General features: G+C 46.1%; 2 protein-coding genes across 2 annotated transcripts; one reads left to right on the top strand and one right to left on the bottom strand.

Moving 5' to 3' along the window:
• Positions 1-3,752: 3,752 nt before the first annotated feature.
• On the bottom strand, positions 3,753-13,036 carry LOC123277989 (pepsin A-like). The gene is made up of 9 exons (XM_044750137.2): positions 12,919-13,036; positions 12,299-12,458; positions 10,169-10,286; positions 9,210-9,328; positions 8,298-8,497; positions 6,614-6,730; positions 5,329-5,473; positions 5,137-5,235; positions 3,753-4,067 (listed from the first exon to the last, which is right to left on the bottom strand). The coding sequence occupies exons 1-9, from the start codon at positions 12,972-12,974 to the stop codon at positions 3,918-3,920; spliced, it is 1,164 nt and encodes a 387-aa protein (XP_044606072.1). The 5' UTR covers positions 12,975-13,036; the 3' UTR covers positions 3,753-3,917.
• A 31,130-nt stretch (positions 13,037-44,166) lies between these two features.
• Positions 44,167-53,264, top strand: LOC106844374 (pepsin A-like). The gene is made up of 9 exons (XM_044750138.2): positions 44,167-44,254; positions 44,707-44,866; positions 46,880-46,997; positions 47,877-47,991; positions 48,702-48,905; positions 50,467-50,583; positions 51,708-51,852; positions 51,945-52,043; positions 53,115-53,264. Exons 1-9 carry the CDS (start codon positions 44,199-44,201, stop codon positions 53,262-53,264), a joined length of 1,164 nt encoding a protein of 387 aa, XP_044606073.2. The 5' UTR covers positions 44,167-44,198.
• Positions 53,265-71,531: the final 18,267 nt, after the last annotated feature.

Below are 71,531 nucleotides of genomic sequence, written 5' to 3'. Positions count from 1 at the left end.
CCAGTCCTTCTGCAGACCCTCTGGGAGATCGTGTAGCACACGCTTCAGAATTGTCCTTTCAAGGGCCTGAGGATGTCACTCTTGCTCCTCTCTTGCTCCTGGGCTGTTGGTTTTCCAGGATTAAGGCTCCAGCCCGCATCCTGTCTGCTCGCTCCCTGACACAAGAAGGCCCAGGGGAAGAGGTGCAGGAGCTGTCTACAGAGGCCCTCCTGCTGGACCAGAGCTCTCACTGCCTCACACTGTGGCCAACACAGTCCCTTCTCAGGCCCCCTGGGGGCTCGGAGCTGTCCTCCTTGCCCCCGTGTGCATGCTGTGTCGTTGTGACATGTTGGGGGCCCTGGTGGGATCCAGCTTGGTAGGAACATGTTCTCCCCACAATAAGGCACATTGTGCACAGCCTCCAGGAGGCTGGAGGACCACCTTCAAGACCCCAGATGGGCACATAGTGCTGTTAACGAACAAGATAAGCTGGTCTGACTCTAGGCAGCCTGGGCTCCAACAAGCAGGGGGTGTTTGTTCTTGAGTGAGTACACCTCACATTTTCGCTTACCTAGGGCTCCACAATAAGCGTCTGAGAAGCAGTGGAGGATGGGGAGTGTGTGAGGAAGCTTGTTTCCTTGTGCCAGTTGCTCTGGACCTTGGAAGCGCCCCAAGGGCCAGACCATCAGACCCAGCTCCAGAGACCTGATTTTGAAGGTTATTAGATGGAAGCACCTGAAGGCAAACCACGTGGGTTTCTACTTAGGATAAACTTTCAGAGGTTGAAAGCACCTTTCAGTACCTTGTTTTGAACGTGTAGCACATCCACCACGTCATTAGAAATAAAAATAGATTGTATTCGTCGAGAAGTCTGCCCCATGCCACATCTATCTCTTCCCCTTCTCTGTTCTACGATCGCTGGTTCTTGGGCGTCCTCTCTCAGTGCCTTTATGTACATGCAGATACTTCTTATTTTCTTTCTATATAATCCGAAGAGAGCATAGGATAGGCCCTGGAGTCACCTCTTTTTGTTTTTGTTTTTGTTTTTGTTTTTTACACCTAAGTATCTCCTCTGGAGATCTTTCCATCTCAAGCACCTGGTGAGCATACTCATTTTTTCCCTTTTACAGCTGTGTGGTGGCTCCTCACATGCATGCGCCATAAGCTAGTTAACCATCCCCCATGGGTGGACATTTGGGTTGTTTCCAATCTTGCTCTTACAAAAGATGCTACAAAGAATAACCTCATACTTACATCGGCTTGCACGTGTGCAAGTGTAGCTTTAAGAGAAATTCCCAGAAGTGAAGTTATCAGGCCAAAAAGTATACCTGTTTCTAATTTTGATATATATTGCCAAATTGTGCTCCTTAGAGGTTATACCAATTTATGCTCCCACCAGAAATTTGCGAGAATCCCCATTCAGGGAGGGCCCAGCTTCCATAGACAAGTGGGGCAGACAACTGTGAGATGAAAATAACACTCCAGGACAAGTGTGAATGGAAAGGATGGAGGAGCTGAGCTTAGACCCTGAGACCCTGAGGAAATGGAGAAAGAAGGACGGAGGGGAGGCCTGAGACTTTAGCAGAGGAAGGTGAGTCCATCTTACCTTGTAGATCAAATGGGAACTGTCGGAGGCATATGTTAGCACAGGGTTTTCCAGTTGGAATGACCTGTTGAGCGGGGAGCCTTTTTAGATTTTGTCTGAAACCAGTAATCCCAGGCTGAGGGAGTGGAAGAGGGGATGGGAGGGAGAGTCTGAGCTGCAGCTGCAGGACTGAGAAGGGGGAGGATGGAAGGGTGTGGCCAGGACCAGGAGGGCAGGAAGTGTCCAGGAAGACCTCTCTGCATCCCCAAGGCCTCAACACTTCTTGGGGTATGGGAGGCACTTGGGAAATGTCAGAAACACAAGCCCAGCAAAGAAGCCAAGACACCATGAAATTCCTCCCCAGAAACCTGAGAAGTCCACCTGTCTGTCCCAGGATCAGATATGACTGGGACAGAATGTCGGTGGGAGCAGGAGCGACCCATCTGTGGTCTGAAGCATGGCCTCAGTCAAATCAGATCCACTCTCTTGTCTTATACTAGCTGTTTCCTTTTAAAAAATCATCTCGAATTCCTCACTCAGTCAATATTTATTGTGCATCTGCTACGTGCCGGGCCCTGCTCTGTCCTGCAGTCCCAACAGTTAAAGGATCACAGTCCCTGTCCTGGAGGATCTGAAACAAGTGCTCCCATGAATGCATGATTACCGATGTGCCAAGTGCCGTGAAGGAAAGGAGGGCCAGGCTCTGTTGGGGGAGGGGGGGAACTGGGGAGGCCTCACAAGGGGGTGACATTTAAGCTGAGATCTGCAGGACGCTAGAAAAAGGGAAAGCAACCCAAAGGGAAGACTGTGTGCAAAGGTCTGGAGGTGGAGAAGTTTGGGTATTTGAGGAGGTGGAAGAAGGCCAATGTGGTGGGAGCTCAGGGTAAGAGGGATCAAGGTGAGGCAGGGAAGGTAAGTAGGATCCAGTGCTGGGCAGCCACATCAAAGATTGATTATCTTATTCCAAGTGCCCTGGGAAGGCATTAATTAAAGGTTTTAAACAAGGGAGGGATGTGATCAAATTTATGTTTCAAAAAGATTCTACAACTGGGGAAAATGATCCAGAGAGGTCATGAGTGAAAACAGGATACCTGTGGGATGGGGTGGTGGAGCTCACCCCACCCCTTCTAGAACTGAAATTCTTATATTGTATGAGTGATGAATGACAAATTGTGGGATGATCTAACGGGGTTTCCAAAGCCATCTTGTTCTGGGCACCCCAAAGTCTCTGCCTCTTAGCAGAGGGCCCCAGCTGTAGCCGTCAGGCCCGGGTCTCCAGAGGGCAGTCTGGGGTCCAGCTGTCGGCAGAGGCAGGAGCTATGGGAACTGTCCCACTGAGGGTGTCGAGGAGCGCAGGACTGTGATGGGTTTACTAGCAAGTGACGGACTGGGATCCAGCCAAGCTGAATTAGAGCAAAACAGATCACTCTGCAGAAGGAATTCTCAGAGCTTTGCTTGGAAAGGTGCCTTGTGAGCCTTGAGGAAGGGCCTAGAATGCAGCGTGCTCCATGCTTATTTTGAAACTCTGTTTTCCATGGAACAGTTTTCTACCAAACTCACTCTGAGAAACTCTGCTGTAAATAGTTCTTATTTGCTAATGGGCATGCTCAGTTCTTTCCTAACATCTCACAACGCTCAGGAACTGGAAAACCATCCTGTTTAATTACTGATGGGGAGACGGGTCGGTTCAGTGTCTTGTATCCAGACTGTTGAGGGGTCTCAGGTGTTAGTCTGCATCAACCAGGTAACCAGAGAGCAGCCAGGTAGATTTTGGGGTGTAAGCTTCTGTCACCACTCTAGCCCATGTCTTCCAGAAAATTCCGCCTGCCTGGCCTACTTAGGAATGTCACTATCAGTGGTCATGTGCCCTGATCTCTTTCCTTTTCTCATTATCGCTAATCGACTTTGGGAGAAATGAGGAGTTGTCTCCCTCAACCAAGCACTTAGGTCCTCTACTCTATCAGGAGACAATGGTCCTGGCATTTCTGGTCGCCACGTCTTCATATGATGCTCACAGTCGGACATGCTGATGCCCATTTGTCTTGCTGGCTCTATTATGAAGTGTGTGCTGTCACTGGCTCTGTTTGGTGCTTTCCAAGTGGTCATTTCCGCCCCCACATCCTGGTATTCTGACCCCTGTGATGTGAAGGAGAAATATGCACAAACAGAAGCAACTCCACAAAACATGTTTCAGAAGATTGTGCTTTTATTCTACGTTATTGGTATGAGAGGGAACAGGGCCAAGATCCCACCTCCATGATCCCACAGGAAGAACAATCAGGAGAATTATGCACATCTAGAAGGGGATAACTGAGGCCAGATCTTCCAGTAAAGTGGCAGGAAAGACTCAGGCTTAGGCCACGGGAGCCAGGCCGATCTGGTTGTTGGCTCTGTCGAAGACGGTAAAGTACTGGCGGATGAAGACGTCACCCAGGATCCAGAGCTCTCCGCTGCTGGTGTCCAGGTCCATGCCCTCGAAGCCACTGATGCAGCTTCCATCCTCCTGGAGAAAAGGAGGATAAAAACAGAGATGGGACACAGACTTAGCAGTGAGAGATGCTGGGGGATCAGCATCAAGGGCCATCGTCCACTGCAAGGCACGTGCAAGGAGGAGCTTCCTGCCTCGTGTGTGGGGACTTGGGTCTTCTTAGCCTGGGGTCTGCCTGTATGAGCTGTTCACTGCACTTCATTCCAGGGACCACTAGACATTGTCCAGTGTGTCTGGCAGATGCACAAACCTCAGCATCCGCATTGGAGTGAAAGGGTTTGGGGAAACTCAGCTCCTGGGGGGATTTTGGAAGCCCCAGTAACACAGCCTTTTCTGATTATTTTGACCCCTTCCAGTGGTGAGCTGTCAGTTCTTTTCATTCACTGGGTCACTGGCCCACAACCTTGGCTGCACATTAGAATCACCTTCGGAGCTTTGCACCCCACCCCACCAGCCACATTGGTTAGGTCTGACCCTCTACTAAATAATCAGCATCACTCAGGGTGTGGCTGGGCGTCAGTACTTCTTGCTGAATTGACATTGACCCACTGGGCAAAATGAGTTTTCCACCTGAGTTATTATAGAAGGAAGTAGTTGGCCTTTGGCTCATTTGACTAAAGAGTTTTCACGTGGTAGAGACAGTGGGGAGTCATACGCCCTGACCCATGGGAGTTAGGATCACCATTTGCCCAACCTTTTGTAGCACTGATGTGGTCAATATCACGTGACTACTCTACACTCTGAGCGTGGGGAAAGCTGTAGAGCAGACGAGGAAACTGAGGCTGAAGGAGGTTGTAACTGGCTCGGAATCAATGGGCTAGTAATTGAGACCCAGAGCGTGGACTCAGGGTCCAACTAGAAGTCCTCTTTTCATGCCATCAGTGTTTGCCTCCCTTTTCCCCCTTGGTACTGCGTCCCCATTATCATGCATGCATTTGTTTTGAATGTATTCTTTTTCTCCAATGGCTGTCCAGAGCAGGTGTCAGTTTCAGAATGAGAAAGTGCACCTTCCTTAGTGCCAAGTGGGACTGTGTGGCCACATTCTATGGGGGGAAACCTAGGGGCAGGCCCAGAGGCCCCTTACCTCTAGGATGTAGGCACTGGGACTCAGAGGAAACTCAACGCCATTGATGGTGAAGACGATGTCAGGCAGGCTGTCGATGGATGAGCAGCTGATCGCCCCCTGGAAAGAGTGAGGGTTGGAAGGGATTGCCTTCCTTCTGCATGGCAGACCCGCCACTTCAGTCTACAATGGGGCAGTCAAGGCTGGACTTACCTCACCAGAGGAGTCCTCACTGGCTCCAATGTAGCTCTGGATATTGTCAATGGCAGAGGGTGGGCCAGCCAGCAGAGAGGTGCCGGTGTCAACAATGGCCTGGCAGCCCCCGCTGCAAGCAATGGACTCTCCATTCATGGTGATGCTGAAAGTGAGATGCAAGTAAGGGTCTTTCAGCTGAGCCCACTGCAGGGACATCTCTGCAAGGAGGAACCGAGTCACCCCAGAGAGTCCCTCCTCCCTATCCGTTGATCAATAGATAAATTTTAGCTTCTCTTCTTCAAGCCCTCATTCATTCATGCATTCTTTTACTCAACAAAACTTTACTGACTGACAACTGTGTGCTAGGCCTGGGAGACAAAATTCCAAACGAGGCAGCTGCACAGTATTTGGCTGCTGGGAGCTCACAGTCTAGCTGGAATGATAAGTTATGACCGAGGAAGAGCTGTATGAACAGGGCATAGGACATGGGAAAAGAAATAATCCATGGTGGGGGTTATGGTGGGGGGGAGCAACCAGAGAGGGCTTCCCGGTGAAGCAGACAGCCTGAGGTTGCCAAGGAGGTAAAGAGCTGGAGGAAGACATCCCAGGCAGAGGGGAAGGCATGCAAGGAGGGATGGAGATGAGAGGAGCAAGGGCAGGAGTGGGAGGAACTGATGAGGTTTTAGCATCACTGGCGCAGACGTGAGTGGACCTAGTGTCTCGGTTTGCTAAGGACACTCCTAGTTTTAGATCTGAAAGCCTTGAGTCCTGGGAAATGGCTAACACCTGGGCAAATCTGGAGTCACCCTAGCAGACCAGCTGGGGAGGAACAGCTGGGAATGAGGCTGCTTGATGGAGGGGCGGGCCCAGAAGGGGAAGGGGAAAGGAATGGGATGAAACAACTTCTCAGGCATCTTGTCCTGTCCATAGACAGAAAGGGAATTTTTCCTGCAGTGGGGGGCATGTGCCAGTTCATAGGTCCCCTAAATGCCAAGTCATGTGGACAGGTGGGTCCTCCAGCTCTCCCCAGGGATGCTCATGTCCTGTCTCTGTGAGCAGAAGGAAAGTGGCTAGCTCATCCTTGCAGAGCATCTGGAGTCCCAGACAGCTCTGCTTCTCCAGTGAGATGATTTTCTCGGGGTCTCTCTGGATTGGCTAACTCCCACCTTTTCCTCCCAGAGCACATTTTCCTATGCTGGCTGTTCCAGGGAGATTCTGGAAAGCTCGGTTAACTGTGAGTCCATAAAGAAATGAGATCTGAGCTCTATCAGGATAGTGCCCATCCACGGCGATGTGATCTCACCTGTCCACAGTGATCTGCCAGTAAGCCTCTTCAGAAACAGGCACCCAGTTCAGGCTTCCAGAATAGTAAGAGGAATCGATGCCACCGAACATCACCACGCTGCCACTCTCGTCATCGCTGTTGAAAGTGGGGGCAAAAGACAGGAATTTGTTCTTTCAACTGAACATCCGCTGTGTTCATCCTAAGAGCTACCCTTGATTGGCTCTTGCTAGTGCCAGGAGCCGCGCTCGTGTGTGATAGACAGGGTTTCTCTCAATCCTCACACCAAGGCCCATATAGTGGTCACATTAATTATTATTTTCACTTTACAGGGAGGAGTCTCAGGCTCAGAGAAGTGGGATTACTTGCCCAAGGACCCGCAGCCAGGGAGTGGCAGAACCAAGATGTGAACCCAGGTCCTTATGGTTCTGGAGTTGTGGTTTGCACCTCATCCTCACTCTCGTTGCCCTGGGACCTGAGGAGAAGTGAACGCTTGACAATGTTTGGTCTTAAGGATTTGATAGTATAGACCCCTGGTTCTCAGCCAGGGACACTTTTGCCCCCAGGGGACATTTGCCAAGGTCTGGGGACATTTTTGGTTGTCATGATTAGGTGGGTGTAGGAAGTGCCACTGGTGTCTGGTACATAGAGGCCATGCAGCCTGCTCAACATCCTACAATGCGCAGGACAACTCCCAACAGCAAGGCATTGTGTGTCCAAAATGTCCATAGCACTGAGACCGAGAAACCCTGATCTAGTTGAGGAGGTAAGATGGCCCCATGGAATCTCTAAGTCCCATAAAGGCAGAGGATGTCTAGGAGCCGACTTGAATATTAAGGGACCAACAGGACAATAAGGCCCTCCTGTTGTAAATTACTTCCGTTGTTTGTTTCCTCCTTGTTACCAGAGTATTCATTTTCTGAATCTCTGCAGTTTCAGGTTAGACAGGAAAGCAAATGTTTATGACGATAAGAAATTAATCACCAAAGAACTGGCTACAGAATGATAGTCCCCACTCACCTCACCCCACATCAACTTTCCTGTAAACATCTGACGGTAAGTACAACGTGACACAATGAGTTTATAGTAGAAGAATGAACAACTAAAGAAATGGATCAACAATGACAATGCTTCAAAAGAGAGGGATGAGAGCGTCAGACGAAAGCTGAGAGTCTCAGGAAACTGACGACACCCTCAGATATTCCTGCATAAACCTCGACTCAACCAAAACCAACACTTGGTTTATTCTTTATTCATTTTTAGGATTAACTCATAGTCACAACTGGAACCTAGATTTTTTTACCGAATGACATAAACTTGCTTTCTTTGTTTGGATGTTTCATTGTTGAAGATATAAGTCACCATCAAATATTCCTTTCATTGCTATGGAATTTTGGCCCCTATTTTTAGTGAACTCTTTTTAAATTGTGGTCTTTTTGGGCCAACGATGAGGGGACTGGGGCGGGAGGGAAAATGGCTGACATTTGACTTGTGTAAGTCAGGATGACAAAGACTCAGCTGGTAAATGAGATGAATCAAGACAGTTCATCAGAGAGAGATTTGGCCCCATTCTCTCCAAAGCTACACCTCTCAAGCCTTAGACACTGACCTTTCAAATCTCTTGCTGGCTGAACCCTCTCTCTCCACCCAGCTCTGGACAGCCCTCTGCTGGGCCAGGTGACCATGACCTCCCTGCCTGACTTACGAGCTCAGGTAGACAGAGAAGAGGTCTTGGGAAACCAGACCCTGGTCCCATATGTTGTCAAAGACGGGAGTGGCCCCAGAGGCAGAGATGCTGGGGTAGGCGAGACCCAGGATGCCGTCGAAGGGAGCATAGTACAGGAAGGAGCTTGGCTCTGACTCGCTCAGGCCGAAGATCTGGTTGGTGTCCTCGATGCCTCCGACCTGAGTGGGGGTAACAAAGATGTTGACAACCAGCTTGTGTTGACTGAGCACTGCGGGGCACCAGCCCCAGGCCCAGAGCATCCCTGGTTCATCTCATGTTGGACTTGGCTTCTGGGGCCTCAGGCTGGAAGGAGGGGAGAGGGAATCTCTGGGAATGTTTGTTATTCTGTTGGAAGTGACCATTGCTGCTGATCTCCAGACGGCCACTGTCTGCACCTTGGTGTGGGAATTTTCTGCAGAACGGATGGGCCCTGTGTGTTGCTGTGTCTGATGACTGGATGCAAAGCAGACCCAAGGCAAATCAGAGCCCTTGACCCCTGCCACATCCTGAAAGGGGGAGATGCTTTTGAAGCCTTTGTGAGTAGAGGAGGAGGCTGCAGGTAGTGGGAGGAGAGAGAGGAGGAGGTGATAAAAGGTAATGGAGCCTTTTCCTATCTTCTCTCCCCAAATCCATAGCACTCAGCTTGGGTGGGGCTGAGGTTGGCTGATGGCTCCAGGCATCCCACCCTCTTACCCACTACTGCCCCACCTAGAAATGTCTGTGACATCTCTGCCACTTCCTCATCCCCCTCCACTAATCAAGTTACTTTGGAGTCACTGAGACCCATATTGCTGAATGAGCTGATTCCGGGGTTGCACTGTGGCCTCCAGGGTCCCCAGAAGCTGGCCCTAGGACTGGGCAGGATGAGGCAGTGAGGCAGCAGGTTCTCACCCTGACAGTGTCGTATCCGAGGACGCCTGTCATGCTGCCGGTGCCATAGGTGATGGAGACCGACTCACTGGTGGCCTCGTAGGTGGAGGAATCCTCAGGGTTGAAGCGGTTGTGGTCGGCTGGGAGGACAAGAAGTGACATTATCAACCTCAGAATCCAAGTGAGAATCATGGCTAGGGATGACTTTCTGGAGTGGGCTGCCTTGGTTCTGGGTGAGGCTTTGTAGGACGAAGGATCCCATTCTCCACACGATGGAGCCCAAGCATCCCCAGGTTCCATTCCTGCCTTGTTGGACTAAGTTCGACCATCTCCCAAATGGAAGTCCCCAGCCAACCCCACAGTCTTCCCAAGGACCCCCAGGCAAACACTGAGTAGAGCAGGCCCACAGCTGCCCATGGCCGTGAGCCCCTTCACAGCGCACTGTGAACAGCCCATGACACAGCTACACTGTCACGGTCACAGCCCTACAATGTTACAGTTCAGGTTATGAAGGGGAGGACTCCAGGGGCTCCTCTGAATTAAAAGTCAGGTGAAAATTCTGGAAGAGGAAGGAACTTGTAACGCTGTCCATGACTCCCAATGACAAATACTCTTTCGTTAGTGAATAAATGATATTTTTAAAAGTGAGTTCATGACTCAGCTCAGTCATGCCTTTAAGTCACTTATCCTAACTGCCCTCTTGCTTTGGGCCCCCCTTAGTCCCCTTGGCTGTGCTTGTTCAGGAGAGCTGCTCTCTGCCATTGGACTGAACCCCTCGGGAGCAGGGACCATGTGTGAGTCACCCTCTGTCCCAGGGCTCTTATGCCCAGTGCTAGGCACATGGGTGCTCGGGAAATGCCTGTTGAGAGAATCCCAGAGGGACTCCAGCAGGCTTGAAATTGGACCTATTTGAAGCCCCCGAGTGTTCAGGGCTCCCAGGTCCGTGGGCGCTGGGGTCCCGGGCAGGGCCAGGCACTCACAGCAGGCGAGACTGGAGCAGTAGACCGAGGGCACCCACAGGTTGGAGGAGCCGGTGTCAAAGATGACGGTGAACTCCTGAGCGGGAGTTCCGATGCTGATGGTGCCGAAGTACTCCTCCTGTGGGGTGGGGACAGCACAGGTCACTCCCCATCCTGAGACCCCCCCAGGGAGCAGGGCCTCCTGGGGTATCTCCTCAGCTCCCCACCCTCACTGCTCTCCTTGCCTTTCTCTCCATGTTCAATGCAGCCATCCTTCAAGGTCCAGCCTGTCCTCCCCTCCTCCTTGATGACTTCCCTGATTCCATCCCTGTTTCCCTCTGACTGTCTCTTCAAAGCACAATCAAGTAAGAATCTGCTGTCTCCTCTTCAGCTCTCCTCCTGAATGTCTTAGTCATGCCACCCTAGAGAACACTCCATCTCAGAGGACAGTGGGTAACCTGATAGCAGCCAGCAGAATAAATGCTCAAAGGTGCATTCAGTAAATGGTCGATCAGGAGATAAAGAAGTCATCTAAAGATGGAAACCCCTGGAGATATCTTGTTCCTAAATCGAGGTGTGTACAGCATGTTTTGAGGAAGGGCATGGTCAGGATTTTTATTTAGCGGCAGCCCTGTCTCCCTTGCCAGCAGTTCTAGCCACACTGGTCTGGCTCTTCTTTGATTGTGACAAGCTCATTCCCATCCCAGGGACACACACTTGCTATTCCTGTGCTAAGAAAATGTTTCTTCTGGATCTTTTCTTGGTCTGCTCCTTCTCCTCAATCATTCAGAGCTCTAGTCAAACATCCCCTCCACCAAGGGGCCCTCCCTGACCACTTCATCTAAATTTGCCCTTCCCTCATTATTCTTCTTCTCGTTACTCTAATTAATTTATTTTTCTTTTCATCACTTGCCATTACATGGAATTATTTTGCATATTTATTTAATTTGTCTCCTATTTGCTTTCTCTAGTATAACAAAAGCTCCAGGAACTTTGTTTCTTCATCACTGTTTCCTCAGCTCTGTGCACAGAGCCTCTGCCACATAGTAGATGCTTCAGAAATATTTATTAAGTGAATAAATGGACTGACTTTACCAAGCTCTTACCAAGAGCCAGGCCCTGTCCTAAAACTCCAAGAAAACGCTATTGTGTTAATTACTTGCAACAACTCTCTAGTGTTAGATATTTGTGGTTCTGTTTGACAGAGGAGGAAACTGAGGCTTGATCAGAGAATTTAAAAGACTTGCCCAAGGTCACGTGGCTCGGAACCATTTAGCTCAGACTTGCACCAGGTCAGGCAGATTTCACAGGCTAAGGTCATAACGACAGGCAACATTGCTTCCTATTGTTGGCCCTGTGCCCTCACACAGGGGACACACAATATATACAGAAGGGCGGGCCTTTGCCTTTGGCTTCTAAATAGCACAGTGAGAGATCGCCCTGAAACTCCACACTGATCATGTCAACCCCCCTGGTTAAGATGATTCAGTGGCCATGAGGACACATGCCCTCATCACCTGCTCTGGTCTGGCTCTAGCCACCAACCCCACAATCCTCACTCTGCGCCTCCCTCCCTCTCTGTTCTCCCTGAACACTGGCCTCCTTTCCTCAAATGCACTCTGCTCCCTGCTGTCCCAGGGTCCGGCGCAAGCCATCCTGCTATCGGGGACCATCTCTTATACTCCCTGACCTCCACTTCTCCTTCATTTCCCAAGGGAGGTGTCACTGCCCGCCACCTGCCACCTTCTCAGAGTGTCACCTTCACTGTGTAGCCCTCAGTCTGTCTGTACTTTTCATTGTTGGTGAGGCTCAGTGATGATGGTGTCTCCCTACTAGACTGTGAGCCCCCCGAGGGCACAGGCTGTGCCTGGTTTTCTATCCTACTGCTTCCCGGAGGCCCAGTACTGTGTCTGGCACATAAGGAGGTGTTCTGCATCTGTAAACATTGAATGAATGAATGAACAAAAGAATGAGAGCAACATCTCTGATGTGACTTTTCCTGTGCCTCTGAGATCCAAGGAGCAGACACCTGGGTCACTGCCTCCAGGCTGAGAGCCCTGCTCCACCTTCCAAGACCCCTGGGAACCCCTCTTTCCTCCAGGCCAAGTCCTCAGTGCCAGGCCCCACCGCCCTGCATGGCCCTGCACTCACATCCATGTAGTTCTCCAGGCCCTCTGTGGCTGCCAAGGTGGCGGCCTCCTTGGGGAAGTACTTGCTGGCTGGGTTGCGGGGATGCTGCTTGAGGAAGTCCGCCAGCAGGCCATTCTCGCGCAGGTTCTGCCTCAAGGACTTCTTTTTGATAAGTGGAACCCTGTGGCAGAGCGTTTGCAAATGGGATGGTTTGGAGGAGGAAGTGTAATTGGGGAAGGAGTCCACTCAGGGGTGCTGTGGAAGGCAGGGAAGGTCAAGGAGGCTGGTCCAAGAGAGGGAGAAGGAAGGAAGTCAAGAGAGGAGATGCTCCCATTTTTTCTACACAACTGAAAAGAAGTTCAGTGGTTGCCCAAAGTTGCCTGGCCCAGTGATGGAGCTGGGAACCAAATCCAGGCTGGACTTGAGGGCTGGGGCTGTTAAGCACGTCTGCAGGGCTTCTTCTCCAGAAGGACAGAGTGAGACAAGAAAAGAGACTCAACACAGTGGAAGAGAGTGAGGAGTTGTATGAAGGAAGAAAGGAAGAAGAAAAATTAAGGAGGAAAGGAAGACTGGGTGACAGGCAGTGAAGGGAAGCAGCCCCTTGGAAGCTGTTCTTTGTGCCACGTGTCCCCCAGACTCACTTGTAGATAAGGCACTCAGAGAGCGCCACCAAGCTGAGCAGCAGCAGCCACTTCATGGTTCTTCCTGGGTCCCAAGTCTCCAGAGAAGGGAAGATGGGTGGAAGGCGTACAGCAGAGGCAGGAGCTGCTCCTTATATACAGCACAAGTCCTGGGGAACCTGCCTTATCAGCCTCCAAACGTCACCCATTCTCCTAGCCCCAAACACAAAGCTTCCTGATACGATTGTCCCTGCCCCGTGCCATGTTCTGAGAAGTTTCCGGTTAGGCAGCTTTCCACTGTAACCACATCCATGATTAGGATGCACCTGCATAGAATGAGCCATGGAGGGGTGGCTTATTTCTCAAATAACACAAAGGACCTGCATGGAAACTTGACAAGCTGAATATTTTGACAAAGTTGATCTAATGTGCACTTAAGATTGAACAGATGTCCGTGGAGCTCAGTGTACCCCAATCTGTCAATGGGACAGATGCTGTGGTTATTGCAGAGCAGCTCCCCACTTAGTGACAGGTCATGTTCCTGAAGCTGCTAACCCATAGCAAGTTTGTAGGTCAGTGGTTAGGGATCAGGACACATTTCCCCAAAGAAATATCATTTTGTGGGTTGTTTGGTGTCTAACTAGCTTATAGGCATTATTATACTCTTGCATAACATTGTGATTATGGCAATGGAGCTGAGTCCTGGGACGTGGTGCATGCAGTACAGAGGAAGAGGAGGGAGTGAAGCAAGCGGAAGAATGCTGCCTTCCTTTCCTGGAGGAAGCACACTTGAAAACGGCCAGGTTTGTCCTTGGAATCTTTGTCCCTCACTTTATGCACCCCTTCTTCTTTCTACTGCTCCTCTCCCACACTCTCAGGTTGCTGGAAGCCTCCACCTTTGAGACCCCACCTGGGTCTGACTCTCCCAGGATCCCCATGCTTAAAACTTGACTGAATCAGCTGCAATGGAGTGCAGCAATCTGGGCAAATTCATACTAGTGGGTGAATGACTTAGAAAGGTTGTCTTATTAAAAGGAAATGCTTACCAACCCATAGATTCTCTACTTTGGGGCATTTATTCATTGGATGCAGTGGAGTGGAAGCTTATTGAGAATTGTGGAGGAGGGGAATACATGGGAGGGATGTCACCAGGAGGCAACCAGCTGTATCCGCAGATCTTGTTCTGATTGCAGATTCTCTGGGCCATCCCAGGTTTTTCCTGCATCAGGAAACACAGATTGTATAAAAATTCCAAATTTCCCCGAGTGCTCTGGGTGAGCATGGCAGGGCGAGTTGTGCCACGTAGTTTGTGTGTTTCTCTTCCTTGCAGTTACATGACACAGCGTAGATTTATTGACCTCTGACTGAGCTCATTCTGGTAAGTAATATTATTATCCCCATTTTATGCATGAGGAAACTGAGGCACAGAGTTGTTATGACACTTGCTTGAGATGACACAGGTAAGAAGAGACTGAGCAGGGACTCGAGTCCAGGTCTCTGTGACTACCTGTGCCTTCTCCCTTACTCGACTGCCTGGGGTTTACTGGGGGCCGTGGAGAATCTTATGAAGAGCCCTGGCTCCCGAATCTGGGTTTGAATCCCAGCCCTGTCTCTGAACAGTTGTAAGACCTGGGACTGCTGATCCAGCCTGTGCGAGACTCAGTTGGCTTATGCATGAAATGGAGATAAAAGTACCACTAATTTCATAGGATTGTATGAGGATTAAACATAGAGTGTTAACCAGCCACACACACAGAGCGGCTAAAATGAAAACAACTGTCAAAACCAAGTGCTGACGAGGATGAGCACGTGGGTCTTTCCTATAGCGCAGGTGGGAGAGGAGAGGGCACAGCCACATTGGAAAACAGCAGAGCAGTTTCTGATAAACATGCACTTATCATTTGACTGAGCCAACCCTTCCGGTGTATCTACTGAAAAGAAATGAAAAACACGTGTCCCTACAGAGACCTGCACACAAATGTTTATAACAGCTTTTTTCATAAAAGCCAAAAACTCGAAACAACTGGACTGTCCTTCAACTTGTCCTGGATGAGCAAGTGATGGTGCAGCCACACGGGGGACGAGCCGTCAGCAGTAGAGACAGAGGAGCTGCCGGGTGAATCTCACGAGCGTTGTGCTGAGTGAAGGAGGCCAAGCTCCAAAGGCGACACTTGTAAGATTCTGTTTATACGGCATCTGGGAAAGGCAAAATAATGAGAATGGAAAACAGACCAGAGGCCAGGGGCAGATGCTCACTGCCAAGGGACAAAAGGGAACTTTACAAGGTGATGGAAATATTCTCTCTCTGGATTGTACACTTGAAAAGCCAAATCTCACTCTATGACAAGAGACCTGATGCCCCTGACTTCACAGCAGGCGACGGGCTCAGCCAGTGACGGCCACATGGTGGGGGTGAAGGGAATGGATACCAGGCTCTGCCTGTGGAGGTTCCTTGGAGGGGACAAACGTGTTCATTTCAAGTGAAATGCTGTGATGGCATCAAAGGAAATGAAGAAGAAGAGAACACCCACTCATCATCCCTGCTTCCATTTTGGTCCTTTGGTTCTAGGAGTAAAATCTGTCCACAGTCTGATTTTCTCTTCCACGTTGAGTGGTGGATGGTGAAGTTGGCAGTTGAAGTGAACCTCTGAGGAGGCAAATGAGGACTGTGAACATTTGTCAGATCCCCTGGGTGCTGGGCCCTCCAGACAGGCTGTTTCATGTCATCCTGAGGGTGAGGGTGGGTTGGCCAGAGTCCATCTAGGAGGGGTAGGTAGTGTCCATGCTCCCCTGTGCATCCTGGAACTGCTTACAGTGCTCGGAGCCCAAGGATGGGCATTGATTTGGGGGCACAGCTTGTCTGTGGGATCCACATGGGAATTTTGAACAGAGGAGAAATATGTTTGGGAAGCAGAAGGAAGATTCCTCAAGCAGGAACCTGCAGGACCCATTTGCATATTCATTCCACACATTTTCATTATGCTTCTGCTACCTTTTGGGTAGCAGGCATTATCTATTTTCCAGGAGCAGGTCCATGAGCAAGACGGAAAGAGGCCAGATCTTCAATGAGTTTGTGGTCGGTTCAACAGGGCAGAGAGGGGAGAGTTCTTTCCCTCCCACTCAGAGGGGGCTTTGACTCTCACTAATGGGAGGCTCTAGGATTGGTGAAGATAGTTGTCTTCTCACATTGGAGATTTTAACACACTGGGGGAAGCTGGCATGCTTGGTGACACAATTCCAGGGTTTTGTCAGACTCTATGGTGACCACCAATTATCCTTGTCTACTGGTATTAATGTCCCTCACAATCTCCTCCCCTTGAACATGTGCAGAACCTGTGACTTAATTCTAACCAAAAGGATACAGCAAAGCAGAGGGGATGTCACTTTTTGGATTACATTACATGAGATTGTCCCTTCTGTCTTAATAGCACACTCTTTGTATGGACTATCTCTCTTGCTGCCTTGGATGAAGAGAGGCCCATGTGGCAGGGAACAGAGTGTGGCCTCCAGCCAACAGCCAGTGAGGAACTGAGGCCCCCAGTCTGACGATCTGCCAGGACCTGAATCCTGTCAACAACCACGTGAGCTTGGAAGCAGACCCGCCTCCAGTCGAGCCTCAGATGAGACCACATCCCTGGCTGATGCCTTGACTGCAGCCTTGTGAGAGGTCCTGAAACAGAGGACCCAGCCAAACTGGGTTCCTGACCCAGAAAAACTCTGAAATAACACATGTGAGTTGTTTTAAGTTGTGAAATTTATGTTATTTTGGCATCCGCAGTTGAAAACTTGAAAAGGTTTAGAAACGTCTAGAAAACACTACAAAAATCCGCCTGGCTGCCTGCTGATCTTCTCCATTTGGGGCCCATTTCAGTGCCCTTGAAGGTGGCTTTTTGCTCCTGCCATGTGAGTGATCTGGGAAGGAGGGCATTGGTATCATTGCTCTGCTTCTCTGCAAACCTCCCTCTACACAACAAGGATTACATTTCTGTGGCTCTTCATGTTTTCTGAGTGCTTTGAGATACATGATCTCTTAAAGACATATCATTCCTGCATTGTCCTCCCTGACAGTTCAGAAGAGTTAAGTGATCAGCTCAGGTTCACATCATTACGTAGTAACACAGGAGGGACTAGAAGCTGGGGCCAGGAGTCTCTGGTTGGGAGGCTCTTGTCCCGGGCCAGGCTCTGTTCTCACACACGTCCACCTGGTTTCTGTCCATTGGTTGGAGTGTGAATTGGACATTTTGTGATGGCCTCAGCCTCCATGCTGGAGGACTCAGAGAAGCCATTCTATCCTCTCCCTAGAGGACCTCTTGGGAGGGAAAGTAGAGTCCTGACTCCAGGGCCATGTGGTCTGATCCTCAGCCACGGCCGACCTGTGGCTGCCAGCAGGGAAGCCATGTAATCTCATTATACTGGACTGGCCTGGCAGAAAGATCGTTTACTTTGCCATTAACCCTGCGTGGCACCAGGCTTTGAGTGGCACTGGAAACTGCATTGCTAATACACAGCCCTCACTGCCAAGAGCACAGGTGTTCAGAAATGTTCCATGAACATATCAAATCAAAGCAATGGAATGAAGCCTAAACAACCCAATCATGGCAAGACCGAGATGGAACACTTCAGCACGATAAATGTTCTCGAGCTGGTCTGAGAGACCTTAGGATGGCCTCATGGTCCTGAAGTTTCACCACCATCTTCTTCCCCTTACTCTTCTTCCCAGAAACACAGAACTCGTAAAGGGCTGGATGTGAGAAACCCAGGCTCAGAGAGGGAATGTGGCTTGCTCATGGTCATATAGCCAGCACGTGGGGAACTGACACCCATGCCTGGGCTTGCTGACCCTCCTCAGTGCTCCTTATGCCACACGGTGATGTGCCATCAGAGGAGAGTGTTTGCCGTTCCTTTTCCTTCTTCATTACCTCCTTCCTTAATCTCTTCCTCTGCTTTCTTCCGTTTTTAAAAATTAGAATTTAGAAACTGAATCAACTTTGCATAAGAGTAATTGTTAGTATGTATTAAGAACTTGTATGTGTCACGGAATGTATTTTCTTTCTTGAGGCATAATTGACATATAACATTGTATTAGTTTCAGGTGTACTACATAATGATTCTGTATTCGTACATATTGCAAAATGATCACAACAGAAAGTCTCGTTAACATCTGTCACCATATATACTTAAAACTCTATTTTTAAAAAATTTTTTATTGAGTTCACAATGGTTTATAACCTTGTGAACTTTCAGGTGTACATTATTATTTATCAGTTTCCATATAGACAGCATCGTGTTCACTGCCAATAGTCTAATTTTTATCCACCAGCAGACATATGTGCCCCTTTACCTTGTTTGCACACCGCCAACCTTCTGTTCTCTTTGTCTGTGTGTTTGTTTATCTTCCACATTTGAGTGAAATCATACAGTGTTTGTCTTTCTTAGTTTGGCTTATTTCGCTTAATATCATGCCCTCAAGGTCCATCCATGTTGTTGCAAATGGGAAGATTTTGTCTATACTACTACTACTGAGTAGTATTCCATTGTGTATATATATACCACACTTTCTTTATCCATTCATCAGTGGACGGGCATTTCTGTTGCTTCTGTGTCTTGGCTATTGTGCATAATGCTTCAATGAACATAGAGGTGCACAAGTCTCTTTGCATCATGGATTTCAAGTTCTTTGGATAAATACCCTGTAGCGGAATAACTGAATCGTATGGTATTTCTATTTTTAATTTCTTGAGACATCTCCATACTGTTTTCTGTAGTGGGTGTACCAGTTTGCATTCTTACCAGCGGTGTGTGAGGGTTCCCTTTTGCCCACACTGTCCTCAAAATTTCTTATTTTTTCCTTGATAATTACAGCCATTCTAATAGGTTTAAGGTGCTATCTCATTGTAGTTTGATTTGTATTTCCCTAATGTTTAGTCATGTGGAACATCCTTTCATGTGCCTGTTGCCATCTGTATATCATCTTTGGAAAAATGTTCACATGCTCTGCCCATTTTTTGATTGAGTTGTTTGTTTGTTGTTGTTGCTGTTGAGTTGTATGAGTTCTTTTGGAGATTAATCCCTTGTCAGATAAATGATTTGAAAATAGTTTCTGCCAGTTGGTGGGTTGTCCTTCTGTTTTGTTCATGGTTTCCTTTGCCTTGCAGAAGCTTTTCAGTCTCATGTAGTCCCATTTGTTTATTTTTTCTTTTGATTCCCATGCCAGGAGAGACATGGTATAGGAAAAGATGCTGCTAAGATCAATGTCAGAGTGTACTGCCTGTATTTTCTTTGAGGGGTTTTAAGGCCTCAGGTCTTACCTTCAAATCTTAATACATTTTGAGCAAGTTTTTCTGTATGGTGTAAGGTAAGGGTCAATTTCCATTCTTTGGCATGTGGCTGTCCACTTTTCCCAGCACTATTTATTGAAGAGATTTTCCTTTATCCATTGTGTGTTCTTGGCTCATTTGTTGAGGAGTAGCTGTCCTTAGATGTGTGGTTTTATTTCTGGGCTTTATTCTGTTCCATTGATCTGTGTGTCTGCTTTTATGCCAGTACCATGCTCCTTCGATTACTATAGCTTTGCAGTATATTTTGAAGTCAGGGATTATGATGCCTCCAGCTTTGTTCTTTTTACTTAGGATTGCTTTCACTATTCAGGGTCTTTTGTTTTCCACATACATTTTAGGATTCTTTGTTCTATTTCCATGAAGAATGGCATTGGGATTCTGATTGGGATTGCACTGAATCTGTAGATTGCTTTAGGTAACATGGATATTTTAACTATGTTTATATTTCCAATGCATGAGCATGGAATATCTTTCCATTTCTTTATGTCATCATTGATTTCCCCAATGAAGTCTTACAATTTTCAGTGTACAGGTCTATGACCTCATTGGTTAAGTTTATTCCTATAAAATTTTATTCTTTTTGTTGAGATTTTAAGTGGAATTGTATTCTTGAGATCTCTTTCTGATAGTTCATTATTAGAATATAGAAATGCAACTGATTTTTGTAATTTTATTTTGTACCCTGCAAATCTGATGTAGTTGTTGACTATTTCTAATAGTTTTCTGCTGGATTCTTTCCAGTGTTCTATATATAGGAACATGTCATCTGCAGCCAGCAAGAGTTTCATTTCTTCATTTCTAATTTAGATATTTCTTTTGAATATCTTTTTCTTGCCAAATTGCTCAGGCAAGAACCTCCAGTACTATGTAGAACAAGAGAGGCAAGTTGGGCAGCTTTGTCTCTTTCCTGTTCTCAGAGGGATGTTTTACAGTTTCTCCCCATTGAGTATGATGTTGGCTGTGTTTTTGTGATAGATGGCCTTTATTATATTGAGGTATTTTCCTTCTATACTCATTTTCTTGAGAGTTTTTTTCATAAATGGATGTGGGATCTTGTCAAACGCTTCATCTTCACCTATTGAGATGATCATATGATTTTTATTCCTCATTTTGTTAAGGTGGTGTATCACACTGATTGATTTGTGGATGTTCAACCTTCCCTGTGTCACTGGTATAAATCCCCTTTGATCATGGTATGTGATCCTTTAAATGTATTGCTGTATTGGCTTTTCCAATATTTTGTTGAAGATCTTTGCATCTATGTTTATCAGCGATATTAGCCCGTAATTTTCACTTTTGTGTTGTCCTTGACCGGTTTGGGGATCAGGATGACGTTGGCCTCCTAGAATGAGGTAGGATGTATTCCATATTCCTCAATTTTTTGGGACAATTTGGGAAGGGGAGGTATTAACTCTTCCTTGATTGTTTGGTAGAATTCTCCAGAGAAGCCATCTGGTCCTTGACTTTTGTTTTGGGGGAGGTTTTGATTACTGTTTCAATCTCTTTACTTGTGATTGTTCTATTCATATTCTCTATTTCTTCTAGATTCAGTTTTTGGAGGTTCTGTGAGTCTAAGAATTTATCCACTTCTTTAGGTTATCCTATTTGTTGGCACGTAGTCTTTCATAATATACTCCTTTGTATTTCTGTGGTATCCATTGTAATTTCTCCTTTCATTTCTTATTATATTTATTTGAGCCTTCTTTCTTTTTTTCATAGTGAGTCAGGCTAAGGCTTTGTCAATTTTCTTTGTTGTCTCAAAGAACCAGCTCTTAGTTTCATTGATCTTTTCTACTGTTATTTTTGGTGTCTATTTCATTTATTTCTGCTCTAATTTTTATTATTTCCCTCCTTCTGCTGAATTTGGGCTTGTTTGTTCTTCTTTTTCTCATTCTGTTAGGGGTAGTTTAAGATTACGTATTTGAGATTGTTCTTGTTTGTTGAGGTGGGCATGTATTGCTTTGAATTTCCCTCTTAAAACTGCTTGTGCTGCATCTATAAGAGCTGATATGGTGTAGTTTCATTTTTATTTGCCTTAGATATTTTTTGTTTTGCCATTTGATTTCTTCATTAACCCAATGGTTGTTTAGTAGCATGTTGTTCAGTCTCCATGTACTCGTTGATTTCCTGGCTTTTTTCTTGTACTTGATTTCTAATTCCACAGCATTATGGTCAGAAAAGATGCTTGACATAGTTTCAATCATCATAAATTTATTGAGGCTTGTCTTATTTCCCAACAGATGCTCTATCTTTCAGAATGTTCCACGTGCACTTGAGTAGAATGTGTATTCTGCTGTTTTTGGATGGAATGTTCTTGGTATATCTAAGTCCATAGGGTCTAGTTTTGCATTTAATTCGACTATTTCCTTTTGGCCTTTCTGTCAGGATGATCTATCCGTTGACGTAAGTGGAGAGTTGAGGTCCCCTACTATTATTGTGCTGCTGTTAATTTCTCCCTTTAGGTCTTTTAATAGTTGCTCTATGTACCTTGGTGCTCCTGTGTTAGGTGCATATACATTCATAAGTGGTGTGTCCTCTTGGTGGAAAATCCCTTTTATCATTGTATACTGCTCCTCTTTGTCTCCCATTGTCTTTTTCATCTTGAAGTCTGCTCTCTCTGATAGAAGTATGACAATATCTACTTTCTTTTGCTTGCCATTAGCTTGGAGCATCATCTTCCATCCCTTCACTCTGAGCCTGTGTTTGTCTTTAGAGCTGAGATGTGTTTTGTGGAGGCAGCATATCATCTTGATTTTTAATCCATCCAGCCAGTCTATGCCTTTTGATTGAACAATTCAATCCGTTGACATTTAGAGTGATTATTGATATATGAGGGCTTAATGCTGCCATTTTACATATTGTTTTCCAGTTGTCCTATATTCCCTTGTTTCTCTTCCCATGTATTCCTGACTGTCATTTCAGTTTTGTGATTTTACGTTATGGTTTTCTCAGTTTTCTCTTTATTTATCATTTGCATCTCTGTTCTGAGTTTTTGTTTAGTGGTTACCATGAGGTTTGTTAAAAGATCTCTTGAGATAGTCTGTTTTCTGATAGCCACTTATATCCATTAGCCTAAGAAGGTTCCATCCCTTTTCTCTGCCCACCTGTCATTTTTGTCACAAATTATTCTGCTTTGTATTGTGAGTTTGTGATTAAAATGAAGTGTTTATAATTATTTTTGATCATTTCCTTCCATTTATCTTTAATGTTATAATTGTTTACTAGCCTGTTTGATAGAGAGCTGAAATTTTCTGACATTTGTCTGTCTATTTATCTCTTTGTGTAAGGCTTTGTAAACCTTTTCCTTTTTGTTTCAGGTGTGAGGTCATTCTTGATCATTTCTTGTGTGGGGTATTGTGGCAATGAACTCTCTCAGTTTTTGTTTATCTGGGAAAGTTTTTATTTCTCCATCATATCTAAAGGATAGTTTCACTGCATAGGATATTCTTGGCTGAAAGTTCATATCTTTCAATGTTTTGAACATATAATTCCACTCTCTGCTCACCTGTAAAGTTTTTTTGTAGATTTTCTTCTGCCTTGCTGCCCTTAATATTTTTTCCTTCTCATTGACTTTTGCCAGTTTTACTAATATATGCCTTGGAGAAGACATTTTTGCATTGATATAATTAGGAGTTCTATTGTCTTCATGCACTTGTAACTCCAGTGACTTCCCCAGGTTTTTGAAGTTTTCAGCTATTATTTCTTTGAACAAGCTCTCTGCTCCTTTTTCCCTCTCTCCCCTCTCTGAACAACTATAATCCTTATGTTGCATCTCATAATTGATTTGGATGTTTCTTGAAGAATTTCTTCATTTTTTTTTTAGGTCAGTTCTCTCTCCTCCTCCACGTGAAGCACTTCTATATTTCTGTCCTCTAAATTACTCAATCTGTTCTCCATAATGTCAGCTCTGTTTTTTAAATCTTCTAGGTTCTTCTTTTATCTCTGTCATTGTGTTCTTCATATTCAGATTTTCTGGGTATTTTTAGAGTTTCAATCTTTTTTGTGAAGAATTCATTCTGTTCATTAATTTTATTTCTGAGTTAATTTAACTGTCTTTCTGAGTATTCTTCTAACTCATTGAGTTTCTTGCTTGATAACTATTTTGAACTCTCTGTCATTTAGATTGTAAATTTCTGTGAGTTCAGGATAGGTTTCTGGATACCAATTTTCCATTTGATCTGGAGTGTTAATGTATTTATTTATGGTGTTTGGTGAGTTGGACATTTATTGACACATAGTGGTAGTTTCTACTCACAGATTCCACCTGCCACCACTAAGCTGGGCAGGAGCTGTGTTTTCTGAAACTGCCATGACAGCTGGAAGTTGTGCCCATCCTCTGGACATTGTGCCAACAGAGTCCATCTGCATCTGCCCACCAGCCACCACTGCTCAGCATGTCACACGTGCAAGTGCAGGCACTCTGCGCAGATCCACTGTCTTAGCTGACTAGCCCAGCTGGTGTGCTAGGTGGAAGGAGAGTGGAAGGATGCTCTCATACACACACGTGAGCCTGCTCTGCACTCACTGGCAGTTCCCTTGGGCTGGGCTGCTGTGCTCCATGGGGGCACCCAAGGCATGGTGGAGCCACCACATTGTGGAGCACCCACCATGGGCCAGGATGCAACCCCCAAAGTGAAAGCATTTGTGTGGAGCCCCACACACTCCTCTGCCCCCTCCCAGACTCACACACCAGCTGCCGTGTGTAGACCCATGACGTACATCGCTGCTTCTGGGGAGGGGGAGGAGATCCACTCACATCCTTTCACTGCTCCCTAGGGGCCCAGTACTCCCACCTTCAGATGTATGGCTGTATTGATCTCTCAGACGTCCTATTATACTATGTGGATATCCTCTGTTGGTTAATGAATGTCCTTTTGGTTGTATCTTAGGAGGGAGAGGCTAAGGGCACAGCTCACTGCATCATGATGCTGACATCATTCCAAAATCTATTTTTCTTGTGAAGAGAACATTTAAAATCCACTCTCTTAGCAACTTTCAAATATACAATACAGTATTATTAAGTACAATCACCAAGCTGTACAAGCTGTGTACTACAATCACTACATCCCCATATCCCCATGACTTCTTTATTTCATAATTGGAGGTTTGTACTTTTTGACTCTCTCCACTCATTTTGCCCACTCCCAACCATGCTATCTCTGAAACCACCAATCTGTAGTCTGTGTCTATGAGTTGAGTGGCTTTTATTTTTAGACTCCACGTGTAAGTGAGAACATATGTACTTGTCTTTCTCTGACTTACTTTATTTAGCATAAGGCCCTTGAGGTCCATCCATGTTATCAAAAATGGCAAGATTTCATTCTTTTATGTGGCTGAGTAATATTCCTTTGTGTAAGTTTGCCCACGTGCATGTATTTATACCACATTTTCTGTATCCATTCATCCTTCACTAGATACTTGTGCAGTTTCTGTATCTTGGCTATTGTAAATAATGCTGCAATGAACATGGGAGTGCAGATGTCTTTTGAGTTACTCTTTGCACTTTCTTTGGATAAACAGCCAGAAGCGGGATTGCTGGATCATATGACAGTTACAAAAAAATTTGTAACTTTTTGAGGAACCTCCATAGTGTTTGCCATAGTGACTGCACCAATTTGCAACCCCACCAACAGTGCACAAGTCTTCCCTTTTCTCCGCCTCCTCACCAACACTTGTTACCTCTTGTCTTTTCTATGATAGCCATTCTAATGAGTATGAGGTGATATCTTATGGTTTTGATTTGCATTTCCTGGATAATTAGTTATGTTGAGCACCTTTCATGTATCTGTTGGGCATCTGTATGTCTTCATATGTCTTATTTCATTCCCTTTCCACAGCAACTCTTTGAGATAGGTACTATTATCACCCCCATTTTCCAGGTGAGGAAACTGAGGCACAGAGAGGCTCTCATCACACAGGTGATGGACAGTAGATTCAGGATTTGAGCCCAGAGTCCACGCTTCTTGCTGTTGTACTGCAGTGATTCCTGAAATTTATTCTCGTTTTTCTTTCTCCATCATGTTTGTCCATATGGATGTTTTTGCAGACGTATAAAGAGGAAACGGACAACCTACTGTGACACATGTTTTCAAGGTATTGAAGTGGCTCACCTCTGGCCATTTAAAAAAGCTCCCAAATATTATTCTTTGCTCAGTCAGTCCCTGCCTTTTTGGGGATATTAAAGTGGTTTCTTTCTCTTTTTTTTCTATCCGTAATGGATCTACTGTGAAGAATCTTTGATCAGAGAACATTTTTCTCAAATTTTGTGACTTGTATCCAGACCCTGTGGTCAGTAGGTGGGGTGAGTGAGTGGCTTGGTGACTCCTGTATAACGTGACAGCACTTTACCAGATGGGGGTCCAAAGAAAGAGGAAACTACAGTGATGCAGCTGGTTCCTAATATTCCCACCAACTCTACACTATATGTTTTGAATTTAATTTTTCCAATTTGACATGTCTATAAAGTATCTTAAATGGGGCTTTTTGGTGTTTTGTAAACTTCCAGGAAGGCAGTGAAGGTTGCTACTGATTTGTGCCCTGGATTTCCTCTTGTGTCAAATATCTGTTTCACCCCTTTGACCTTTTGAAGAGGATGTTGTCTATTGAGAGCAGCTCCTCAGATCTGTGGATGAATCGCTGTTGTCAGGACTAGTGGGGCTGAAACATCCTGAGCCCGTGCAGCCACTGTGTTGGGAACTGCTGAGAGCCTTACAGGTCTACTCCTCTTTAGCCCCCATAAACTCTTCTGCAAGCTGAGAGACATCATTCCGCCTGCGTGCCAGGCAGTGTCCAGAGCATTTCCCTGCATTACCGCATTCAAATGCTCCCTAGAATGTTCTAGCACAGCTGCTATTATGAGCTCCATTTTGCAGATGGTGAAATGGAAGCTCTGAGAAGCTAAGTCTCCGTCTTGAGTCCACACTCCAGTTGGTGGTAGTAGACTTAAGCTTAGGTCTCTCTGGCTCCTTATCTCGTGCTCTTTCCCACTCTGCTTTCCTGTGTCCAGATGGGGAAACTGAGGCCCAAGAGCTGAAGTACAGAGTCTGTCTCCTTCTAGAAGACATTGTCTCAGTTCCATTCACACAAGCCTCTTCCTAACAAGAGCTCTATTTAAGGATAAACCACTTTTTATTGAAATAGAGTATGAATTGTTTTATTTGGATAATTTAAAAATATATAACAGCTTTATTGAGATATGATCCACATACTATACAATTCACATGCTCCTAGCACACAATTTGGTGGTTTTAGGTATATTCACAGAGTTGTGCAACAGTCCTTTTGCTGGTTTTCAAAATGTAATCAGTCCAGTTTCTTGTGTTGACAACATCTGTCTCCCCCCTGGACACACCTGTTCTCTTTGCTGCCTTCTGCCTGCCTTTCCTCGTTCTCCTCCACGTAATAAGACCTTGGAATGTGCTAGGCTTCAGGCTGAGACATTTGTTTAAAAATCTTTTTTCAGTAGCCTGTCTTTTTTAGGGCGGTTTTGGGTTCACAGCGAAATTGAGTGAAGTTCAGAGAGCTCCCATACACCGTCTGAGCCCCGACACATGCCCAGTCTCCACCATTACCACCTCCAGCCACTGGAGGGTGCATTTGTTACAGTCAGTGAAAAGACACTGGCACGCGATTATGACCAGAGTCCACAGTTGACATCAGGTTTAGACTTCCCATGCACGGTTTCATTTCATCCTCAGAAAGTCCCTGGGTGGTCATTATTAATAAGCCCATTTTACAGATGAGTAAATGGAGGCCCATGGGGGTTATGTGCCTCACACAAGGTCTCACAGCCAACGCTCAGCAGAGCCACTTTGGTGACTATCATCCTCTATTCATGGTTCCTTTTGGGTCTTCTCTCCCTGGAGGCAGGAGGTAGCTGGTCCTCACCAGGTGTGTGAGGCCCCTCAGAGGACGAGCTTGGGCAGGTGTCCCCAGTGCAACTTGTCCCAGAGCTGCTGAGCCATCGGGGAGAACTGCTGTGCATCTTGCTTCCCCTCCTCTCTCTCTAGATTCCCTGGGAGAAAAGTGGGGACTCTCCCCTCATGGAGACGTGGAGTCTAGCAAAGTGCTAGGAGTCCCCTGGAGACAGTGAGGCCCCCGTCAACCTTACCTCTTGCCTGGGTACCCCAGCAGTGTTACCTCGGAGCCAGCACTCCATCTCCTCCAACTCCTCTTAAGAACAAACCTGTCTAACACAGAGATTTTATCCATGAGCCCCTCGGGAGCCCAGGCCTCACCCTCACTCCTGAGGGGGCGAGGGGGCACATTCCCAGGGGATCTTGGGGCCTCCCAGCCCCCTCGGCCCTCCCCAGGGCCTTCAATCCCTCCAGGAGCCTCCACTCTATATCCACCTCCTGTTACTCCAGAGCCCTTGTCCTCAGCCCCCAGGGACCAGACTGCATCTAGATGACATTCTCCGCAGACCACAGTCCTGACTGAAGGTCCAGCCATTTCCACGATGGCCCCAGACCCTCAGAGACACCCAACACTCTCCTCAGACCTCTCAGACTCTCCCACCACCTCCAGACTCTCTGCAGGCCGGGGTGACACCTCCAGCCCCCAGCAGGACACAATGGGGACTTCTAGGGAGGAGGAGTCCACTGGGTGAGCAGGCCTCCACTTCAGGGCCATGCCTGAGAGACAGTGAACAGAGGACCCTCTGCCAGTGGCCCTGGGACTTTACATGGAGGCTCCAGGGGCCAGTGAGGCTGCTGATGTTGGAGACTCATTCCTGCAGGTCTCCTGGACGGGGTGGAAAACACCCAGGGCCAGGTCTGGCCTTGCTCCCAAAGAGCATTTAGAATGTGCTGTGAGGATGGGGAAAATGCGTTTTCTGTGAGCAGCATCCACCCTGGACGGCCCGGCCAGCTTGTCTGTGGAGAAATGTGGGGCTGCTGAGCTCCTGCTCTGGAGGAGGAGAGCAGGGAGGCCCTGGGATTCCACTGGGATTGTGCCACCAGCCGTCCTGCATCCTTCCCTAGGTTTCCTGATTAAAGGATGTCTCAGTCCCCCAGGCTGCCTGCTCATTCACTACTCACCTTTGGAAAGGTGGGAAAACTTCACTCTGAGACCACAGGTGGTAAACCAGCACCCCACCTCAAATCTCCAGCTTGGGAGCAAAACCTGCACCCACAGGCTGTGCTGGGAGGGCTCTTATGGAACCACTTGGCAGCCTTGGATGCTGGGCAAACTTCCCGGTGAGAAGGGAAAAGACCAATGGAAAGGGCTCTGCAGGTTTGTTATGGGCAGGGAACCTCTGAGCTGGAATAGCAGGCAGGCAGCACCTAGGGATGCGCTCAGCATTGGCACCTGAGGGCTGGTGGGAGGGAAGCAGGAGAAGTCGGGCTGCCCTGCAGTCCCAAGGTCTCAGCCAACCCCCTGCGGGAGCTCTGAGGCTGGGATGGCCCTTCAGAGTGGTCCTGAGTTGTGGCAAGGGGATGGAGCTTTGTGTCCCCATGTTGACCAGTCATTCTGTCTGGGCTGCCCGAGGAAAGGGACATGACTCGGACAAGGAGCTCCCTTCAGCCAAGGCAATTCCTTCTGAGGTCTGATGGCCAAGAGCTGTCAGCCAACAGCTTTCCAAGCAGCTGAAGAATAAATTCATCAGTCCCAAAGGAGGATCTGGTTGGGACAGCCCAGTTTTCACAACAGACGGAAAGAGGACAGTGCTGTCATTAATGGGGAGAAGTGAGGTGGGGATGGGAAACAGCTATGCCGTCACCAGGTCACCAACTTGCTACCACTGAAACCCAGTTTATTCTGCAGCCCCCATTGCGCAGACCCACCCACATGTGCACAGGTCATGCTCCTCTTGGCTCTTCTCTGACCTGCTCCTCACCCCATATCCCAGGGTGAAGTGCCTGCAGTGGGTGCTGGCTGCAAAGGCCATCTGTGGTACTCAGCCGAGAGGTTAGTGCAGTGATGGCATCTTAATCCTTGTATCTTAATCCTTGCAGGAATAATGAATGTGGAGTGAGGAGCATGGAAACCAAAGACTTCAGAGATCAAAGGACTTTGAGACCACTTTGCCCAGTAAGCCACAAAGGGTGGTTCTGAAGTATGAGGTCTGGGGTGCCGTGAAACCCAGGTTTGAGCCCTACTCAGCTGTGACGAGCCGTGGGACCTTCATTCTCAGGTCCCTCAAGAGTATAATGTGATCATAACAGCCTTACTTCACGGAGTTGTGACGATGGCATGCGGTCATACTTCCATCCGTCTCGGTGGTTTATGCCTGTGACCCTGTGCAGCCTGCCCAGCTTCACGATCCACCTGGGATCTAGTTTCAGGATGAAAGTGCAGAACATTGGCTGCCTCCACGTTGCAACTTCTCAACAAGCCAGCTGTCAACACGGTAGTGCCTGAAAGTCAGTGCCAATTTTCTCATCACTGTCCCTCTGTGCAGTGAGGACACAATCCAAGTTGTAGCACTAGTCTCCCCTCTCCCTAGAACTCAAGTAAATGGTATTCATTGTGAATGTTAAAAAAAAGCTGGGGTGGAGAGGGCGGGAGGACAGCTGTAAACATTTTTCCAAGTTGGTCTAAGTTCAAAAACAGGCTTATCTTTGACCCACCCCATCCCCATTTATGGCTGAGACCACAGAGGCCAAGGGAGGTTAGGAGAGTGTCCTCTGGTTGCACAGATTATGAGGGCTGAGCTGCGATGTGAGCCCCATTCTTCTTACTCCCACTCTGGATTGTTTTTCCTTCACATCCCACCGGGTTGTGTTCTTCTTGGAGTTTCAGACAGAGAGTTTTATGGGCACAGTTTATGGTAGAGTGCTATGACTATCTTATCTGAGTTTGAGCTCCCCCAGGAGAAGACCCAGAGATAAACATCTGGGTGAGAGTGACTGACCTGGGAGGCGGTCCCAGAGGGCACAGTGAGGGAAAGGCAAATGATACAGAGAAGGGAAGAAATCCAAGCGAGGTGCTTTTAAGAGTGAATGACTGCTATGGGCCAATGGCACCAAGTTTTTTCGTGGACTTTCTGGGAGACTATGTAGAGCATGCCTCAGAGTTGACCCCAAGGGCCTGAGGATGCCACCCTTGTCTCTCTATTGCCATTGGGCTCTTGGATCTGCAACGCGTCCTGCTGGCCCTAACGCAAGGATCAAACCTGCGTCATCTGCTCGCTCCCTGGCACAAGAAGGCCCAGGGAAAAAATGCAGGAGCTGTCTACAGAGGACCTCGAGGCTGGACCAGGGCTCTCACTGCTTCATGCTGTGGCCAACACAGTCCCTTCTCAGGACCCTGGGGGGCTCGGAGCTGTCCTCCTTCCCCCTATGGGCAGTCTGTGTTGTTGTGACATGTTGGGAGGCCCCAGCGGGATCTGACTTGGTAGGTAGATGTTATGCCCACAGTAAGGGGCAGTAGGCATGGCCCCTGCCCAGGGATGCTCCAGGAGGCTGGAGGACCACCTTTGAGACCCCAGATGGGTGCATAGTGCTTTTAATGAATGGGAAGAGCTGGTCTGTTCCTCAACAGCCAGGGCTCCAGCAATTGGTAGGGTGTTTGTTCTTGAGTGAATACACCCTGCATTTTCCCTACCTAGGGCTCCACACTTAGGGTCTGAGAAGCAGTGGAGGATGGGGAGAATCTGGGAAAGCCTGTTCTACTGTGTCACTTTCTTTGGATCTGGGAAATTCCCCAAAGGCCAAACCATCATACCCAGCTCCAGAGGCCTGATTTTGGAGATTATTAGATGAACGGGCATGAAGTGAAACCACAGTAGATTTCTACTTAGGATAAATTTTCAGATGTTTAAAAGTAATTTTCAGTAACTTATTTTGAATGTGTAGTACATCCATCCACATCATTAGACATAAAAACGTAAAATTGCACTCAGAGAGACTTCTCCCCCATCGCACATCTATCCAGGCCCCTTTCTCTTCTCTGTGATCTCTGGTTCTTGGGTGCCCTCTCTCAGGTCATCTTATTTTTTTCCTATAATCCAAAGATAGCACAGTATAGGCTGTATTGTCACCTGTTTTTCCTTTTGATTTCCTCCCCAAAGCCCCAGTGAATGGCTGTGTGTGCTAATGTTAAGTCATTTTAGTTCTTCTATGTGAACCACCATGACAGCATCACAACTGGCAGACAGGTGATGTGGTTTCAGGACCAGGAAGTGAACCTGGGCCGCAAAAGTGATGAGAGCTGAACTTTAACCACTAGGACATCAGGGCTGACTCTTTTTGTTTGTTTGTTTGTTTGTTTTCAACTAACAACATCTTCTCAAGGTCTTTCCATCCCAAGAATCTGGTGAGTACTTATTTTTTCCCTTTTACAGCTGTGTAGCAGCTCCTCACATGCATGCACCATAAGCTGTTTAACCATCCCCTGTGGGTGGACTTTTGGGTTGCTTCAAATCTTGCTCTTATAAAAGATGCTACAAAGAATAACCTCATACTTACATCACTTGCACATGTCCAAGTATATCTTTAAGATAATTTCCCAGAGGTGACGTTACTGGGCCAAAAAGTATGCGCATTTCTGATTTGATAGATATTGCCAATGGTGCTCCTTAGGGATTGTACCACTTTACCGTCCCAATAGCAATGTGTGAGAGTCCACATTCAGGGACAGTCTGGGTTCCATAGATCAGTGGAACAGAGAACTGTGAGATGAAAATAACACTCCTGGACAAGTGCGAGTGGAAAGGATGGATGAGATGAGCTTAGACCCTGAGGCCCTGAGGCCCTGAGGAAATGGACAAAGACGAATTGATAGGAGGCCTGAGACTTCAGACGAGGAGTGTGAATGCTTCTTACCTTCTGGAGCAAAGCAGGAAGTGTCAGAGCAGATATGTTAGCACAGGATTTTCCAGTCCAAATGATCTGTTAAGTAGGGAGCCTTTTTAGGTTCTGTTTGGACCCAGGAATCCCAGGGTGAGGGAGTAGAAGAGAGGGTGAGAGGAAGAGGATGAGCTGTAGCTGTGGGGCTGAGAAGGTGGAAGAAGGAAGGGTGTGTCCAGGACCAGAAGCACGGAAAGGGTCTCCAAAGACCTGTCTGCACCTTGGGGCCTCATACACTGCCCAAGTCGTGGGAGGTGCTCAGGAAATATCAGAAACACAAATCCAGCAAAGGAGCCAGGACACCATGAAATTCCGCTCCAGCAACCTGAGAAGTCCATCTGTTGTCCCAGGACAAAATATTACTGGGACAGAATGTTGGTGGGGGTGGGCATGGACCCATCTGTTGTCTTAAGTACGACCTCAGTCAAATCAGATCCACTGTCTCATCTTATCTTAGTTTACTTTCAAAAAGTCATCTCAGAGGGGTGACAACAGCAGTATGGCAGAGTGAGCTGTTCCCTTTCTCCCTCCTCTTTTGAACTACAACTAAATGGACATTCATCAGTCAGTGGAGGATACCCACACAGCACATCAGGATGCCTTAGAGACTAGTGCAGCTATTCATCTGAAGGGGGATGGAGCACCCCTGGGGAGGTGGTGGAGATAGGTGAGCATTCTCCACACCCCTGGCAGCCCAGTACATGCATGTGACTGCTCTCCCAGCTAGAGCACTCATAGCACCACTGCAGCCCAAAGGGATGAGGGTGTGCAACTCAGTATAAATGCAGGAACAGGTGATGGTAGCCCTGAGCCCCTGAATGACTTCCTTCCTATTCAGTGGGGGAGCTCACTGGGTCACTATGGGACCAGTGAGTGGCCCAGGCTCAGACAGACACAGCTGACAGGGCTCACGCAGGGCTCAGAATTCACAGCTCCTACCCTCCTCAAGTGGTGGCAGGTAGAACCTGTGACCAGACACTACCACTATGTGATGGGACAAATCCACTCCACCAAGTGTGAAGAAATATGTTAATACTCCAGCCCAGAAGGAAAAGACAAACACCCAGAAATCTATCCTGAAGGCACAGAAATCTACAATCTAAATGGCAGAGAATTCAAAATAGCTGCCATAAAAATCCTCAACATGGGTCTGCCCCTTTGGTGTAGCAGTTAAGTTCACATGCTCCTCTCTGTGCTCTGGAATTCACAGGTTCAGAGCCGAGGCTTGGACCTAGCACCATTCATCAAGTCACGTTGTGGCAGCATCCCACATAAAATAGAGAAAGATTGACACAGATTTTAACTCAGTGACAGTCTTCCTCAATGAAAAAGAGGAGTATTGGCAACAGATGTGAGCTCAGGGCCAATCTGCCTCACAGAAAAACAACAAAAACAACTCAACAGGTTACAAAAGAACTCAGAAAGACAGTTCAGTGAAAGCAGAAACAAAATTAATGAACAGAAGGAATTCTTCACAAATGAGATTGAAACTATAAAGAAAAACCAATCTGACATGTTGGAGATGAAAAACAGAATGAATGAGACTAAGAAAAATCTAGATTCCTTAAATAACAGAGTTGATAGTATGGAGAAAATAATTAGCAATCTTGAGGATAGGAATATAGAAATGCTTTGGATGTAGGGGGAAAGAGAACTAAGACTAAAAAGAAATGAAGAAATTCTCCAAGAAATATATGACTGAATTAGGAAATGCAATGTAAGGATTATAGGTATTTCAGGAGAAGAGAGGGAGAAAGGAGCAGAAAGCTGGTTCAAAGAAATAAAAGCTGATACCTTCCAAAACCTGGAGAAGAAAATGGAATTACAAGCACAGGAAATCAATATAACTCTTAATTATATCAAAGCAAAAAGACCTTCTCTGAGGCATATATTAGTAAAACTGGCAAAAGTCAATGATAAAGGAAAAATATTAAGGGCAGCAAGACAGAAGAGAATAATCTACAAAGGAACCCTATCAGGTTTTCAGTGCAATTCTCAGCAGAGACTTTACAAGCTAGGAGCGAGTCGAATGATGTATTCAAAACAGTGTAAGACAAAAACTTTCAGCCAAGAATATTCTATCCAGTGAAACTACCCTTCAGATACAATGGAGAAACAAAAAAATTCCCAGATAAAAACCGAGGGAGCTCATTGCCACAAGACTCACTTTCTGACAAGAAATGATCAAGAATTACCTCAAAATCAAAAGAAAAAGGAAAAAGTTTACAAAGCCTGAGCAAGGAGATAAAGAGAGAGAAAAAATCAGAAAATTACACCTCTCTATTAGAGCAGGTTACCAAATGCTCAATTAAAACATTTGAGATAAAGGGAAGGAAAGCATAAAAAGTAACTATAAACACTTCATTTTAATCACAAACTCACAATACAAAACAGAATAATTTGAGACAGCAATAACTTAGACAGTGAAGTGAAAAGGGATGGAACCATCTTACACTAATGGAGATAAGAGGCTATCAGAAAATGGACTATCTCATCTATGAGATCTTTTATACAAACTTCATGGTAACCACTAAACAAAAAGTCACAGTAGAGACCCAAATGATAAATAAAGAGATAACTGAGAAATTGTTGTAGAAAATCATCAAACTGAAATGACAGTCAGAAATGGATGGCAAGAGAAACAAGGGAAAAAAGAACAATTGAAAATAAGAGATAAAAATCTCAGTATTAAGTCATCATATATCAGTCATCATACTAAATGTAAATGAATTGAAGTCTCCAATCAAAACAGATAGAGTGGCTGGATGGATTAAAGAACAAGACCCAACAATATGTTGCCTGCAAGAAACACATCTCAACTCTAAAGACAAACACAAGTTCAGAGCGAAGGGATGGAAGCTGATACTCCAAGGAAATTACAAATAAAAGAAAGCAGATGTTGCTAAACTTATATCAGACACAAGAGGCTTCAAGATAAAAAATGCATGAGAGACAAAGAGGAGGAGTATATAATGATAAAAGAGACACTCTGATAAGAAAATATAACAATTTTAAATATATATGCACCCAACACAGATGCACTGAAGTATATAAAGCAACTATTAACAGATCTAAGGGGACAAACTAAAAGCAACACAATAATAGTAGGGAACCTCAACACCTCACTTACATCAGTGGATAGATCATCCAGATAGAAGGTCAACAAGGAAATAGTTGAAGTAAATGAAAAACTAGGCCAGATGGGCCTAAGAGAAATATATAGAACGTTCCATCCCAAATCAGCAAAGCGCACATTCTTCTCAAGCACACGTGAACCATTTTCAAAGACACACCATAGGTCAGGAAACAAGGCAAGCCTCAATGAATTTAAGAATATTGAAATCATATCAAGCATCTTTCCTGACTGTAATGCTATGAAACTAGAAAACAACTGCAAGAAAAAAGCTGGGAAAGTGACAAACATGTGGAGAATAAGCAACACGCTACTGAACAACCATTGGATCAATGAAGAAATCAAAGGAGAAATCAAAAACTATCTGGAGACAAATGAAAAGGAAACCACATCATACCAATTCATGGGATGCAGCAAAAGTGGTTCTAAGAGGGAAATTCATAGCAGTACTTGCTCACCTCAACAAACAAGAACAATCTCTAATAAGTAATCTTAAACTACACCTAACAGAACTAGAAAAAGGAGAATAAACAAAGCCCAAAGTCAGCAGAAGGAGGGAAATAATAAATATTAGAGCAGAAATAAATGAAATAGACACCAAAAATAACAGTAGAAAAGACCAATGAAACTAAGAGCTGGTGCTTTGAGAGGATAAACAAAATTGACAAACCCTTAACCAGAGTCACTGAGAAAAAAAGAGAGAAGGCTGAAATAAATATAATGAGAAATGAAAGGAGAAATTACAATGGATACCAAGATATACAAAGGAGTATAAGAAAATATTATGAAAGACTGTATGCCAACCAATAGGATAAACTAGAAGAAATGGAAAAATTTTTAGACTCATAGAACCTCCCAAAACTGAATCTAGAAGAATTATAGAATATGAATAGAACAATAACAATTAAAGATTTTGAAACAGTAATCAAAACCTCCCCCCCCCCCAAAAAAAGTCCAAGACCAGATGGCGTCTCTGGAGAATTCTACCAAATATTCAATGAAGATTCCATATCTATCCTTCTCAAAGTATTCCAAAAAACTGACGAAGATGGAAGACTTCCTAAGGCATTCTATGAGATCAAAATCACCTTGATCCCCAAACCAGATAAGGACAACATAAAGAAGGAAAATTACATGCCAATAGAGCTAATGAACATAGATGCAAAAATCCTCAAAAAATATTGGCAAGTTGAATACAGCAATACATTAAAAGGATCATAGACCATGGTCAAGTGGGATTTATACCAGGGATGCAGAGATGGTTCAACCTCTTAAAAAAATAAATGTGATACATAACATTAACAAAATGAAGAATAAAAATCACACAGCCATCCCAATAGTTTCAGAGAAAGCACGAGAAGATCCAATATACATTTTTGATAAAAACTCTCAATAAAATGGGTACAGAATGAAAGTACATCAACATAATAAAGGCCATTCATGACAAAACCACAGCTAACATCATACTCAGTGCTTAAAAAATGAATACTATCCCTCTGAGAACAGGACCAAGAGATGGGTGCCCACTCTCACCACTCCTGTTCAACATAGTACTGGAGGTATTACCCAGAGCAATTAGGCAAGAAAAAGAAATGAACAGAATCCAAATGGGAAATGAATAAGTGAAATTCTTTCAGTATGAAGATGATGTGATTCTATATATAGAAAACCCTAAAGAATCCATCAGAAAGCTATTAGAAATAATCAACAACTACAGCAAAGTTGCAGGGTAGAAAATCAGTTTACAAAAATCAGTTGTATTTCTATGCTTTCATAACAAACTAGCAGAAAGGTAACTCAAGAATACAACCCCTTTTACAATCGCAACAAAAAGAATAAAATATCTAGGAATAAATTTAACCAAGTAGGTGAAAGATCTACACAATGAAAACTATAAGACATTATTGAAAGAAATCAAAGTTGAGATGAAAAAAGTGGAGACATATTCCATGCATATGGATTGGAAGCACAGACATAGTGAAAATGTCCATATTAACTAAAGCAATCAACAGAGTCAATGTAATCCCAATCAGAATCCCAATGACATTCTTTGTGGAAAAAGAGCAAAGAATCTTAAAATTTGCATGGAACAACAAAGACCCCAAATAGCCAAAGCAAGCCGAAGAAAAAAGCATAAAGATGAGGCATCACAATCCCTGGTTTCAAAATATACTGGAAAACTATAGTAATCAAAACAGCATTATACGGGCACAAAAACAGACACACAGATCAATGGAATAGAATTGAGATCCCAGAAATAAACCCACACGTCTATAGACAGCTACTCTTCAGCAAAGGACCCTGGAACACACAATGGAGAAAGGAAATTCTCTTTAATAAATGGTATTAGGAAAACTGAAGAGCCACAAGCAAAAGAATGAAAGTAGACCATTATCTTGTACTACATACAAAAATGAACTCTGAATGGATTAAAGACTTGAATGTAAGACCATAACACTTCTAGAAGAAAATACAGGCAGTACACTCTTCGCCATCTGTCTTAGCACCATCTTTTCAAATACCATGTCTACTCAGGCATAGAAAACAAAAGAAAAATAAACAAATGGGACTACATCAGACTAAAAAGCTTCTGCACAGCAAAGGAAACCAGGAACAAAAGGAAAAGACAGCCCACCAACTGGGAGAAAATATTTGCAAATCATATATCCAATAAAGGGTTAATCTCCAAAATATGTAAAGAACTCATACAACTCAACAACAACAAAACAAACAACCCATAAACAATGGGCAGAGGGTACAAACAGCCATTTTTCCAAAGAAGATATACAGATGGCCGACAGGCACAGGGATAGATGTTCGACATCACCAACTATCAGGGAAATGCAAATCAAAAGTACAATGAGATATCTTCTCATGCTCATTAGAATGGCTATAATTAACGACAGGAAATAACAACTGTTAGAGAGGATGTGGAGAAAAGAGAACTCTCATAGACTTCTGGTGGCAGTGCAAACTAGCGCAGCCACTAGAGAAACAGTATGGAGAGTCCTCAAAAAATTAAGAATAGAACTATCATATGATTCAGTTATTCCACTGCTGGGTAGTTATCCAAAGAACCTGAAAACATGAATGCATAAAGATACATGATCCCTTATGTTCACTGCAGCATTATTCACAATAGCTAAGACTTGGAGGCAACCTAGGTGCCCATCAAGAGACAAATGGATAAAGATGTGCTGTATATACACCATGGGATACTACCCAGCCATAAAAAGGATGAAATCTCGCCATTTGTGACAACATGGACGGACCTTGAGGGTATTATTCTAAGTGAAATAAGTCAGAGGGAGAATGTCAAATACTGTATGATGTCACTTATAAATACAACATAAAAACAACAACAAACAAACACGTAGAGACAGAGATTGGGTTGGTGGTCACCAGAGGGAAAGAGGGAGCAAGGAGGGCGAAAGTGATGATTAGGTACAAGTGTGTGGTGGTGGATTGTAATTAGTCTTTGGGTGGTGAGCATGATACAACCTACACAGAAATCAAAATCTAGTATGCACACTTAAAATTTATGGAATGTTATAGACAAATGTTACCACAATAAGTGAAAGGAAAAATAGATTTTGTAACTATGTATAGTGACAGATGTTAGCTAGACTTATAGTGGTGGTTGTTTTGCGATATATACAGATACTGAATCATTATGTTGTACACCTGAACTAATATAATGTTATATACCATTATACATCATTTTAAAAAAGAAATCAAATATATGATGTTCCTCAACATATAAGTACTCAATACATATTTGCAATTAGTCTTCTGCAAAGTTAATTCAGTTCCTGAATTCTAAATTTTAAAAATGGAAGAAAGCAGAGGAAGAGATTAAGGAAGGAGGTAATGAAGAAGAAAAAAGAACAGCAAACACTCTTGTCTGATGCAACAGCATGGTGTGGCAGAAGGAGCCCTGAAGAGGGTCAGCAAGCCCAGGCATGGGTGTGGGCTCACCATGTGCTGGCTCTTGAACATAGGCAAGCCACGTTCCCTCTCTGAGCCTGGGTTTCTCACATCCAATCCTTTATGAGTTCTATGTTTCTTAGAAAAAAGCAAAGTGGAAGAAGATGGTGGTGAAACTCCAGGACCCAGAGGCCATCAGACCAGCTGGATAACAATTATTGTGCCAAAGTGTTCCATCTTGGTTCCAACATGATTGGGTTCTTTAGGCTTCATTCCATTGCTTGACTTGATATGTTCATGGAACATTTCAGAACACCTGTGCTCTTGGCAGTGGATGCCCTGCATTAGCGATTCAGTTTCTAGTGCCCCTCAAAGCCTGCTGCCACACGGGGCTAATGGCAAAGTGAATGATGTTTAATCTTTCTGCCAGGCCAGTCCAGCAAGATGAGATTATGTGGCTTCCCTGCTGGCAGCCATGGGTCGTCCCTGGCTGAAGATCAGACCTCACGGAGAACACGTGGCCCTGGAGTCAGGACTCCACTTTCCCTCCTGAGAGGTCCTCTGGGGACAGGGTAGAATGGCTTCTCTGAGTATCCCTGGATGGAGGCTGTGGCCATCATGAAATGTCCACCTCACACTCCAACCAATGGACAGAAACCTGGTGGACGTGTGGGAGAACAGAGCCTGGCCCAGGACAAGAGCCTCCCAAGACCAGAGCTTCCTGGCCCCAGCTTCTAGGGTCTCCCATGTCACTATGCAGTTATGTGAACCTGAGCTGATCACTTGACTCTTCTGAATTGTGTCAAGGAGGACAACGCAGGAATAATTCTTTTAAAGAGATCATGTGTCTGAAAACACTCAGAAAAGCATGAAGAGCCATGGAAGTGCAATCCTTATTGTGTGGAGGGAGGTTTGCAGAGAAGCAGAGCAATAATGCCAACGCCCTCTTTCTCAGATCACTCACGTGGCCTGAGCAGAAAGCCACCTTGAAGGGTATTGAAACAGGCCCCAAATGGAGAAGAGTGGGAGGTATCCAGGTGGATCTTTGTGGAGTTTTCTAGCCCTGTATTGGTTTTCTACTGCTGGTGATAAAATAACACAAATTTAGCAACTTAAAACAACTCGCATGCATTCTCTCAGGGTTTTCTGGGTCAGGATTCCAGTTTGGCTGGGTTCTCTTTTTCAGGATCACTCACAAGGCTGTAGCCAAGGTGTCAGGCAAGGATGTGGTCTCTTCTGAGGCTCGACTGGAGGAGGGTCTGCTTCCAAGCTCACGTGGTTGTCAACAGGATTCAGGTCCTGGCACATTGTCAGACTGGGAGCCTCAGTTCCTTGCTGGCTGCTGGCTGGAGGCCACGCTCTGTACCTTTCTGTGTGGGCCTCTCCATGGGGTTGCTCGCTTCATCAGACCCAGCCACAGAGATAGTCCATACAAACAGTCAGCTGTCAAGACAGAAGTGACAATTTCATGTAATGGAACCACAAAAGTGACATCCCCTCTGCTTTGCCATGTCCTAATGGTTAGAAGAAAGTCACAGGTCATGGACAGGTTCAAGGGGAGGAGATTATAAGGGGCATGGATATCAGGCGGCAAGCATAATTGGGGGCCATTGTAGAGCCAGCCATAAGCCTGGAATGGATGCCACTAAGCACATCACCTTCCCCCAGTGTGTGAAAATCTCTAACGTGGGAAGACTTAGCTATCTTCACCAATCCAAGAGCTTCCCATTAGTGTGACCTGAAGACCAATCTGAGTGGGAATGAAAGAGACCTCCTCTCTCGGCCCTCTTGAGCTGACCACAAACTCCTTGAAGGCGTGGCCTGTGTCCACCTTTCTCATGGATGTACTCCCAGCAACCAGAACATGCCTACTACCCAGCAGGTAGTTGGTGCATCATAAAAACATGTTGAATGAATGTGCAAATGGGTCCTGCAGTTTACTGCCCAAGGATTCTTCCTTCTGCTTCCCAAACATATTTTTCCTCTGTTCAAAATTCCTGTGAGGATCCCACAGACAAGCTGTGCCCCCAAAATCAATGCCTTGGGCTCCAAGCCTTGCAAGTCAGCTCCAGGTGCACAGGGGAACATAGACACTACTTACCCCTCCTAGATGGACTCTGGCCACCACACTCTCACCTCAGGATGACATGAAAGAGCCTGTCTGGAGGACCCAGCACCCAGGGCCCCGGAGAAATGTTCACAGTCCTCACTCAGCTCCTTGGAACTTCGCCTCACCCCCAACTTCATCATCCCACCACTGAATGTGGAGGAGAAAACCAGAGCATAGACAGATGTTACTCCTGGTTCCAAAGGACCAAAATGGAAGCAGGGATGATGAGTGAGTGTTCTCTTCTTTGTCATTTCCTTTAATGGTATCACAACATTTCATTTGAAATGAACCCATGTGTCCCCTCCAAGGAGCCTCCACAGACAGAGCCTGGTAACCACTCCCTTCACCCCCACCATGTGGCCGTCACTGGCTGAGCCCGTCATCTGCTGTGAAGTCGGGGGCATCAGGTCTCTTGTCACAGAGTGAGATTTGCCTTTTCAAGTGTGCAATCTAGAGATAGAATCTTTCCATAGCCCAAAAAGATCCCCTGTGCCCCTTTGCAGACAGCGTCTTCCCCTGGCCTCTGACCTGTGTTAAGGTCTCACTATTTTCCTTTTCCAGATGCCATATAAACAGAATCTTACAAGTGTTGCCTTTGGAGTTTGGTCTCCTTCACTCAGCACAACGCTCGTGAGATTCACCCGGCAGCTCCTCTGTCTCTACTGCTGACGGCTCGTTCCCCGTGTGGCTGCACCACCACTTGCTCACCCAGGGACAAGTTGAAGGACAGTTGAGTTGTTTCCAGTTTTTGGCAATTACGAAAAAGCTGTTATAAACATTTGTGTGCAGGTATCTGTGTGGACACGTGTTTTTCATTTCTTTTCAGTAAATACCCAGGAGGGGGATTGCTGAGTCCATGGTAAGTGCATGTTTATAAGAAACTGCTCAGCTGTTTTCCAAAGTGACTGTGCCATCTCCCCTCCCACCTGCACTGTAGGAAAGTTCCACGTGCTCAGCATCCTCATCAGCACTTGGTATTGACAGTTGTTCTCATTTTAGCTGCTGTGTGTGTGTGGCTGGTTAACACTCTATATTTAATCCTCATACGATCCTATACAATTGGTGGTACTATTATGCCCATTTCACAGATGAGTAAACTGAGTCTCCAAGAGGCTGGATCAGCAGTCCCGGGTCTTACAGCTGTTCAGAGGCAGGGCTGAGATTCAAACCCAGACTCGGGAGCCAGAGCTCTTCATAAGATTCTCCACGGCCCCCAGTAAACCCCAGGAAGTGGAGTCAGGGAGAAGGCACGGGGAGTAACAGAGACCTGGACTCGAGCCCCCACTCGGTCACTTCTTACCTGTGTCACCTCAGGCAAGTGGCCACAATGTCTCTGTGCCTCAGTTTCCTCATGTGTAAAATGGTGATAATAATATTACCTACCAGAATGAGCTCAGACTCAGAGGTTGATAAATCTAAGCTGTGTCCCGTAACTGCCAAGGAAGAGAAACACATGACCGATATTGCCCTGTGTAAGTTGCCAGAATCGTTGGCAAAGGGCAAAAACAGCTAATTACGGAATTGTGACCCTACTCTGAGCCACATTCCCAAGCTGCTGTTAATGAAACCAAGTTTACACGGGATTAAACACTGTGTTGAACATGTCGATGCACCATATAATTCATGAAGGAAAATAAATGATGAATAAAACATGTGTCATGTTCTTCAGGGTTGATTCCCCACATCTCAGTCCTGAGGGTCCCTGACTCACCCTCTACCCCCAACCACACTTCCCTTCATTTCCAACTTGAAAGCTACACACAAAAGACTCTGTCCTTCTTTCTTTCTATGAAAAAATATGATGAATGGTTTCAGATATGCACAACGGATACATATAGTACACAAAATAATGATGAGCCCCCACGTAACCACAGCCAGCATAAGACATTACTGATCCTTAAAGACCTTGATGACCCACCCCCAGCATATGCCCCTCCTTCCCGCACACCCAGTGATGGCCTGGAGCCAGGGGTCTCCATCTGGTGCTCCCAGGACTTAGCAGACTTTTTCAGGACCATCAGCTCCTCCACGGAAGAGTTGAGATCAACCCAATGATGAGAGTGTAGATCAAACACAAAGCCTCAAGGAAGAGAAAAAGACAGAGGAGAGGATGGAGGCACCAGAAGATGTAAAAATATGGGGCAAGGATCTAGATTTGGGGCACAAAGATGTTTTAGTGGGTGAGGATGAAATGCAAATGTGCTTGGTACTAACCACCACTGGTCCTGAACTTGATCCACAGTGCCCACCCCTCCATGCTCACCCAGAGCACTGGGGGAAATTGGGAGCTTTTATAAAATCTGTGTCTCCTGATGCTGGAAAAACCTGGGACGGCCCAGGGAATCCATTTCAGAACAAGAACTGCAGGTGAGCCGGCTACCTCCTGGTGACGTCCCTCCCACATCTCCCCCTCTTCCACAATTCCTCAATAAGTTGCCACTGGACTGCACAGACCGAATAAATCCTACAAAGTGGAGAATCCATTGGGTTAGAAGACGACCCACAAATTCACTTTGGGTTAGCAACTAAAGGAACATGGTCCATCGCTAAGCGGGGAGCTGCTCTCCAGGAACCCCAGCATCTGTCCAACCAGGACAAATTGAGATGACACTGAGCTCATTTGACATCTGTTCAGTGTTAAGTGCATGTTAGACCAATTTTGTCAAAACATTCAGCTTGTCAAGTTTTCATGCAGGCCCTTTTCATTATTTGAGAAATAAGCCACCTTTCCATGGCTCGTTCTCTATGCAGGTGCATCCTAATCGTGGGATGTGGTTACAGTGGAAAGCTGCCCAAACGGACACTTCTCAGAACATGGCGCAGGGGTGGGGACTATCATATCAGGAAACTTTCTGTTTGGGGTTAGGATAATGGGTGACGTTTGGAGGCTGATAAGGCAGGTTCCCGAGAACTTGTGCTGCATATAAGGAGCAGCTCCTGCCTCTGCTGTACGCCTTCCACCCGTCTTCCCTTCTCTGGAGACTTGGGACCCAGGAAGAACCATGAAGTGGCTGCTGCTGCTCAGCTTGGTGGTGCTCTCTGAGTGCCTTATCTACAAGTCAGTCTGGGGGATACGTGGCAGGAGGAACAGCTTCTGAGGGGTGGTTCCCTTCACTGCTTGTCTTCTTTTCCTCTCTTTTTTTCTTTTTTGCTTGCTCCTTCATACACCTCCTGGCTGTCTTCCATCAACCTGAGTCTCCTTTCTTGTCTCTCTCTCTGTCCTTTTATGGAGGCAGCAGTGCAGATGGGATTAACATCCCAGGCCTTCAAGTCCGTGCTGGATTTGGTTCCCAGCTCCATCAGTGGGCAGAATGCCCTTAGGTGCCCACTGAACATCTTTGCATTTGTGTATAAAAATGGGAGCATCTCCCTTCTTGACTTCCTTCCTTCTTCCTCTCTTGGATCAGCTTCCTTTATCTTCCGGGCCTTCCACAGCACCCCATGAGCAGGCTCCTTCCCCAATTACACTTCCTCCTCCAAACCAACCCATTTGCAAATGCTCTGCCACAGGGTTCCGCTTGTCAAAAAGAAGTCCTTGAGGCAGAACCTGCGCGAGAATGGCCTGCTGGAGGAGTTCCTCAAGCAGCATCCCCGCAACCCAGCCAGCAAGTACTTCCCCAAGGAGGCCGCCACCTTAGCAGACACAGAGGGCCTGGAGAACTACATGGATGTGAGTGCAGGGCAGGTGGTGTGGGGGTGCAGCTCCTAGGACTTGGCTCAGAGGAGAGAGGAGGTGTCAGAGGTTGTGGAAGCTGGACCAGGCTCTAAGCCCTGAGGAAGTAACCCAAGGGTCTGCTCCCTGGATCTCAGAGGCCAGGAAAGACAGGAAAACTCACAGTCAGAGATGTTGGTCTCATTCCTTTGTTCATTCATTTATTCATTCATTCAGTGTTTATGTGAGCAGAGCACCTCCTTATGTGCCCAGGAATATGCTGGGACCAGGAAAAGCAGCAAGGAACAAAACCAGGCACAGCCCCTGCCCTCATGGGGCTCACAGTCTAGTAGGGAGAGACAATCATCACTGAGCCTCATCATCAATGAAAAGTACAGACAGACCAAGGGCTATGCAGTGAAGGTGACAATGCGAGAGGGTGGCAGCTGGTGGGCAGGAACACTTCCCCAGGGCAAAGAAGGAGAAGCGGGGGTTGGAGAGGACAGGCGAGAGTCCCAGAGAGCAGAATGACTTGTGCCAGACCCTGGGACAGCAGGGAGCAGAGTGCATTTGAGGAAAGGAGGCCAGCATTCAGGGACAGCAGAGAGGGAGGGAGGGAGGTGCAGAGTGAGGACTCGGGGTCCGTGGATGGAACCAGACCAGAGTTTCTGACGAGAGTCTGCATCCTCATTGCCACTGAATCATCTTAATCATAGGGGTGACATAATTGGTGTGGAGCTTCAGGAAGATGACTCACTGTTCTATTTGGGGCCCAATGGCCAAACCATGCCCTTCAGTAGAGATTATGTCTCCCCTGTGAATGGCATAGGGCCAAAGGTAGGAAGCAATGTTGCCTGTTGTTAAGAGCTTAACCTTGCAATCTGCCAGATCTGATGCAAATCTAGGTTCTAATGGTTCCAAGCCACATGATCTTGGGCAAGTCATTTAAATTCTCTGATCAAGCCTCAGTTTACTCTTCTGTCAAACAGAACCACGAATTTTACCACCAGAGGGTTGTTGTGAGTAATTAACATAGTAGCATTTTTTTGGAGGCTTAGCACAAGGCATGACTGGGTAAAAGCTTGGTAAAGCCAGCCCATTTATTCACTTAACAAATGTTTATGAAGCATCTACTACGTGCCAGAGGCTCTGAGCTAGGAGCTGAGGAAACAGTGATGAAGCAGCAAAGTTCCTGGAGCTTTTGTTATAGAAGAGAAGGCAAGTAGGAGACAAATAGCTAAATATCCAAGATAATGTCACATAATGACAAGAGCTGAAAAGAAAAATTATTTAAGTAGAGTAATGGGAAGAAGACAAATGGGGGAAAGGCAAATTTAGCTGAAGTGGTCATGGAGGGCCTCTTTGAGGAGGTGATGTGTGACTAGAGCTCTGAATGTTTGAAGAGGAGGAGCAGGCCAACGAAAGATCCAGATGAGACATTTTCCTAGCACAGGAATAGCAAATGCAAGTCCCTAGGATGGGAACGAGCTTGTCATCATCAAAGAAGAGCCAGCCCAGCATGGCTAGAACTGCTGGTGAGGGAGACAGGGCTGCCGCTAAGAATAAAAATCCTGACAATGCCCTTCCTCAAAAACTGCTATACACACCTCGATTTAGGAACAAGATATCTCCAGGGGTTTCCATCTTTAGGTGACTTCTTTACCTCCCAATCAACAATTTACTGAATGAGAATTTAATCATTGACTCTGCTAGGTGCTATACGGTTCCATCTTGTCCTCTGAGATGGTGTGTTCTCTAGGATGGGACGACTAAGACATTCGAGAGGAGAGCTGAAAGGGGCAGCAGATTCTTATTAGGTGTTGATGGTGCTTAGAAGAGACAGTCAGAGGGAAACAGGGATGGAATCAGGGAAGACGTCAAGAAGGAGAGGAGGCGAGGCGGGGCCTTGAAGGATGGCTGCATTGGACAGGGAGAGAAAGGCAAGGAGAGCAGTGAGGGTGGGGAGCTGAGGAGAAGCCCCAGGAGGCCCTGCTCCCTGGGGGGTCCCAGGATGGGGAGTGACCTGTGCAGGAGGAGTACTTCGGCACCATCAGCATTGGAACTCCCGCTCAGGAGTTCACCGTCATCTTTGACACCGGCTCCTCCAACCTGTGGGTGCCCTCGACCTACTGCTCCAGTCTTGCCTGCTGTGAGTGCCTGGCCCTGTCCGGGACCCCAGCGCCCACTGACCTGGGAGCCCTGAATGCTCAGGGGCTTCAAACAGGTCCAATTTCAAGCCTGCTGGAGTCCCTCAGGGATTCTCTCAGCAGGCATTTCCTGAGCACCCATGTGTCCAGCAAGGGCTTAGGAGCCCTGGGGATAGAGGGTGAATCACACATGGTCCCTGCCTCCAGGGGTTCAGTCCAATGGCAGAGAGCAGCTCTCCTGAACGACCACAGCCAAGGGGAGTAAGGGGGGACCAAAGGGAGACAGGGCTAAAGGGGTAAGAGATGGCCAATTGAGACAAGAGCCTGACATGAGAAAGTGACTCAAAGCATGACTGAGCTGAGCCATGATCTCACTTTAAAGAAAGAGTCATTGGTTTGCTGAGGAAAGGTGTTTATAATCGAGAGTCATGGACAACATTTCAAGTTCCTTCCTCTTCTAGCATTTTAACATGACTTTTGATTCAGAGGCGCCCCTGGAATCCTCCCCTTCATAACCTGAACTGTAACATTGTAGGGCTGTGACCGTGACAGTGTAGCTGTGTCGTGGGCTGTTCACAGTGCGCTGTGAAGGGGCTCATTGCCATGGGCAGCTGTGGGCCTGCTCTACTCAGTGTTTGCCTGGGGTCCTTAGGAGGATGGTGGGGTTGACTGGGGACCTTCCTTTGAGAAGATGGTCCCACTTGGTCCAACCAGGCAAGAATGGAACCTGGGGATGCTTGGGCTGCAACGTCTGGGGAAAAGGGCACCTTTCTCCTCCAAAGCCCCACCCAGAACCAAGGCAGCCCACCCCAGAAAGACATCACTGGCCACATTTCTCTCTTGGATTTGGAGGTTAACGATGTCATTTCTTGCCCTCCCAGCCGACCACAACCACTTCAACCCTGAGGATTCCTCCACCTACGAGGCCACTAGTGAGTCGATATCCATCACCTATGGCACCGGCAGCATGACAGGCGTCCTCAGATACAACACTGTCAGGATGAGCACCTGCTGGCTCACCAACTCCTCCTGCCCAGCCCCAGGGCCAGCTTCTGGGGACCCTGGGGGCCACAGTGCACCCCCAGAATCAGCCTATCCAAGCAATACGGGTCTCACTGAGGCCAAAGTAACCTGATTTGAGGAGAGGGATGCAGAAGTGGCAGAGACATCACAACATTTCTAGGGGGGACAGTAGTGGGTAAGGGGGTGAGATGCCTGGAGCCATAAGGCAACCTCAGCCCCACCCAAGCTGAGTGCTATGGAATCTGGGGGAGACAAAGGAAAAGGCTCCATTCTCCTTTAGTACCTGCTCCTCTTTCTCTTCCGTCCACCTGCAGCCCCCGTCCAGTTCAAACATGTAAAAAGCACCCTCCAAATTCCAGTGTGCCACAGGCGTCAAGGGCTCTGATTTGCCTGGGGTCTGCTTTGCATCCAATCATCTGAAACAGGAACACATAGACCCCATCTGTTCTGCAGCAAATTCTCACACCAAGTCGCAGACTGTGGCCATCTGGAGATCAGCTAAAATGGTCACTTCCAGCAGACTAACAAGCGTTCCCAGAGACCGTCGCTCTCCCCTCCTTCCAGCCTGAGGCCCCAGAAACCGAGTCCTACATGAGATGAACCAGGGATGCTCTGGGCCTGGGGCTGGTGCCCTGCAGGGCTCACTCAACACAAGCTGGCTGTGAACATCTCGGCTCCCTGACTCGGGTCGGAGGCATCGAGGACACCAACCAGATCTTCGGCCTGAGCGAGTCGGAGCCCAGCTCCTTCCTGTACTACGCTCCCTTTGACGGCATCCTGGGTCTCGCCTACCCCAGCATCTCCAGCTCTGGGGCCACTCCCGTCTTTGACAACATATGGGACCAGGGTCTGATTTCCCAAGACCTCTTCTCCGTCTACCTGAGCTCGTAAGTCGGGCAGGGAGGTCACGGTCACCTGGCCCAGCAGAGGGCTGTATGGCGCTGGGTGCGGTAGAGAGGGTCTCAGCCAGCAAGGGACCCGAAAGGTCCGTGTCTAAGGCTGAGAGGTGTAGCTTTGTAGAGAATGGGGCCAAATCTCTCTCTGATGAACTGTCTTCATTCATCTCATTTACCAGCAAGAGGCTTTGTCACCCTGATTTACACAACTCAAATGTCATTAGTCATTTGCTCTCCAGCCCAAGTCCCCTCAAATTGGCCCCCAAGAGACCACCATTTAAAAAGAGTCCATTAAAAACAGGGGCTGGAATTCCATAGCGATGATAAGAAGATTTGAAGGGGACTTATATCTTAAACGATGAAACTTTTAAAAGATGAACGCAAGTTTCTCTCATTAGTTAACAAAATCCAGGTTCCTGTTGTGACTATGAGTTAATTCTAGGACTGAATAAAGTAAGTGTTGGTTTTGCCTGAGTCGAGGTTTATGCAGGAATATCTGAGGGTGTCATCAGTTTTCCTGAGACTCTCAACTTTCCTCTGACTCTCTCATTCTACTCTTTTGAAGCCATTTGTCATCGTTGATGTTTTTCTTCAATTGTTAGTTCTTCAGCTATAGTCTCAGTGTGTTGCGTTGTCTTGTCAGATATTTACAGGAAGGTTGATGTGGGGTCAGATGAGTGATGATGTTTGTATCTGCAGCCAGTTTTTTGATGATTAAATTCTCATCATCATCCACATTTGCTTCTCTATCTAACCTGAAACTGTGGAGATTCACAAAATGGATTATTTTATTAACAAAGAAGAAATTTATAACAAGCGTAATTTATAACAAGAGGCCCTTTTATCCTCTTAGTCACTTAATATTCAAGTTGGCTCCTAAACATCCTCTGCCTTTACGGGACTTAGAGATTTCATGGGGCCATCTTATCTCTCAACTAGATCAAGGTTTCTCAATCTCAGCGCTATGGACATATGGGCACATAATTCCTTGTTGTTCGGGGCTGTCCTATGCATTGTAGGATCTTTAGCAGCCTGCCTGGACTCTACGTACTAGACACCAGTGGCACTTCCTACTCCCACCCAAACATTACAACCAAAACTGTCCCCAGACATTGGCAAATGTCCCCTGGAGGCAAAAGTGCTCTTGGCTGAGAATCAGGCATCTATACTATCAAGGCCTTAAGACCAAATGCAGTCACATATTCACATCTCTTGAAGTCCGCACGGCAACAAGAGTGAGGATGTGCTGGAATCACAACTCGAACCAGAAAGGCCTGGGTTCTCATCTTGGTCCTGGCACTCCCTGGCTGTGTGACATTGGGCATGTCACCTCATTTCTATGAACCTAAGATTCCTCCCTGTAAAGTGGAAATAATAATAATAGGGACCACTGGATGGGAATTGACGTGAGGATTAAAAGAAACCCTGTCCGTCACACTCAGCACGGCTCCTGGCACTGGCAAGAGCCCAACCAAGGGTAGCTCTTAGGATGCACACAGCGGATGTTCAGATGAAAGAATGAATTCCTGTCTTTTCTCCCCACTTTCAACAGCGATGACGAGAGTGGCAGCATGGTGATATTCAGTGGCATCGATTCCTCTTATTATTCTGGAAGCCTGCACTGGGTGCCTGTTTCTGAAGATGCTTACTGGCAGATCACCGTGGACAGGTGAGATGACATTGCCATGGATGGGCACTAGCCTGATAGACCTCAGATCTCACTTCTCTATGGACTAATAGTTAAGTGAGCTTTCCAGAATCCCTATGGAACAGCCAGTCAGTGAAATGTACCCCAGGAGGAGAAGGTAGAAGTTGGGCAAGCCAGAGAGGTGCTGAGAAAGGCCCCTCCTTGGAGGAGAAGAGCTGTCTGGGACCCCAGATGCTCTGCAATGATTAGGAAGCCACTTTCCTTTGCTCACGGAAACAGGACACCAGCATCCCTGAGGAGAGCTGGAGGACCCACAAGTCCTCATGACTTGGCATTTACGGAACTTATGAACCAGCACATGCCCCTCCCACTCTAGGAAAAATGTCGCATTCAGTCTATGGATAGGGCAAATGGCTGAGAAGTTGTTTCAGGTGGTTCTTTCTCAACTTCACCTTCTGGGCTACCCCTCCTCCATGCAGCCTCATTCCCCTGCTGTTCCTCCCCCGACTGACCTGCTAGGGTGACTCCAGGTTTTCCCAGGAGTGAGCAATTTCCTGGGACTCAAGACTTTGAGTTCTAAAACCAGGACAGTCCTGGGCAAACAGGGACACTAGGTCCCCTTACGTCTGCCCCAGTCATGCTAAAAGCTCATCAGTTCCTCCCACTCCCGCCCCTGCTCCTCTCATCTCCATCCCTCCTTGCATGCCTTCCCTTCTGCCTGGGACATTCTCCTCCAGCTCTTCACCTCCTTGGCCACCTCAGGCTGTCTGCTTCCCTGAGAGGGCCTCCCTGGTTGCTCCCCACCACCACCTGGATTGTGTTTCTGTTCCCCTGTCCAGTATCCTGTTCATGCGGCTCTTCCTCTGTCATAACTTATCTTTCCAGCTAGACTTTGAGCTCCCTGAAGCCAAAAACTGTGTAGCTGCCTCATTTGGCATTTCGTCTTCCAGGGGTAGCACACAGTAGTCACTCAGTGAAGATGTATTGAGTAAATGAAAGCAGGAATGAATGAGGGCGTGAAGGAGAGAAGCTGAAATTTTATCTATTGGCCAAGGGATGGGGAGGAGGGACATTCACATGGTTCCCCACTGGGGAGATGTACCCCCTGGGGGCTTAGGGGACCCTTATTTGCATCTTGCTTTCAGCATCACCATGAATGGGGAGTCCATCACTTGCAGCGGGGGCTGCCAGGCCCTTGTTGACACCGGCACCTCTCTGCTGGCTGGCCCACCCTCTGCCATTGACAATATCCAGAGCTACATTGGAGCCAGCGAGGACTACTCCAGCAAGGTAGGCAGGACTTGGCTGCCCCATTGTTGACTGAGGTGGGGGGACAGCCATGCAGAAGGAAGGCAATCCCTTCCAACCCTCGCTCTTTCCAGGGGGTGATCAGCTGCTCATCCATCGACAGCCTGCCCGACATCGTCTTCACTATCAATGGTGTTGAGTTCCCTCTGAGTCCCAGTGCCTACATCCTAGAGGTAAGGGGGCTCCGTGTCTCCCACCTATAAGTGCCTCCATAGAATGTGGCCACACACTCCCCCTTGGCAGTGGGGAAAGTGCAGTTCTACGAGCTGGAGCTGACTTCTGCCCTGGACAGCCATCGAAGAAAAAGAATACATTCAAATTAAATGTGTGAATGAGAATTTCATTGCAGCATCCTCAAGGGGAGAAGGGCGGCAAACACTGATGGCATGAAAAGAGGATTTCTAGTTGGACCCCTGTGTCCACGCTCTGGGTCTCAATTACTAGCCCATTGATTCTGAGCCAGGTGCAACCTCCTTCAGCCTCAGTTTCCTCATCTGAGAGCCACAGCTTCCCCACGCTCAGAGTGTGGTTAGGGTACTCACATGGTATTAACCACATCAACACTGCAAACATTTGGGCAAATGGCAATCCCAACTTCCATGGGGTCAGGGCTTATGACGCCCCCACTGTCTCTACCAAGTGACACATCTTTTGTCAAATGAGCCACAGGCCAACTCCTTCCTTCTATGATAACTCCAGGTAGAAAACTCATTTTGCCAAGTGGGTCCATGTTATTCAGCAAGTGGTACTGATGCCAAGCCACGACCCAATGAAGCTGATTAATTAGTAGGAGGTCACGTCTGACTAACGCTGGGTGTATGTACAGCTCCCCAGGAGATTCTAATGTGCAGCCAAGGTTGTGGGCCAGTGATCTAGTGAATGAAAAGAACTGACAGCTCGCCACCGGAAGGGATCAGAATAATCAGAAAGGGCTGTGTTGCTGGGGCTTCCAAAATCCTCCCGGCAGCTGAGCTCCCCTAAACCCCTTAGCTCCAATGCTGACATCAGGGTTTGTGCATATGCCAGAAGCAGTGGATCATGTCTAGTGGTCCCTGGAACCAAGTGCAGTGAACAGCTCATACAGGCAGACCCCAGGCTAAGAAGAGCCGAGTCTCCCCACACGAGCCAGGAAGCTCCTCCTTGCACATGCCACTTAGTGGATGATGGCCCTTGATGCTGATGCCCCACCACCTGTCACTGCTGAGTCTGTGTCCCATCTGTGGTTTTATTCTTCTTTTCTCCAGGAGGATGACAGCTGCATCAGTGGCTTCGAGGGCATGGACCTTGACACCAGCAGCGGAGAGCTCTGGATCCTGGGTGACTTCTTCATCCGCCAGTACTTTACCATCTTCGACAGAGCCAACAACCAGATCAGCCTGGCTCCCGTGGCCTAAGCCTGAGTCTTTCTGGCCACTTCTCAGGAAGATCTGTCTTCAGTTCTCCCCACCTAGATGTGCGTAATTCTCTTGATTGTTCTTCCCATGGGATCGTGGAGGTGGAATGTTGGCCCTGTTCCCTCTCTTTCCAATAACAGAATAAAAGCATAGTCTTCATAAACATGTTTGTGGAGTTGCTTCTCTTTGTCGATATTTCTCCCTCACATCACTAGTGTCAGAACACCAGGATGTGAGGGCAGAAATGACCACTAGGACAACACCAAACACAGAGACAGTGGCAGCACACACTTCATAATAGAACCAGGAAGACAAATGGGTCTCATCAGGTTGGACTGTGAGCATGATATGAAGACGTGGGGACTGGAAATCCCAGGATTGTTGCCTCCTGATATAATAGAGCCCCTAAGTTCCCGGTTGAGGGAGTCAATTTCACATTTCACTGAAAGCCAATATGAAATAATGAGGAAAGGAAAGAGATCAGGGGACGTGGCCATTGATGGTGACATTCCTAAGTAGGCCAGGTGAGCAGATTTTCCTGGAAGACATGGGCCAGAGAGGTGACAGAAGCTGACACCCCCAAGTCTACCCTGCTGCTCTCTGTCATTACTGGGTGACCCTGGCTAACACCTGAGACCCCTCAGTGCTCTGGTGCAAGACACTGAACTGACCCGTCTCCCCATCAGTAATTAAATAGGCTGATTTTCCAGTCCCTGAGCATTGTGAGATGTGAGGAAGGAACTGAGAGTGCCCCTTAGCAAACAGGAACGATTTAGAGCAGAGTTTCTCAGAGCGAGTTTGGTAAGATAATGTTCAATGGAAAATAGAGTTTCAAAATAAGCATGGAGCACACTGCATTCTAGGCCCTTCTTCAAGGTTCACAAGGCTCCTTTCCAAGCAAAGCCTCTGAGAAGTCCTGCTGCAGAGTGATCTGTTTCGCTCTAACTCAGCTTAGCCGGATCCCAGTTCCTCATTTGCTGATAACCCTATCACGGTCTTGCACTCCTCAACACCCACAGTGGGACACTTCCCATAGCTCCTGCCTCTGCCGACAGCTGGATTCCAGACAGCCCTCTGAAGACACTGGCCTGAGAGGGAGTGACTTTGGAGTGCTCAGAACAAGATGGCTTTGGAAACCCTGTGACATCATCCCCCAATTTGTCATGTGTCACTCACACAAATTAAGATGTCAGGGTCCAGAAGGGATGGGGTGAACTCCACCACCCCATGCTCCAGGTCCCCCAGTGTCACTCATGTCCCGTTCGGCCCATTTTCCACAGCTGAACTATCTTTTTGAAACATAAATTTGATAGCATCCTTCCCTTGCTTAAAATATTTAATTAATGCCTTCCCATGGCACTTGGAATAAGACAATGAACCTTTGGTGTGACTTCCCCACCCTGCAAGTTCTGCTCTCTACCTGCCTTCCCTGTCTCACCTTGATCCCTCTTACCCTGAGCTCCCACCACACTGGCCTTCTTCCACCTCCTCAAATACCCAAACTTCTCTGCCTTCAGACATTTGCACACACTGTTCCCTTTGGGTTGCTTTTCCCTTTTTCTAGTGTCCTGCAGATCTCAGCTTAAGTGTCACCTCCCTGTGAGGCCTTCCCTGCCCACCCTCTCACAGAGCCCGGCCCTCCTTTCCTTCACTTGGCGCATCAGTAATCACGCATTCACGGGAGTACTTGTTTCAGATCCTCCAGGGTAGAGACTCTGATCCTTTAACTGTTGGGGCCACAGCAGCAAGAGCAGGGCCCAGCACATAGCAGACGCACAATGAATATTGACCGAGTGAGGAATTTGAGACGACTTTTTAAAAGGAAGCAAATAGTATAAGACAAAAGAGTGGATCTGATTTGACTGAGGCCATGCTTCAGACCACAGATGGGTCGCTCCTGCTCCCACTGACATTCTGTCCCAGTCATATCTAATCCTGGGACAGACAGGTGGACCTCTCAGGTTTCTGGAGAGGAATTTCCTGGTGTCCTGGCTTCTTGGCTCGGCTTGTGTTTCTGACATTTTCCAAGCACCCACCACACCCCAGGCAGGGGATGCAGGCACATCTTCCTGGACCCTTCCTGTCCTCCTGGTCCTGGCCACATCCTTCCCTCCTCCCCCACAGCTGAAGCTCAGACTCTCCCTCCCAGCCCCTCGTCCACTCCCTCACCCTGGGATTCCTGGATCCAGACAGAAGTTAAAAAGGCTCCCCACTCAACAGGTCATTTGGAAGGGAAAAGCCTGTGCTAACATATCTGTTCTGACACTTCCTGCTTTGCTCCACAAGGTGAGACGGACCCTCCTTCCTCCTCTACAGTCTCAGGCCTCCTCTCCATCCATCTTTCTCTGTTTCCTCAGGGTTTCAGGGGTCTAAGCTTCAGCTCCTCCATCCTTTCCATTCACACTTGTCCAGGAATGCTATTTCCATCTCACAGTTCTCTGCCCCACTTGTCTATGGAACCCAGACCCTCCCCAAATTCGGATCTTGCACGTTCCTGCTGAGAGCATAAACTATTATAACCCCTAAGGAGCACTATTGGCAATATCTATCAAAATTAGAAATGTGGATACTTTTTGGCCCATAACTTCACCTCCGGGAATTTCTCTTAAACATACACTTGCACACGTGCAAGTGGTATAAGTATGAGCATGTTTTATAAAAGCAAACTTTGAAACAACTCAAACGTCCTCCCACAGGGGATGGTTAAATAACTTATGGTGCGTGCATGTAAGGAGCCACTACACAGCTGTAAGAGGGAAAAAAATGAATATGCTCACCAAGTGCTTAGAATGGAGATTGTTAGTTGAGGAAAAATAAAAAAAAAAAACAGGTGACAAGAGCCGTCCCTGATGACCTAGTGGTTAAAGTTCAGAGCGTACCACTTCAGCAGCCCAGGTTCGGTTCCCGGTCATGGAGCCACATCCCCTGTCTTTGAGTCTCCGTGAGGTGGCGGCGGCTCACATGCAAGAACTAGGTGATGTACAGGTAGGATATACAACCATGCACTGGGGCTTTGGCGAGGAAAACAAAAATAAAAACAGGTGACAAGAGCGCCTATACTATGCTATCATTGGATTATTAAAAAACAAAATAAGATGTGTCTGCATATACATAAAGGAACTGAGAGAGAACGCCCAAGAACCAGAGATGCTAGAGAAGAGAAGGGGACCTGGACAGATGTGGGATGGGGGAAAAGTCTCACTGCGTGCAATTTTACATGTTTTCATGTCTAATGATATGGATAGATGTACCACACATTTAAAATAAGTTACTGAAAGGTACTTTCAACCTCTGAAAGTTTATCCCAAGTAGAAACCCACGGTGGTTGGTCTTCAGGCCCTTCCATCTAATAACCTCCAAAATCAGGTCTGATGGTTTGGCCCTTGGGGAACTTCCAAGGACCAGAGAAACTGACACGGTGGAACAGGCTTCCCCACACTCTCCCCATCCTTCACTGCTTCTCAGACCCTAAATGGGGAGCCCTAGGTACGGAAAATGCAGGTGTATTCCCTCAAGAACAAACACTCCCTGCTTGTTGGAGCCCAGGTGCCTAGAATCAGACCAGCTCATCTTGTTCATTAGCAGAACTATGTGCTCATTTTGGTCTCAAATGGGGTCCTCAGCCTCTAGGAGCCAGCCCTGGGCAAGGGCTGCGCACAATGTGCCTTATTGTGGGGAGAACATGTTCCTACCAAGTCACCTTCTTGTGCCAGGGAGCGAGCAGACAGGATGCAGGCTTGATCCTTGGGTTAGGACCAGCAGGACGCGTTGCAGATCCAAGAGCCCAGTGGCAAGAGAGTGACAAGGGTGGCATCCTCAGGCCCTCGGGGTCAATTTTGAGGCATGCACTACGTAATCTCCTAGAGGGTCTGTGAAGAAACTGTTTGCCATTAGCCCATACGGTCATCCACACTTAAATGCACCTCAATTGGATGCCTTCCCTTCTCCGTTTCACTTCTCTGACGCTCACTGTGCCCTCTGGGACCACCCCATGTCACTGACTCTCACCAGATATTTATGTCTGAGTCTTCTCCTCGGGGAACTCAAACTAAGATGGTCATAGTGCCCATCATAAACTGTGGCCAAAAATGAGTCTCTCTGACACTCCAACAAGAAGAACCCAACAAGGTGGGCTGTGAAGGAAAAAAGACCAGAGTGGGAGTCAGAAGAATGGGGCTCCCCTCCAAACTCAGCCCTCATAATCTGTGAAACCTTAGGACACTTTCCTAACCTCTCTGGACCTCTGTGGTCTCAGCTGTAAATGGGGGGTGGGTCCCAGATAAGCATGTTTTTTACTTGCACCAACTTGGGAAAAATGTTTACAGCTGTCATCTGATCCCCACACCCCAGGTTTTTTTAAAGTTCACAATAAACACCATTTACTTGAGTTCTAGGGAGAGGGGAGACTAGTGCTACAACTCGGATTGCATCCTCACTGCATAGAGCGACAGCGATGAGAAAATTGGCACTGACTTTCAGGCACTACCGTGTTGACAGCTGGCTTGTTGAGAAGTTGCAATGTGGAGGCAGCCAATGTTCTGCACTTTCATCCTGAAACTAGATCCCAGGTGGATCGTGAAGCTGGGCGGACTGCACAGGGTCACAGGCACAAACCATAGAGAGATGGAGGCCTGACCGCATGCCATGGGCACAACTCCATGAGGTAGGACCGTTATGATCTCATTATTCAGATGAGGTCACTGAGACCTCAGTTCACACATCTCGTCACAACTGAGTGCGGCTCATACCTGCATTTCACGACACCCTATACCTAATACTTCACCACCACTCTTTGCAACTTACTGGAGAAAATGGTCTTGAAGTCCTTTGCATCTCTGAAGTCTTTGGTTTCCATGCTCCTCACACCATAATCATTATTCCTGCCATCATACATGGATTAGGATCCCATTACTACACTAACCTCTCGGCTGGGTATCCCAGATGGTCTTTGCAGCCGGTAACCACTGCAGACACTTCACCCTGGGATATGGGGTGAGCAGCAGGTCAGAGAAGAGCCAAGAGGAGCATGGTCTGGGAGAATGTGGGTGGGTCTGTGCAGTGGGGACTGCAGAATGAACTGGGTTTCAGTGGTAGCAAGTTGGTGACCTGCTGACAGCATAGCTCTGTCTCCCATCCCCATCTCACTTCCCCCCATTAATGACAGCACTGTCCTCTTTCCATCTGTCATGTAAACTGGGCTCCCCCATCCAGATCCTCCTTCAGGACTGATGAGTTTATTCCCCAGCTGCTAGGAAAGCTGTTGGCTGACAGCTCTTGGCCATCAGCCCTCACAAGGAAATTTCCTTGGCGGAAGGGAGCTCCTTTCCCAAGATCGCGCCCCTTTTCCTGGTGCAGCCCTGGCAGAATGACTAGTCAACGTGGGGGCACAAAGCCCCATCCCCTTGGCCAACTCAGGACCACTCTGAAGGGCCATCCCAGCCTCAGAGCTCCTGCAGGGGGTTGTCTGAGGCCTTGGGACCACAGGGCAGCCCGACTTCTCCTTCTGCTTCCCTCCCACCAGCCCTCAGGTGCTAATGCTGAGTGCATCCGTAGGCGCTGCCTGCCTGCTATTCCAGCTCAGAGGTTCCCTTCCCGGAACCCAACCTGCAGAGCCCTTTCCATTGGTCTTTTCCTTTCTCACTGGGAAGTTGCCCAGCATCAAAGGCCACCAGGTGCTTCCACAAGACCCCTCCCAACCCAGCCTGTTGGTCCAGGCTTTGCTCCCAAGCTGGGCAATGGATGTGGGGAACCAGTTTTCCCCTGTGGACTCAGAGTGAAATTCTCCCACCTTTCCAAAGGCTAGAAGTGAATGAGCAGGCAGCTTGGGGGACTGAGACAGCCTTTAATCAGGAAACCTCAGGGAAGGATGCAGGACACCTGGTGTCACAATCCCAGAGGAATCCCAGGGCCACCCCTCCTCTCCTCCTCCAGAGCAGGAGCCCAGAAGCCCCACGTTTCTCCACAGACAAGTGGGCCAGGCCATCCAGAGATGATACTGCCTGTGGAGAACGCATTTGCTCCATTCTCACAGAACATTCCAAATGTTCTTTGAGAACAAGGCAACATCTGACCCTGGGGGTTTTCCGTCCCCTCCAGGAGCCCTGCAGGAGTCAGCCTCCAGCATCAACAGCCTCACTGGCCCTCAGAGCCTCCCAGAAGCTCCCAGGGCCACTGGTAGAGGGTCCTCTGTCTGCCGTCTCTCAGACACGGCCCTGAATGGAGGCCTGCTCACCCAGTGGACTCCTTCTCCCTAGAAGTCCCCATTGGGGCTGCTGGAAGTTGGTGCCGGAGGTGTCAGCCAGGCCTGCAGAGAGTCTTGAGGTGGTAGGAGAGTCTACGAGGCCTGAGGAGGGTGACAGGGGTCTCTGAGGGGCTGGGGCCCATCATGGACAGGGCTGAAGCTCCAGTCAGAATGGCAACCAGCAGAGAAGACTGTCTGGATGTGGTCTGGGCCCCAGAGGATGATGACGAGGGCTCTGGAGTAACAGGTGGCCCAGGAGCCCAGAGATACGCTGGAGGTAAAGTAGAGGCTCCTGAAAGGGTTGAAGGCTCTGGAAAGGGCCGAGGGGCTGGGGGGTCCCAGCCTCCCCTGGCCCCAAAGGGAGTGAGGGTGCAGCTTGAGCTCCTGAGGGGCTCATGGGTAAAGTTAGACATGTTCATTCTTTTATTTGTTTTTTGGAGGAGGATAGCCCTGAGCTAACATCTGCCATGAATCCTCCTCTTCTGCTGAGGAAGATTGGCCATGAGCTAACATCCATGCCCATCTTCCTCTATTTTCTATGTGGGATGCCTGCCACAGCATGGCTTGATGAGCAGTGCCTAAGTCGATGCCTGGAATCCAAACCCGTGAACCCTGGGCCAGTGAAGCAGAACTCACGAACCCAACCACTACACTACCTGGCTGGCCCATAGACTCGTTCCTTCTGAAGAGGACCTGGAGGAGACGGAGCACTGGCGTCTGAACCAATGCTGCTGGGGGCCCCAGGCAGGAACGACAGTTGATGGGGGATTCAGTGTCTCCAAGGGGGCTGCGAGCCACTTTGCTGAACTCCACGTCTCCATGAGGGGAGAGCCCCCACCTTTTTCTCAGGGAATCTAGAGAGAGGAGGGGAAACAAGATGCACAGCAGTTCTCCCCAGTGGCTCAGCAGCTCTGGGACGAGTTGCACTGGGGACACCTGCCCAAGCTCATCCTCTGAGGGGCCTCCCTCACCTGGTGAGGACGGACCAGCCGGCTCCTACCTCCAGGGAGAGAAGACCAAAAGGAACCATGAGCAGAGGGTGATAGTCACCAAAGTGGCTCTGCTGGGCATTGGCTGTGTGACCTTGTGTGAGGCACATAACTCCTCCTGGGCCTCCATTTCCTCAATTATAAAAAGGGCCTATTAGTAATGACCACCCTGGGCCACTCTGAGGACTGAAGGAAATGATGCATTGGGAAGCCTCAGCCTAAACCCGAATGTCAACTGTGGACTCTGGGTGATAGTCGTGTGTCAGTGTAGGTTCCTTGGTTTTAACAAATGCACCCTCTCTGTACATTCTGCTGAATTTTGCTGCAAACCCCAAACTGCTATAAGGAAATAAAGTCTACTGAAAAAAGATTTTTAAAAAAATGTGCCAGCCTGGGGGCCAGGCCTGTGACATAATGGTTGGGTTTGGTGTGCACGGCTTCAGTGGCCTGGGTGCGCTGGTTCAGATCTGGAGCAGTGACCTACACCACTCACCAGCCACACTGTGGCAGTGACCCACATATAAAGTGGAGGAAGATCAGCACAGATGTTAGTGCTGGGCTAATCTCCACTGCAAAACAAAACAAAACAAAGTGTCAGCATGGAGCCCAACAGGTCCTAAGTCCTTAATATGTGGAGGAAAACATGGAGAGTCAGGAAGAAGGCAGCAAAGAGAACAGGTGTGACCAGGGGGAGATGGATGTCGTCATCACATAGAGATTAGAATGATTACATTTTAAAAATAAGCAAAGGACAGTCACACAACTCTGTGAATATACCTAAAACTGCTGAATTGTATACTTGGAGTGTGTGAATCATATGGTATGTGAATTATATCTCAAGAAAGCTGTTATTTTGTCTTTAATTATCCAAAGGAAATAATTCATATTCTATTTCAATTAAACGTGATTTCTCCTTAAAAGGAGCTCTCGTTAGAAAGAGGACTATGGTGAACACAGCTGAGGCAGTGTGTTCCAGTAGGAGCCAGGCTCTGTACTTCAGCTCTTTGGGCCTCAGTTTCCCCATCTGGAGGCAGGACAGCAGAGTGGGAAGGAGCATGAGGTAAGGAACCAGAGAAACCTGGGCTTCAGTCCACCACCACCAATTAGAGCACAGACTCAAGACAGAGACTTAACTTCTCTAAGCTTCCATTTCCCCATCTGCAAAATGGAGGTCATAATAGCAGCCACGGTCCAACATTCTGGAGAGCATTTGAATGCGGTAATACAGGTAAAATGCTCTGGACACTGCCTGGCACCTTAGCTGATGACGAGTCTCTAGAGAGCAAGGGGAATAATGTCTCTCAGCTTGCATATGAGTTTATGGTGGTTAAAGTGGAGTAGAATCTGTAAAGCTCTCAGCAGTTCCCAACACAGTAGCCACACAGGCTCAGCATGCTTCCAGCCCCACTAGTCCTGACAGCAGCAATTCATCCACAGATCTGAGGAGCTGCCCTCAATAGACAACATCCTCTTCAAAAGGTCAAAGGAGTGAAACAGATATTTGACACAAGAGGAAATCCAGGTCAGAAGTTAGTGGAAAAATTCACTGCCTCAGTGGAAGTTTTAAAAATCTTAAATAGCCCAATTTAAGGTACTTTATGAAAGTGTTAAATTGGAGAAATTTAATTTAAAATGTATAGTGTAGAGTTTGTGGGAGTATGATGAACCAGATGCATCACTGTAGTTTCCTCTTTCTCCAGGACCCCCGTCTGGTAATGTGCTGTCACATTGTAGGAGGTACCAAGCCACTCACTTACTCCACCCATTGACCACAGGGTCTGGACACAAGTCATAAAAGTTGAAAAAAAGTTGTCTGACCAAAGATTTTCACAGTAGGTCCATTATTGACAGAAAAAAAGAGAAATCAACCAGTTAAATATCACCCAAAGTGCAGGGGGAAGGAAACCAGAATATTTGGGAGCTCTTTAAAATGGCCAGTGTTGGACCACTTCAATACTTCAAAACCATGTGTTATAGCAGGTGGTCCATGTCCTCTTTATACCACTTCCAAAAGCTCAGATGGACAAACACAATGGAGAAAGACCAACACATGAGAATAATTTTCAGGAGTAAATGCAACATAACAGGTAAAAGCATGGACTCTGGGCTCAAATCTTGGATCTACTGCCAATCAGCTGTGTGACCTTGAGCACCTTACTTTGTCTCTCTGTTCCTCAGTTTCCTCCCCTGGAAAACGGGGGTGATAACAGTACCTATCTCAAATAATTCCTGTGAGAAGTGTTTGAAATGAGATGTATAAAGACATACAGATGCCCGATAGGTACATGGAAAGCTGTTCAACATCACTAATGATCAGGAAAATGCAAATCAAAAGCACAAGATATCACCTCACACATGTCAGGATAACTATTTTCAAAAAGACAAGAAATAACAAATGTCGGTGAGGAGGTGGAGAAAAGGGAACCCTTATGCACTGTTGGTGGGGTTGTAAATTGGTGCAGTCATATGGCAAACACTATAAAGGTTACTCAAAAAATTAAAAATTTTTTGTAACTACCATATGATCCAGCAATCCCATTCCTGGGTGTTTATCTGAGGAAAATGAAAACTAACTCAAAAGGCATCTGCACTCCCATGTTCATTGGAGCATTATTTACAGTAGCCAAGATATGGAAACAACCTGAGTGTCCATTGAAGGATGAGTGGATAAAGACAACGTGAGATATATATATATATATACACCAACTTACACACACACATGCACAAACGTACACAATGGAATATTACTCAGCCATGTAAAAGAATGAAATCTTGCCATTTTCAATAACATAGTTGGACCTCGAGGGCCTTATGGTCACTGAAATAAGCCAAAGAGAGAAAGATAAATACAGTGTTTTCATTATATGTGGAATTAAAAAACCAAAACACTGAACTCATAGATACAGACTGCAGATTGGATGTAGCCAGAGGCAGTAGGGGTGGGGGTGGGTGAAATGAGTGAAGAGAGTCAAAAGGTACAAACATCCAACCGTATAATAAAGAAGTCTTGGGGATATGAGGATGTACTGTACAGCTTGGTGAGTGTAGTTAGTAGTACTGTATTGTATATTTGTAAGTTGCTAAGAGAGTAAATGTTAAAAGTTCTCCTCACAAGAAAAATAGATTTTGGAGTGACATCAGCATCGTGGTTCAGTGAGCTGTGCCCTTAGTCTCTCCCCTCTAAGATAGAACCAAAAACATATTCATTAACCAACAGTGGACACCCACACAGCACAAGAGGACGTCTGAGAGATCCATGCAGCCATATGTCTGAAGGTGGGGGTACTGGATCCCCAGGGAGCAGCAGAAGGTTGTGAGCAGATCTCCTCCTCCACACCAGCAGCAGTGATCTAGGTCATGGGTCCACATACAGCAGCCAGCACACGACTCTGGGAGCAGGCAGGAGAGTGGGCAGGGATCCACACAAATGCTTTCACTTTGGGGTTTGCATCATGGCTGGTGGGGTCATGCCATAGTGAGGTGGCTCAGCCATGAACTGAGTGCCCCTAACAAGCCCAGCAGCCCAAGTGGGCTACCAGAGTTCAGAGCAAGCTAATGTGTGCGAATGCGTGTGCACCTCCCCTCTCCTCCTACCTGATTACCAGCTTGGCTGGTTGGCCAGGGTAGCTGATCTGCACCAGAGTGCCTGTGCCGGTAGTGGCAGGTGGGATCTGTAACCAGATACTACCACTATGAGCCGGCAAAGGTCGACCTAATCAAACACCATGAAGAAATACATTAACACTGGAGATCAGATGGAAAATTGGTCTCCAGCACCAATCATGAACTCACAGAAATTTAGAATCTAAATGATGGAGAATTCAAATAGTTGTCATAAAGAAACTCAATGAGTTACAAGACTACTCAGAAAGACAGTCCAATGAATTCAGAAATAAAATTAACGAGCAGAAGGAATTCTTCACAAAAGAGATTGAAAGTCTAAAAAAAAAAAAAAAACAAATGGAAATCCTGGAGATGAAGAACACAGTAAATTAGATTAAAAAAATCTAGAAGTCTTAAAAAAACAGAGCTGAAATTATGGAGGACAGAATTAGTAATTTAGAGGACAGAAATAAAGAAATGCATCAGGTGGAGGAAAGAAAAACACTAAGACTTAAAAAAATGAAGAAATTCTTCAAGAAATATCTGACTCAATTAGGAAGTGCAACATAATGATGATAGGTATTCCAGAGGGAGAAACGAGCAGAGAGCTTGTTCAAAGAAGTGATAGCTGAGAATTTCCTAAACCTGGGGGAAAAAATGGAATTACAAGTACATGAAGTCAATAGAACTCCTAATTACATCAATGCAAAGAGACCTTCTCCAAGGCATATATTAGTAAAATTGGAAAAAATCAATGACAAAGAAAAACTATTCAGGGCACCAAAGCAGAAGAAAATAGTCTACAAACCAACCCTATTAGGCTTTCAGTGCATTTCTCAGCAGAAACTTTATAGATGAGGAGAGAGTAGAATGATATTTTTTTTAAAAAAGTCAAAGTCAAAAACCTTCAGCCAAAAATACTCTATCCAGTGGAACTATCCTTCTGACATGATGGAGAAATAAAAACTTTCACAGATAAACAAAACCTGGGGGAGCTCATCACCACAAGATATCCCCTACAAGGAATGATCAAGAATGACCTCACACTTGGAACAAAAGGGAAAAGGTTTACAAATCCTTGAGCAAGGAGATAAATAGATAGACAAAAATAAGAAAATTGTAGCTCTCTATCAGAATAGGTTAGCAAACACTTAATTATAACAATAAAGATAAAAGAAAGGAAAGCTTCAATAATAATTATAAACACTTCATATTAATCACAAACTTACAACACAAAACAGAATAATTTGTGACAACAATAACTTAGATGGGCAGAGAAAAGGGCTGGAATCTGCTTAGGATAATGGAGACAAGAGGCTATCAGAAAATAGACTTTTTCATCTCTCTCTCTGTCATCTATACCTATCATAAAATGGACTATCTCATGAGATCTTTTATACAAACTTCATGGTATCCACTAAACAAAAATCAGAAAAGACACACAAATGATAAATAAAGAGAAAACTGAGAAAACTCTCACAGAAAACCTGAAACTGAAATGGCAGTCAGAAATATACAGGAAGAGAAACAAGGAAAATAGAGAATAACAGTAAAACAAGGGATAAAATGGCAGTATTAAGTCCTCATATATCAATAATCACTCTAAATGTAAATGGATAAATTCTCCAATCAAAAGACACAGAGTGGCTGGATGGATTAAAAGACAAGATGTAATGATACACTGCCTCCAAGAAACATATCTCAGTTCGAAAGACAAACACAGGCTCAGAGTGAAGGGATGGAAGATGATACTCCAGGGAAATGGCAAAGAAAAGAAAGCAGGTATTGCCATGTTTATATCAGACTAAGCAGACTTCAAAATAAAAAAAGTCAATGAGAGACAAAAGGGGACGTGTGTAATGATTAAAGCGATATTCAACCAAGAAGACATAACATTTATGAATATATATGCACCTAACACAGGAGCACCAAAGTACATAAAGCAACTATTAACAGACCAAATGGGAGAAATTAACAGCAACACAATAATAATAGGGGACCTCAACACCCCACTTACATCAATGGATATACCATCCAGACAGAAAGTCAACAAGGAAATAGTTGAATTAAATGAAAAACTAGGTCAGATGGACTTAGTAGATACACCAAGAACGTTCCATCCAAAAACAGCAGAATCCACATTCTTCTCAAGTGCACACGGAGCATTCTCAAAGATAGACCACATGTTGGGAAACAAGGCAAACCTCAATAAATTAAAGAAGATTGAAACCATATCAAGCATCTTTTCTGACCATAATGCTATGAAACTGGAAATCAACTATGAGGAAAAAGCTTGGAAAGTGACAAACATGTGAAGCCTCAACAGCACACTACTAAACAACCATTGGATCAACGAAGAAATCAAAAATATCTGGAGAAAATTGAAAATGAAATTACATCATACTGACTCTTATGGGAAGCCAGAAAAGAGGTTCTAAGAGGGATATTCACAGCCATACAGGCCTACCTCAACAAACAAGAAAAATCTCTAATAAGCAATCTTAAACTACACCTAACAGAAATAAAAAAGAAAGACAAACAAACCCCAAAGTCAACAGAAAGAGGGAAGTAATAAAAATTACAGCAGAAATAAATGAAATAGAAATTTTAAAAAACAGTACAAGGATCAATGAGACTAAGAGCTGGTTCTTTGAGAAGATACAGAATTGACATATCCTTAGTAAGACTCACTAAGAAAAAAAGAGAGAAGGCACAGATAAGTAAAATTGGAAATGAAAGGAGAAATTACCATGAATACTACAGAATTACAAAGGATTACAAGAGAATACTATGAAACACTACATGCCAACACATTGGAACACCTAGAAGGAATGGATAGTTAGACTCATAGAACCTCCCAAAACTGAATCAAGAAGAATTAGAGAATCTGAATAGACCTATCATAAGTAAAGAGATTGAAACAGTAATCAAAACTTCCCAAGAAACAAAAATCTTTGACCAGATGGCTTCTCTGGAAAATTCTACCAAACATTCAAAGAAGATTTAATTCCTATCCTTCTCAAACTATTCCAAAAAATCAAGGGAGAGGGAACACTTCCTAACACACTCTAGGAGGCCAATATCATGCTGATACCAAAATCAGTCAAGGACAACACAAAAAGGAAAATTACAGGCTAATATCCTGATAAACACAGATGCAAAATCCTCAACAAAATATTGGCAAACAGAGTACAGAAAGACATTAAAAGGATAATACACCATGATCAAGTGGGATTTATACCAGGGACACAGAGATGGTTCAGCATCTGCAAATCAACCAATGTGATAAACCACATTAACAAAGGGAGGAATAAAAATCATATGATCACCTCAATAGATGCAGAGAAAGAATTTGACAAGATCCAACATCTATTTATGATAAAAAACCCTCAAGGAAATGGGAATAGAAGGAAAGTACATCAACATAATAAAGGCCATACATGACAAAAAATACAGCCAACACCATACTCAATGTAGAAAAACTGAGAGTCATCCCTCTGAGAAGAGAAACAAGACAAGGGCGCACAATCTCGACATTCTTATTCAATGTGGTACTGGAGGGTTTTGCCAGAGCGATTAGACAAAAAAAATATATATATCCAAATAGGAAAGGAAGAAGTGAAACTCTTGCTGTTTGCAGATGACATGATTCTATACTTAGAAAACCCCAAAGAATCGATTGGAAAACTATTAGAAATAATCAACAACTACAGCAAAGTTTCAGGGTACAAAACCAATGTACAAAAATCAGTTGCATTTCTATACTGTAATAACAACCTAGCAGGAAGAGATCTCAAGAATACAATCCCATTTACAATCTAAACAAAAAGAATAAAGTGTACAGGAATAACCTTAACCAAGGAGATGAAAGACCTATAAGATTTTGTTGAAAGAAATTGAAGAATGTAAAGAAATGGAAAAATATTGAAGGCTCATGGATTGGAAGTATAAGCATAGCTAAAATGTCCATATCACCTAAAGCAATCTACAAATTTAATGCAATCTCAATCAGAATCCCAATGACACTCTTCACAGAAATAGAACAGAGAATCCTAAAATACATGTGGAACAACAAAAGATCCTGAATAGCCAAAGCAATGCTGAGAAAAAAGAACAAAGCTGGAGGCATCACAATCCCTGACTTCAAAGTATACAACAAAGCGATAGTATTCAAAACAGCACAGCAGTGGCACAAAAGCAGACACACAGATCAACAAAACAGAATAAATCCCAGAAATAAAACAAGACATCCATGGACAGCTGATTTTTGGCAAAGGAGCCAAGAACATACAATGGAGGAAGGAAAATGTCTTCAAAAAATGGTGATGGGGAAACTGGACAGCCACATGCAAAAGAATGCAAGTTGACTATCACCTTACACCATACAGAAAAACTAACTCAGAATGAATTAAAGACTTGAAGGCAAGACCTGAAACCATAAAAATCCTAGAAGAAAATATAGGCAGTATACTCTTTGACATCAGTCTTAGAAGGATCTTTTCGAATACCATGTCTCCTCGGACAAGGGAAACAAAAGAAAAAACAAACAAATGCATCTACATCAAACTAAAAAGCTTCTTCAAGGCCAAGGAAACCAGGAACAAAATGAAAAGACAACCCACCAACTTGGAGAAAATATTTGCAAATCATATATCCAACAAGCGGTTAATCTCCAAAAGAACTCATAAAACTCAACAACAACAACAAAAAAACCTGATCAAAAAATGGGCAGAGGATGTGAACAGACATTTTTCCAAAGAAGATATACAGATGGCCAACAGGCACATGAAAAGATGTTCAGTATCACTAGTCATTAGGGGAATACAAATCAAACTACGATGAAATATCACCTCCATGTTAAAATGGCTATACTTACTGAGACAAAAAATGAGAAATGTTGGAGAGAATGTGGAAAAAGGGAACCCTCATACCCTGCTGGTGGGAATGCAAATTGTGCAGCCACTGTGGAAAACAGTATGGAGATTTCTCAAAAAATTAAAAACAGAAATACCATATGATCCGGCCATCCCACTACTGGGTATTTATCCAACGAACTTGAAATCAACAATTCAAAGAGACTTATGCACCCCTGTGTTCCTTGCAGCATTATTCACAATAGCCAAGACCTGGAAGCAACCCAAGTGCCCGTTAACTGATGAACGAATAAAGAAGACGTGGTAGCATATGTATACATACATACGTATATATACACACACACACACACACACACACACACACACACAATGGAATACCATTCAGTCATAAAAAAGGACAAAATCTTCCCATTTGAAACACCATGGATGGACCTGAGGGTATGATATTAAGTGAATTAAGCCAGACAGAGGGAGACAAACACTGCATGATTCCACTCATACATGGAAGATAAATACACGGACAAAGAGAACAGATTACTTGTTGCCACAGGGGAAGAAGGGGTTGGGGGTGGGTGAAAGGGGTAAAGGGGCACACATATCTGGTGATGGATAAAAATCAGACTATTGTTGGTGAGCATGTTGCAGTCTTTACAGAAACTGATAAACAATAATGTACACCTGAAATATCACAGTGTTATCAACCATTATGACCACAATAAAATAATTTAAAAAAAGAAAAATGTTAACTAGACTTACCATGGTGATCACTTTGCAATATATACAAATGCAGATCATTATATCGTATACCTGAAACTAATATAATGTTTTATGTCAATTATACCTCAATAAAAAAACAAATAAAATATATGATGCCCCCTGACACAAAACAAGTACTCAATACGTACTAACCACTACTCTTCTGCAAAGTTGATTCAGTTCCTAAATTCTAATTTTTAAAAATGGAAGAAAGCAGAGGAAGAGATTAAGGAAGGAGGTAATGAGGAAGAAAAAGGAACAGTAAACACACTTGTCAGATGGCACAGCATGGTGTGGCATAAGGAGCATTAAGGAGGGTCAGCAATCCCATGGGAGTGGGATTGCCACATGGTGGCTGTGTGACCACAGCCACATCCCCTCTCTGAGCCTGGGTTTCTCACAACCAGCGCTTTACAAGTTCCATGTTTCTGGGGAGAAGAGCAAAGTGGAAGAAGACGGTGGTGAAACTCCAGGACCAAGGGGCTGTCCCAAGGTCTACCAGAGACCAACTTGATAATGCTTATCCTGCTTCAGTGTTCCATCTTGGTCTTTCCATGATTGGGTTCATTAGGTTTCATTCCATTACTTTGATTTGATATGTTCATGGAACATTTCTGAACACCTGTGCGTTTGGCAGGGGGTGACTTGCATTAGCAATTCTGTTCTCAGCACCCCTCAAAGCCTGATGTCAGGCAGGGCTAATGGCAAAGTAAACGATGTTATCTAATCTTTCTGCCAGGCCAGTCCAGCATGATGAGATTACTTGGCTTCTCTGCTGGCAGCCATAGGTCGGCCCTGGCAGAGGATCAGAACTTACAGATAACTTGTGGCCCAGGAGTCAGGACACCACTTTCCTTCCCAAGAGGTCCTCTGGGGACAGGGTAAAATGGCTTCTCTGAGTCCCCCTGGGATGGAGGCTGTGGCCATCATAAAATGTACAACTCACATTCCAACCAATGGACAGAAACCTGGTGGATGTGTGTGAGAATAGAGCATGGCCTGGGACAAGAGTCTCCCAAGACCAGATCCTTCTGGGACCCAGCTTCTAGTCCCTCCTGTGTCACTATGTAGTTAAGGGAACCTGAGCTGATCTCTTGACTTTTCTGAACTGTGTCAATGGGGACAATGCAGGAATAATATGTTTTTAAGAGATCATGTATCTCAAAGCACTCAGAAAAGCATGAAGAGCCACAGAAATGCAATCCTTGTTGTGTGAAGGGAGGTTTGCAGAGAAGCAGAGCAAGGATGTCAACGCCCTCCTTCTCAGATCACTCACATCGCTGGAGCAGAAAGCCACCTTCAAGGGCACTGAAATGGTCCCCAATGGAGAAGAGCAGGAGGCAGCCAGGTGGATCCTTGTGGAGTGTTCTAGAGGTTTCTAGCCCTGTATTAGTTTTATACTATTGATCACAAAATAACACAAATTTAGCAACTTAAAACAACTCACATGTATTATCTCAGGGTTTTGTGTGTCAGGGATCCAGTTTGGCTGGGTCCTCTGTTTTAGGACCAGTCACAAGGCTGTAGTCAAGGTGTCAGCCAGGACGTGGTCTCATCTGAGGCTCGACTGGAGGAGGGTCTGCTTCCAAGATCATGTGGTTGTTGACAGGATTCAGTTCCTGGCAGATTGTCAGGCTGGGGGCTTCAGTTCCTCTCAGGCTGTTGGCTGGAGGCAACTCTCTGTTCCTTGTCATGTAGACCTCTCTATGGGGCAGCTCGAACCATCAAAAGCAGCAAGAGAGAGAGTCCATTACAGAGTCTGCTGGCAAGTCAGAAGTAACAATCTCGTGTAATGTAATCACAA

Source organism: Equus asinus, chromosome 17 (assembly GCF_041296235.1).
Source record: "Equus asinus isolate D_3611 breed Donkey chromosome 17, EquAss-T2T_v2, whole genome shotgun sequence".
Classification (NCBI taxonomy): Eukaryota; Metazoa; Chordata; class Mammalia; order Perissodactyla; family Equidae; genus Equus; species Equus asinus.
This window is presented reverse-complemented; position numbering and strand designations above follow the sequence as displayed.

Excerpts from the sequence above, each read along its gene's own strand:
- LOC106844374 (XM_044750138.2), top strand. The coding sequence starts at position 44,199 with ATGAAGTGGCTGCTGCTGCTCAGCTTGGTGGTGCTCTCTGAGTGCCTT. Across the intron at positions 44,867-46,879 it reads GCCTGGAGAACTACATGGAT|GAGGAGTACTTCGGCACCAT; the intron begins GTGAGTGCAGGG and ends TGACCTGTGCAG. Across the intron at positions 48,906-50,466 it reads TTCTCCGTCTACCTGAGCTC|CGATGACGAGAGTGGCAGCA; the intron begins GTAAGTCGGGCA and ends CACTTTCAACAG.
- LOC123277989 (XM_044750137.2), bottom strand. The coding sequence starts at position 12,974 with ATGAAGTGGCTGCTGCTGCTCAGCTTGGTGGCGCTCTCTGAGTGCCTT. Across the intron at positions 9,329-10,168 it reads CTGCTCCAGTCTCGCCTGCT|CCGACCACAACCGCTTCAAC; the intron begins GTGAGTGCCTGG and ends TTGTCCTCCCAG. Across the intron at positions 5,236-5,328 it reads GTGAGGACTCCTCTGGTGAG|GGGGCGATCAGCTGCTCATC; the intron begins GTAAGTCCAGCC and ends CACTCTTTCCAG.